The sequence below is a fragment of the Peromyscus leucopus genome, chromosome 8a (genome assembly GCF_004664715.2).
Source record: "Peromyscus leucopus breed LL Stock chromosome 8a, UCI_PerLeu_2.1, whole genome shotgun sequence".
Taxonomy (NCBI): domain Eukaryota; kingdom Metazoa; phylum Chordata; class Mammalia; order Rodentia; family Cricetidae; genus Peromyscus; species Peromyscus leucopus.
In genome coordinates, this window is record NC_051085.1 from 29,632,574 (window position 1) to 29,704,662 (window position 72,089).

A 72,089-nucleotide genomic window follows, 5' to 3' on the forward strand; every position below is an offset into this window, starting at 1 on the left:
GAGGAAAATATAAACAGCAGTCAGTTAGCATTGCATACCTATCAGAAAGACTAAAATAAAAGGCAAAGGCATCATGGAGTGGAGGCATGAAGAACCAGGCTCATTCTAGACAGTTATTATGACAACCAGTGATTTTCACATTTTCTTAAAAATTAACTATTCTGGGGCTAGCAAAATGCCCAGTGGTTAATAAACTGGCTGCTCTTCTAGAGGACTTGGATTCTATTCCCAGCACCCACATGGTGGCTCACAATCACATATAACTTCAGCTCCAAGGGTTCCAATGTCATATTCTGGCTTCCATGGGCATCAGGCATGCAGATGGTACACAGACATATACACAGGCAAAATATACATTCACATTAAAAATAGTAAGAGTAAAATAAGAGAAAAGTAACTGTTCAACTAGCATACAACCCAAAAATTGTACTGTGGGACATTTATCCCATAGAAAGGAAAATTTTACTAATGTAAAACTTGTACATGCCTGTTCATAACTATTTCATTCATAGTAACAGAGAAGGTCAGATGTTTCTTAGCAAGTAAATAAACCAGGGTAAATGCACACTATGAAATCATACTCACATTACAAAGAAAATGCTGGCTGAGTTGACATCCTACCTGGGGTAAATCACCTAAGAACTGAAATTAAAAATGTCAACCATAAGGGCTACATGCTATTATATTATTATATAATATACTATTATATTATACATATATCAACAACAATGAAAACCTCAATGCACCTCAGACAGAATTAGATGAATGATGTGTGACAAAAGTTGTATTATTAAATTATGGTGTGAAACCCACTGCATATTACATCACATATGATAACCTTTTTGGAAGTTACAACATTAAATCTGGCACTAGAAAGAGGTCAGATGTGGTCAGTCATATCAAAAACAAACTGTGGCACCTTCAAACAAATTCAAAATGACCATAGCACCTAGTTTTGGGAAAACCCCTAAATCATAATACATTCCTCACTAAAACATGACTTACGTTTCCTGGACCTCTACTGATGGAAAGATTGGCATGGACATCAGGCACTCACTGCTTAGTCTTTAGTGATGCACAATTTAAAAAAAAGTCTCCCACATTACTTGGGTTTCAGATGCCTGATTTTTAGACTATTTTTCTTTGTCAAAGTTCAGGATATCAGTTCTACTGTTAAGTCATTGAAAAGCAGGCATTCTGAAGAGAAAACAGGAGTCAGTACATCTTAGCTGAGGCTTGGTGAGTTCTTCTCTAAACATTCTGCCAATGCCCATAGCTTTTGGAGTGAGCAAGTACTGTCTAGCGGTACTTACAGTAAACACTTAAAAATTTGTACTTTGGGTTGGTCCAAGTGGGAATTCATGCTCTTTCAAGTTTATTTAAAGACTCGGTTCAGCTCTAGAAGACTCCCTGGAAAACAAGTAGGGGTGTTATGCATGCAGAGCCTGCACAGGAAATCTGGTTTTACCTTCTACCGCTCACACGAAAAAAAATGCTGTCACAACACAACCTACAGGAACCCAGTCTGAGTAACTAAATGACTGATTTCTTAAACCCTGCCAGAAGCAACAGTGTCTGCCCTTTAGCTCCATTTTAGTGTGTAAAATTAGGGTTATTTGGATAGTAATGCTCACTGGCTAATTTTGTGTGTCGATCATATTTTTATGTGTGTGTCAATCACAGAGAAATGATTATGAAGACAATGGTTTAGAATGAGCCTGTTGATACAATATCTGACTTACAGGAAATTACTTACACTGGCATCAGCTATTAGGGGAGTCTTTATCCTCCCTTGTTCTTCCTGTTCCTGTCACCCTCCCTTACCTCTCCCCTTCCCTTCCACTTTTGTTTTTAAGACAGGGTCACAGGTTAGCCCAACCTGGCTTGGACTTGCTATGTGACCAGTGGAGGCTAGTGTTAAATTCACATCCCAAGAGCCAGTATTCCAAGGATGGATTACTGCCTGTCTAAGGAGTTTCTTCTATACCCCCCTTTTCACTACAGACAAAACAAAACAACAACTGTTGAGGGTGGGCTAAGATTAAATTGAAAACATTTTGTGGTATCTTGCAAGAAGCATAGTCAATCCATTTGTTTGAGGGCATTGTGTTGCAAGATTACACGGTCCCCTTGCTCCCTCCCTCCCTTCTTTATGTAGCTCTGCCCTCTGCTGGAGGCAGTAATTCCATGACTGCTTTAGGAATGTGGGATCTGAAATTCAAGGTACCCCTCCAAGGTACTCCCAGATGGAGTTGTTCTGATGTCCAGCCTCAGACATCAGAACAACTCCATCTGGTAACTTTTTGTTGGACTGCCAAAATAGATTCTTTCTAGAAAGCTTGATTTTCTAGAGGTCTTCTGAATGAGAAAGAAAATGAAATCCAGTCACTTTGTGAGTGGGAAATAGGAGCAACAAGAGAGACCAGACCTTAGAGTGGTAAGGCCAGTTGTTTAAGTGTCTGGTGCTCCCAAAGTGAATTCACCCTTGCCCACTCCCTTTCTTCCTATCCCTCCTCCCATTTTCTTATGATACATAAAGTGTAACCCAGGCTGACCTTAAACTCATTGTCTTGGAAGATGGCCGTGAACTTCTGATCATCTTGATTCCACTTCCCAGAGTTCTGACTGGTTTATGTGGTACAAAAGATCGAGTCCATGGCCTTGTGAATGCTACATAAGCATTCTACCAACTAAGCTCCATTCCTGGGCCCTGTGCTGAGTGCTTTTTTATATGTCAAATGTCAAAACATATGCTCTCTGTGAAAAGGAACATATTCATTTGGTTCATTCATTATCTTTATGCCCAGACATGTAGCGCTCTGGCAAAGCTGACTCCAATTAATGCCAAATTAAGTCAAGTGTTTATTGAGAAACAATTGTGGGGATGGAAATGGGGAGGAGCAAGGAAGTGAAGGAGAAAGAAACTGCTGGCTGCGGATGTCCTAGCCACCACACATCTTGTTGGGGCTGGAGAAAACCTCACTGCTCTCTTCAACACTGAGGACAGTTCCCAGGAATGGCTTACTCACTGTCGGTTGAAAGCCAAAGTCAAATGTATTTCTTACATGTGGCAGTGACTTTTTATTTTTCACTTTTTATTTTTTTATTTTTTATTTTATTTTTATTTAACTTCACTTCTCTGCATGAAGAAAGAAAAATAGAGGAAGTCAAAAATATTCTGAGTGATTTTTTTTTCTTTTTCTTAAAACCATACACCTGTTTCATGAACAGCGTCACCTTTTTTTTTTTTCATTATAGATTTATCGAAACATATTGGTATTTAAAACATTCTGGGTACAAAAATGGGGCATTTTTACCAAAAGCAGTAAGGACCATGACTGACTGGCCCAAGGGTGATATCGTCAAGGTATGGTGTTAGTAGTCACCAGTACAATCATGGTCCCGGGCATGCTCCAGGGGCCTCCTCCAGCCAGCCCACATGGCTTCTTGTTCTATTCTGGGCCGTCTGTGCCCACATCTATAGTAGAAGAAGCTGGAAAACATTGCACTGTATTCAAAGGGAACAGTTATTCTTTCACTATCAACTGTTCTGCAAAATGGTATCTTATATTTTAATAACCTAAACACCCAGTGCTAGGCTGTCGTTCAATTTAAGAAGCCAGTTAATCTCACTCAGTCCTGCCTGAGAACACTGAACAACATGGCTCTCAGTGGGGAAATTTCTTCAGTTTTAAGAAGATTCAGACGTAGTCAGTCATAAAAGCCTCTCACTTTATTTTCCTAAGGATGTGATGAGAGTGTAATGTTAGGGCGGTGCCTGCAGATTTCTGCAGCTGGTCTGATTCGGAACATTAGCGCCCCGAGCCTTAATCTGCCTTTTGTGACTGCTACCTTTGGTCGTTGCTGCAGGTACCTTCTGTTTGATGTGTGTAAATCTTATCTGAGAGTTTCCTAAGGGTTCAAAGCCTATGAAAAACTTGGTTCGGGGAGGAATCTGCAAACAGAGATGTCTTTTCACTGGGAACTTGTATTGGCATTGTCTCTTTTGGGGAGCTTAGATAAGAGGTTTCGGCATACGGAAATTGATTTGCTAAAGGTGTGGACTGTATAACAACAAAAAGGCCCTTTGTAAAGCAGCAGCGAGTCAGTCTGCCAGAGGCTGATCTTCTTGCATCTGGAAAGGCTAAACATTCATCCTTAGGGTGCTTCTGTGTCTTCTTTCCATGGACCCAGGTGAACCCACACCCTACAGTGTAGGAGCCGGAGGATGGGGAAGGATGCTGTGAGATGCTGTCTTCTGGACGTGGTATTACCATCACACCCATGAACTCACAGCATGTGGGAGGACCTGCCGAAGGCTGGCATATGATCACGCCAGTCAAACTTCCAGCACAGATAAGATGGTCGATCTCCGCAGCCCACCACTTACGGAGGGAGCAGTTAATGGCAGCTTATAGTTGCTAGCGGTGGGGGTGGGATAATCTTTTTTAAGGACGTGGTCATGGGTAGAATTCCGTGCTCCCAGAGACGGCTCCACACTCATGTATATGTCAATAACACTAATAGGACTCAAAGAGCTATAAAAAATTAAAAATGAATAATAAAAAACCCACATAAAGTTGGGATGGGAACATGCTGAAGAAGATATGGGCAAACTGCTTATATAATATTCTCAATAATAAAAAAAAATGTAAGACTTAACATTCCATAAAAATTCTAAAACTGACCTGAGGGAACCCTCAAGCTTTTTTTTCTCACCTAGCTATTCTGTTAGGTTTTGCATTTAAATGTTTTCAGTCAAAAGTAATTTTTCTGTTCTAAATATCTTGTAAAAGTTTCCTCAAGTTAGTGCTTTTTTAAAAGAAGACAACCAGCTAAAGTTGCCATCTTCGATCACTGATCAATGACCCACCTAAAAGAATTACTTAAGATTTTTTAAGTAAAGTAGCTAAGGTGATGCCCGATTTTTGAACATGTTCTGCTGTTATGGGGCACTCAGTATGAAGGGAATGGGTAAATGGACATGGCCTACGTGAGCACAGATGTGTGATTACAGATGCTCGTGCCGAAGCTGTTTCGTAGATGCCACTGAAACTTTCCTTTAGCTACAAGATGCAGTGCAGTGTTTGACAGCGCACATGCTGGGGTCATCTGGAAGAGAAGACCTTGCGGGACCAGGCCTGGGGGGCTGGCACTGACCTGGCGGCATTTGCGTGAATTCTCCAGGGATTGCCCATTCTAACCTTGAGAGTGGTCTGACTCAGGCACCAGAAAACCTCATCGTTCCCATCTCTCACAAAACATTTTCTATTATCACTTTTACAGAAAAAAAGAAAAAGTTCTGCTGAGATGTCAAGCAACTTCTACGTATTAGTAAATAACCCATTTGATAGTCTAAAATTTAAAACGTTAACCAGTGACCCGGAAATATGAAGGATGTCCTGCCACAGGGCCTTTGCTTCCTCCTGTAGCAGCAAATGTAAGGGAAGCCCAGGTTCCACAGAAAGAGTCCCAGGAATCAGCATTAGCAGACATCTCTGAAATCATCTTTATTCTGCTTGCAAGGATACAATTATTTAGTTACTATTTCACTTGTTCCCGTTTCAATGTTTCAGAGCCTGCCACAATAAACAATGCCTCCACTAGCAAACTACTATATAAGAACAATATAAAACACCAACGTTAAACTAAGACAGCCCCCTTTACAGCATTCGGATTAGTGCATTAAAACACTGATTTAAAAAGGCAAGTGAGTTTACTGGCAGACATCTGATTCTTATTCTAATGAAGGATGATTTAAAAATGGCACTCTAAATAAACTCTAAATATAAGTGTCAAAATTAAGCCCCAAATCTGTAACTGTGGGAAAGTTACTTTGTGATGATGACCCAAAGATACACGTCTAATCAGTTTTCTGTGGAACACAAAGCCAGACAGTATGAAGCTTGTTCAGTGCAGTGAAGAAATTGGAATCTTTAGCATCTAAACAGAATAGATATTGGTATGGATTTTTCAGATACTTCCTCCAAGTTACAGCAAACGTTACAGTAACTATGCTTTCCTTAGTACACCTCGGATTAAACAGACCATATGTAAAAACAATCTATATTACTATCTTTACAATGCAATCTACAGCAAAGGCATATATACACACACATTGGGAAATGGTTCACTGACTTTATTCAGAGAAGACAAAAGTAATCCAATAATGAAAGATCAATAACGATCTGCATGGCTGGGGACCACAGGGGATAAAATGTCCCACAAACATGTATGTTAAGGTTTTGTTATGGAGAATATTTCCTGGACAAGTCAGATTTAAACTTGAATTTTTAAAAAATACGATAGCACAATCTGGGCTCATGTTACACAGTGACAGAGGTATAAGAGTACACATACCAATCACGTAGTTCCTCAAACTCAGTCAAACAATATAAATAAATTATAAACGAAAGTCATATACAATGTGAGCAAAACCTGACAGTCACTGAACTAAAAAGATGGAAGTCATACCAGCAACGGTATTTAGGAAAACCTTCATATTAGAAAACACCAGATCGCATCCAAAAGAAGCTCCTTCCCAATAAGAATGACAAAGTATGAGACCATCCATTACACCACAGCCTTAAAGTAACAATAATAATAGAAAGTGATCACGAGAATCTGCCTACATAACCCAGACAACGTCATGCAGTGGTCCACTCCTTCACGACTCAGCCTTTCAGTCCCCATACGATGAGACAGATGATCACAATTCCGACAACGAGGATAAAAATGATGATGCAGAGGGTTTTCCTGGACTTGCGCTGCAGAAGCAAGAACAAGAGTCAGTGACAGACTCAGTGAGGTGATTCACAACGGCTGAGAGAAACTCAGTTCACTCTAGTGACAGTTGGAACCCTTGTATTCGGGGCTGCAAATTTTCTTCTTAAAAACCTCGACAACACCTATTTTTTTTTAAAGAAATATTTTTCTTGAGTGAATATTATAATTCAAGGAGCAATTTTTTTTTTTTAATTGCTGGTAGTTTTCCTGGCTAAGCTTAAGAAAGAAGAAACTGAGCCTGGGGAGATGGCTTGATGGTTGAGAGTACTGACCGCTCTGCCAGAGGACACAGGGTCAATTCCTAGAGCCCACACGACAGTGCACAACTATCTATAACTCACGCATGTGGTGCCCAGATATATGCAGGCAAAATACCAACACTCATTGTCGGGACACTGTCCAGGAATGGAATCATGCGAAGGGGATTCTGAATGCTTGTGAGAAAATGCCAAGAAAACAAGACAAGAGTTGTATGACCTTAGTTTCTTCAAAACACATGGAATTTTTCTTGGAGTGTGGTTTCATGTTCCTCCCAGGTGTCGCATATAGGAATGAGTTTACTTTAGATTATTCATTACAACAGGCTATTGTTATTTGTTCATAGGCCTCTATGGAAAAACATGTTTTTTTTGCCACATGCAGCCTGTCCTTGTGATTGGACACTTTGCTCGGGCGACTCTTCTTAACCCTCAAGTTTGAACTATTTGATGCTCTGAATCAAGTTGGCTATTGCATGAGACTTTAGTCCACCTTACTTTTAGGCTCCATTCTCCCAGTTCTAACCATCTTTAGAGCAGTAAAATACACATAAAATAAATAAATAAAATTTACCCCAAAATAAATAAAAAGTAAATAAACAGATAGACAGACACATAAACAAATAAATAAATACATATATAAATGAAAGAAAGGAAGAAAGAAAGAGAGAAAGGAAGAAAGAAAGAAAAAAGAAAGAAAGAGGAAACCATGTTAGGCATGCACTTCGAAAGCATTTGCTTGGTATGCGAGGTCCTGGGTTAGGTCCCTGTTCTCTTTCAAACCCTAAGAACACAAAAGAAGTGAGGAAGAAATCAGAGGTACTGGTTGAAGTGACAGACTGATAATATCCAGGCATGGGGGTAAAGGACAGCCTCCCAAAGCAGCAGTGTTACATGGTGCCAACCACACAGTGGTCTGCCTGGTGGAAAACATGGCACTCACTCAGGTTTTCAGGTTAGAGAGGAAAGTAAAAAGCAGTTGAAAATATCTAAGAAGTCACAATATTGTAGTTACAAGGTCCAAGAAAGGGGTAATTATGAAGAACAACAAAAAATTGATGTGTTAAGAGGGGACTCAAATGATGTCCTGTGATGGTGTTCAGAGGTTCAGAAGAGTCTGGCCTCATTCTTACTGAACAAAGGTCTACATACTGTACAACTGTTAATAGTTCACAAGCCTTAATATCTGTGTAGTATCTGAAGCATGATTTGTACTTCACAGACACATACAGACTCCCAATATTAATGAGATTCCCTTGAGAAATAAATTTATATCTATTGAAAGTCTCTGCAGCATGTTGACGTGGTGTGTGATGATTTAACGACACTCCCAGCTAACATAGTTCCCAGGGACTTTGAAGAGACCTTTCCAGGACAAGGACCTTTGTCACCTTGGTCTAGAGATCACTGACAGGAAAGAAAATGTGGTGGGTCGGGCGGTGGTGGCACTCGCCTTTCACCCCAGCATTTGGGATGCAGAGGTAAGTCGATCTCTGAGTTTGAGGTCAGCCTGGTCTACACGGTGAGTTCCAGGACAGCCAGGGCTACATAGAGAGACTGTCTTGAAAAAAATCAAAAATAAAAAGTAACAAGGAAGAGTGGGAAATGAGGGGGAAGGTGACCTAAGAGGTCTCTCCATGTATGGCTGTCACTGTCACATCAGAGCGGAGACCATCATGGGAGGTAGAGAGCACAGCTTACAGAGGATACTAGAAAAACCAGAACTGTTAAATTCATGGATTTTGTTTTTTTCTTTAATGGAAAAAACTGACACTGTTTTCCATCAAGAAGGATGTGAATGTATATGTTAATACCTGGTAATCTTGGCTATTCTGTAAAGCCAGCCCTCATGGTAACCACCAGAATTCTGGGGGTTGTTAGTCAGTCAATAGAACCCATCTTTATGCATATTACAAACCCTTCCTTCCTAGGCCCAGACTCCAGAGCACTGCTTCTTAGTCAATAGAACTCAATCTTTTTTTTGTTGTTGTTGTTGTTTGTTTTTTTGAGACAGGATTTCTTTGTGCAGTTTTGGTGCCTGTCCTGGAGCTCGCTCTGTAGACCAGGCTGGCCTCGAACTCACAGAGATCCGCCTGGCTCTGCCTCCCGAGTGCTGGGATTAAAGGTGTGTGCCACTGCCTCCCGGCCTTAGAACTCATTCTTATGTGAAGGTCACAGATGCTTTGCTGAAGAGATGCACTCTGACATAGCCATGCCTAAAGCTTTGCTGCGGTAATTCTCACCTGGATACTTCTCCCCAAAGTTTCACTGTGTTTAAGTATGTGAAAAATAAATTGCTTAGCATCAGACTAAGTTTTCATGCAGCACTGGCTAAGGTGTGCTGACCCAAGTTTCATTTGTACCTTACCCAGACTATTCTGATGCCATCCGTGATGCTTGCAGGGACCCCCACAAGGGAAAAGCATGGAGGAGTAGTCTCTTGCAAGCCTCATGGTTTCCTGTCTCTGCGGGTCAATGTGAGAATATGCGTGCCCAAACCGAACAAAATTCTACAGTCAGCATAGGCAGCCCCTTCAAGTCAAAACTCCAAGTTGTAAGAAAATGTATTGCAGTGAACGTTACCTGGTAATCTGCTGCTCTGGAGAGCTGCTGGTTTGCCTGCTGGACGTGCACCTCTGCGCTTTCCACGTTGGCTTCTATGCTGTCTTTAAAATAAAAAAGCGTGCACACACACAGAACAGAATCGTTAAACACGAACTGGCGTGATAAACAACAAATCACCAAGTTTAATTCAGCAGACATTTAAGGAAAAGATGTAATCCAACCAATACACAAACGCATAAACAAAGGACCTTAACCATCTTCTCTAGTTCTACTGGACACAACAAAAGTACTGGCATTTTGCAAATACCAGATCAGAGACAGCACAAGCTGTGGTCAATTTCTAGCCCCAGGGCTTACACTGTCTCAACACCAATGTGCAAAACCGATCAGTCCTCTTCTCCCCAGGCCCAAAGACTTTTGTCATCACAAAGTAAAAAAGCTACCTCAGCTTCTCAAAGGACACTCTCCTCAGGACCAAGGAAGGGCCCAAATACTGGAGTTCAGGCCTTTGTATGCTTATTTATCGAACTGTCCTGCTAGTTCCTAGTGTTCCCCAGCTTTGTGTTTATTTCTGCAAATGCACCCCACTTCAAGTCATTCACATAAACCCAAGGCTCTGCCTGCTTTGCCTGGTACAGTGGCCAATTTCACAGTACGAATCTGATAACTTTAATTCATTCTGTTTTCATGGACCTAACTGCAGTTGAGTGTAGACCCACCCAGGACCCACAGGCCTTCAGGGTGGCATCCTCCTTTCCACTCTGTTCTAACCATCTGCAGGACTGGAGACTCTCAGTTTTAAAGGCCATTGTGCCACATACTTCTAGCCCTCCTTGGTAGCAGACATTCAAAGATCTCACAGCTTCTTCAGTTCTTGAATACCGTGACCCCTGACTTGGTGATGTTTTTAATACTTCTCTTAGTGTCACAGCTGGTGACTGCATTAGTCAGCTGTGGACCCTTCTAACTAATACCCTGATCTCTCTGCAAATCGACCACTCTGTGTATATGTGCACATGTCCCATGTGCACATACTTGTGCACATGGGTGTGGAGGCCAGAGGTTGACTTCAGGTGTCTTCCTCAGATGTCTTTCTCACTACTTTTTGAGACTGAGCCTCTCACTGAATCTGGAGCTCATTAATTCAGCAAGACTTAACTGGCCAGTGAGCTCCAGGGATGTTCTTGTTTCTGCCTATTTAGTTCTAGGGTTAGGACAAGGGTAGCATGTGCCCACATTATGCTCAATCTTTTTATGTAGGTGCTAGGGGTCTGAAATAAGGTCCTCGCGGCTTGTGTACCAAGCTATTTTACTAACTGAGCCATCTCTACTATACTCTGTGTGTCTCTGTGTGTGTGTGTGTGTGTGTGTGTATGTGTGTGTGTGTGTATATACACAAGCTGTATGTGTGCATGCGTATTTGGGTACAAGCATCTATGTGTACAGAGGCCAAGAAGGACATCAGGTGTTCTGCTCTATCAGTCTCCAGCTTACTCCTTTGAGAGAGGGCCTCTCACTGAACCTGAAGTTTGCAGGGAGCAAACCTCAGAGATCCTGCCTTTGCACCTCAGAGTTCTAGGGTTAGGAACATGTGTTGCCATACCCAGTTTTCTTTCCTGTGGACTCTGATCTCAGATCCCCATGCTTGCACACGAGCTCTTATCCACTGAACTCTCCCTCCAGCTCCCATACTTATTTTTAAATTTTCCATCGTTACATCCCAAACCAAAAGCTTTAATGCCAGGGGTCTCAGTCTCCTAGCATCTAAATGAGCTACATGAATCTATCAAAAACTATTTGGCAGTTGATAGGACAAATGACCAGGCAAATAGCTATTTCCCATAAAACAAGACAGCATACACAATTACCAATATCATGAGTTCCCCCAGTTCTCAGTATGACAGCGCTAGATTTGGATAAGAATGAAACTACAGCCCTGGAGTAGGCTGGGATGCCATGTGGGGCCTTATGGTAACAGCAGCAGGAAGCCCTGGTTAAACTCTATCCTCAGGATTGCAGCAAACAGTAGAGACTACACCTTTGATTTTAGAGAGCCCAGAGACAATAAGAAAGTAGATTTTTCTGCAGGGGAACTGCAGGTAACTTGCTCCCACCTCACAGTCCACAGCGGCAGGACTTACCAATCACATCTCCTTGTTCATGAATCATCATCCCCAAGTCTTTAAATATTTCATTAATGTCCATAATATCAGCCTAAGATAAAAAGTGCACATTATTATGCATTATTAGAAATTCGGTCCCCACCCCCACAAATGAGGAAATCCAAAAGAAAAGGAAAGGAACAAATTTACCCCCACTCATACATATATAAGCATGTATTCAGAAGTAATATATTAATTTTGGGAACATTAGAAAAATATACCACTATAAGCAATCCTAACAAAAGAGCCTCAGGATGCCACTAGTTATCCAAAGTAAATCTGTGACACTCACTGTATCAAGTGAGGAGGATGAAATTGAGGACCTATAACACAGAAGGCCATGGGGTACTAAGGCCAACCTGATAAGTTTTCTTGTCACAGACAACATTTGCTTAGAAGAATATGAGTATTCTTATATTTCAATAAGAAATTCACCCATTAATTTGACAATTTCAATGAATAAAACACTACATATATATTATATAAAGCCCTACATTAATAAACTTGAATATCTAACAGACTATAGTGAAATTATAAATGTCATTGGTGGGTAAACAAATTTATTGGATAGAGAAATTATAGCTTTACTTTTCTTCAATATATACCTATTTATTTTTCCCAATTAAAGACACTTTTTACTTGTATAAAGAAGTTTGCACACCTATCGTGGCTTAGTTTCTCTTTTATGAGGACGGAATGTGAAAATTAACAGTTATCACAGTGCCTTGGCACATGGAAGACCTTCAATAAACTGTAGCCACTGGTAGCCATTATTAGCCCACTTCTTAGGGGCCAGATGGCTTCTACAAGAACAACAACTTAAGACATCCTTCATCTCTGTGTTACAGTAGACACCCTAAAAGGAAACATAGTTTTTTTAATGGTACTGTAAAAGTCTTACTCATGGAGGCATGGCGGTATGCTGAAGGGTGTTAGTTCCCCAGATTCCCAAGACAGATGTTTATTTCTAGAATGGTATTTTCTCAACAGTAAGGAGAACTGTGAATGATTTAACAACGAGGAAGGAATATGGCTTCTCCCCCTGGCACCAATAGCATCATTTCTTATACAAGAGTTATTCCAAATTCTATACTAGAAAGTTCACCAAACTGACAGATATTCTTAGAGTTTTCTTCCCCGGCATTATTCAGGTCTGTGAACATGCTCAAAGTACAGAGCAGCAGTGAGGTGTGGCTGTGAGGCTTACTTCCAGCTGCCGGATTGAAGACTCTCTCTCGTGAATAAGGCGGAGGTCATCCTCTGTAATTTCTTCATCTTGGACCTGGACTTGAGGCTGTGTTTGGCTATAAAATCAAATACAGAAACAGGACTTATTATCCACTAAATGAGAGATTTTAATCCTCAAGACCAGAATATTGTTCACTTAAAAAAGTTTAAAAAGTCAGGCATGGTGGTACATGCCTGTAATCATGTAAGCTAGACAAGCTGAGACAGAAAGATCTAGAATTTAAGGCCGATCCTGGCTACACAGTGAATCCCAGGCTAACCTGGACAACACAGTGAGATCTTGTCTCCAAAGAAACCTCAATAAATAAATAAAAACTTCTAAGTATAAAAAGATATTTTACCCAAATTTTACCTTATTTTCATTACACTCATGGTTTCATCATATATAGTTTAGACTCACTTAAGTATTACGAAGTATACTTGGTAACTTCACATAAAAATATTTTATTCTTAAAATTATGCAAATAAGTTTATTTGGGTGATCTAGTTACAAATTACATAATAAATATTTTATAAATATTTAATATTTCCCAAATTTACTATTTATTTATAAATATTAAGCTGTTTATTTTTATAATACAATAAAAGCTCTATTTCTGCTTCATGAACTATAATATATAATACTTGAAAAACTATCTTTTGATTTATAATTTTTTTTAATTTCTTACCTTTCCCAGGATACAAGATTCTTTTCTTTTGAGCTGTCTTCAGGAAAACCACCCTGAATAATTTAGTTAGAAGATAGAAAGAAAGCAAGAATGAGGAAAAGTAAACAACACTTATAGTTCCCTTTAAGATGGCTTAACTGTATTTTGGGTGGGTATGTGTTCATGTGTGTGCATACATATGGATGTGTGCATGTGCTATGGGAGCAGGGAAGGTATTTTGGGTGGGTATGTGTTCATGTATGTGCACATGTGAGTGTGTGCATACATATGGGTGTGTGCATGTGCAATTGGAGCAGGGAAGGATAAGTTCTGCTTAAGTAATAACAAAATAATATCTTAAACTGACGAGGAGGGAATTCGCTATTTACAAGGACCAAATAATAAATATAATTTAGCTAATACTTAATGTCATTGTGAAACTCTACATTAAAGAGTGCAACACCAACTAATGGGACCCTGTGAGAAATTAAAACTAGATTAACTCAAACGTTTCCAGGCTCCTATTCATTTTCAGAATCCCTTGGCACATGCACTGAGTTCATCATCATAGCCTGGCACACACCCGAACACCAAGCCTCAAACCAACTTGCCATGAAAAGACCACCCGGACTTGACCTCTAACCTTTAACAAACCAGTTTTTCTATTTTTATGTAGTGTGTACTCTGCTATTGCTCCACAAGGAGTAACTACAACAATATACGACATTATTCTTCTTAAAACCTGAGGAGACATCCTTAAAATAGTCACAGATTTAAGAGTGACCCAGACCTCTACAACTTTGCACATCAGGATGACGCAAATGCCATGCCTTGACCACATCACTCATAATACTCACCGATACCCTGGAGCTGGCTCTCACTCGGGCAACAAACTCTTTCTCTCTCTCAGCAGCTTGCCGCTGGGTCTTCTGAAAGTTTGTCAGCGATGTTGTGAATTCCGCCACCAATCGGTCCTTCTGTATCTTTCTTTGGCGCTAGAGGGGAGGGAGAGACACAGCCTGCTGGGTCAAACGGAGAAGCTCACTGGGATCTGCAACAGTTGCTTCACGACTCTTTGGCTCTTTATTTGATCCTAAAATTGTCACTCAGTCTCCAGTTACAGAGACTATCTGATGGACTCTCAGGCACCTTTCTAGTGGGTTCAAACACTTGCACTTTTGTCTTGAAGCGAAAGGCCTGCCCTACAGGATTTCTCACCTTAGACTTTTGTAGTAGCTGATAAGTGGGTCAAGGTCTTAATTTTAGGTAATCCCCCTTTTAGGTAAATAAAACCTATACACTTATATATATAATAACTTGCAGTAAGTAAGCAAGGAGTTAACTGTGCCCCCAGGCACATCTTGAGTGTGTGTGTGCTGGGTGTGGGGGGGTGAGGGGGGGCAACATCCCTGCAAAGCCAGGAAGCAATTACACAGAAGGCATTATCTCAGTATGCTCTTAATTATGGGTCAGGGCAACTACATGGAAATAATTTCTGCTTTATGGAACCACATGATACTACCTGAACAACTAAATACAGTTTTGTGTTCTTGTAACTAATCTCAAATACAATTTTTTTTATTTTGGTCGCCTAACTTCCTTTGTAGCATCACAGTTCAAAGATCCGACCATGCATTTAATTTCTTTCACATTCAGGACATCAAAACATGCATCTGAAAGTCCTGGTACCTGCTCACTGGGGGTGGTAGGCAGCGATCCAAACTCCTTAATGTACTTATCTGTTTCTTTCGCAAGTTGGTTAGTATACTGCTGCTTCTGCTGCCTAAAGTGAAAAGAAAAAACGAAAGGAGAAACAGAAGGCAAAACCACATCATAGCCAAAGAAGAACTCTGCCACTCTGTGTCAACCCTAGTAAAAGGCTGTAGAGGAACTGGTGTTTTGTCTGGGTATTCATAGTTTCAAACTATAAACTATAAAAGTACTCATAGTTTTCTGAACAGGCTGTCAATTTCTTCTGCCAAACCAAATCTTTAGGTTTTTTTTTTAATAATATTAAGAACTATGACATAGAAAGGTCTTCATTCACCCAGAATAACCATGCTTAGAAAAATAAATATGAATTGTTATTACCGATAAGTAAAAATCATTAGCTATCAATGAATATGACTCCAGTGAGAAGGGCATGTAGTCAGGACAGTGCTGGTTATCTGGTCCTTTATATCTGAGAATGTGACAATGTGCACAGCTCGGCTCTGTGTCTCCCCTGGGAGGGCATCTGAGGAAGAAGGACTATTTGTTTTTGGCCAGTTCCCAGGTGTGAGGTACATCTTGTATGTCTTATTTCTTTATGTGAACACTTATGTTCCACAAACACAAAGATGGAGGAGATTTGGCGACAGTACAAATTTACTAGTAGTTAAACTTGATGGAGAAGATCTAACAGGGCTTCCTTATTAACAGACTTGAATACAACAAACGGGTAAATTACACCTAGACCTGCATTTTCCTAGATAACTTATAAAGAAAAAAAGTACGAATTATAATGAAAAAACTTGATATCCAGCAATAACATCTTGCATTAAAGGGATGCTTAGGAATGGCACCAGGGCCTCCCTTGTACATCCCTTCCGTTACACGTGGACTGCCAGTGAGGCTCACAATAAAAAGATGCTCAGATGCAGATGCCTGTATAGAGCTAGTGAGGAAGAATAATAGCCAGCTCACAGCTCTAGAACACCAAATGCCCATGCTTAGACCTGCTTCTCTAAGTCTCTGGAACAGGAGAGTCAAAGCTCTCAAAAGGCAACCTGCGCGATCATGTCTATGGATTCAGAATTTCCGCTGTTAACTTCACAACAATAATGTATGTAAATGGAAATATGTATTTCCATTGCATTGCATGTCAATGAGTGATGGTGTATTAGCTATGAGTCACCCCCAACATCCATTCTATTGTAGAAAATAAAACATAACTATCAGACAACTACAAATACTTCAAATGGTACTTTTTAAAAAACATGAGTTTCTACTATATATCTTTTTATATCATCTTTGTACTTTTGTTCCAGCTAATTGTTGTATGGAGATACATGCAATGCTGTGTGTATGTGTACGTGTGTACGTGTGTGTATGTGTATGTATGTGTGTGTCTGTGTTTGTATACGTGTATGTGTCTGTGACCCTGTGTGTGTATATGAGTGTGTGTGTGTGTGTGTGTGTGTGTGTGTGTGTGTGTGTGTGTGAATTGTAATCTGTAGCTATTAAAGTTCTGAGGACTTAAGAGGTTCTGGCAGATATTGGGCATATCGCCAAGGCTCTGAAAGAGAGATTTTCCTTACTAGAAATGGTTCTATATGTGAACATCATATTTTACAAAGTTCAGATGAGAAAAGAGAAGAATACTATAAAATCTATAAAACACATAAAGTACTATTATTATTCCTGCTGGCATATTTACTGAAACATATGTAACTTCTGTGTGTGCCTGTGTGTGTGTGTGTATAAGTTTTGAGACAGAGTCTCACTGTGTAGCCCAGGCTGGTCTGGAACTTACTCTGTAGCCCAGGCTGGTTTTAAATTCTCAGCAATCCTCCTATCTTATTAATTTTCCATCATTTTCTCCAATAAAAAGCCACCACAAAAGCAGATTCTCTTTTTTTTTTGTCTTAAAAAACAAACAAACAACAACAAAACCAAACTGGGCAGTGGGCGCATACCTTTAATCCTAGCGCTCTGGAGGGAGAGGCAGGCGAATCTCTGTGAGTTCAAGGTTAGCCTAGTCTACAGAGTGAGTTCCAGGACAGCCAGGGTAGTTACACAGAGAAACCCTGTCTCATAAGAAAAAAAAAAAAAAAAAAAAAAAAACACCCCCCCCCCACAAGAAACAGAACTTACAGCTGTTGCCTCAATTCTGGTGAATCTTGAGGGGTTCCGAGTTGATTCAGAGTCCTTTGTATTTCCACGGCTGTCATAATAGGAAATCAATGAGTAATTGTAAGAAAAGGTGCAGCCACAGAAAATATTACATTAGAAGCAATAAGGTAATTAAATGATGAAAAGAAAAAAAAACAAAGGCATAATGGTAGATAATAATAACTGAAAAAGATAAAAAGTAAATGGTTTATTCTGTCTAATCAGTAACAGCAACAGACTGATTTTCCAAGAGAAAACTGAATGTGACATTGACGTGTGAAACTGTGCTCATGACCCAAAATGGTAATCTCATTCCTGTGCTACAAAGACTGACCCGAGAGTAGTGCATGTAAGTTTTACTTAAATCTACCAGCATAAAAGTTATGGGACAATAATTATGACAATGACATATTTTACTATAACATAAAGTGAGCATTACAGCTTGAAACGAGAAGTGTATAACACAATTAGAAACGTGATTTTCAGTCATCGGTGTAACAATTCACACAGATAAGAGTAGACTAAAGAATGCTAAAACCACAAGCAGTCTCAGCCATCCCTGAGAGATGATATTTAAGAGATAACCTTTCCACTGATAAATGTATTGTTTAAAACAAAAGCTCAAAGTCAGTACCAACACGGGACGAAATGGCATTAGGAACCATATGCAGGATGTGTTGAGAGAGTCACAAGCATCCATATATATATCGCCAAAATGTTTAACCCAAGACTAACTATGAGGATGAAATTGGACCAGTTTAGACTATGGGATAATCTACAAGACAGCTGGTTGGCCTCTAATTGTAAAACCATCAATACTTCAGGGATTCTGTGTGTGACAGAAGCTATCATAACCCAAGGACCTAGGTTTCCAGACACTCGTGGTCACCAAACATTGTTCCTCGTCTTATTCCAGTGAAGATTAAAGACATGGACACTCCTGGGAGTATGCCAAGTGAAAACACGTTTTATAAAGGAGAATTCAGGAATTAAGGAAAAGTGAGAGAAAGTTGCAAGACAGGGAAGAGTTTCCAAGAGAGGAAAAGGCCTTTGAACTTCCTTGTCTAGTCTTTACACGGCTATGGCAGCAACTGGACAACTGGTAAGCTTGGTTACTTCTCTAGGCTATCTATCAACAGCCAAGACAATGGAGGGCACGGACACTCTATGCATGTTCCCTGGCCCAACCAGATTGATGGCCATGCCCTCCCTGTCCATGGCCTACCCACCAAGTTAAGGGATGTTGAAGCCTCCTCCTCTGCCTGTATCTGACTTGTGCTTTGTTAGCTGATGACATTGACTGGCTGTAAGCTGTTAGTCCTGGTCAGTGTTGCCAACACTGATCTTGCAGGTGTCTTTGATCACACATTTACATGATCAACTTGTAGCTGTACCATGGCAGAGACCCAACTCTATCCCAGCCACCAAGATATAGCTTCAGTCCTTCTTGGCCACCTCCTATTTCGTTCTTTGTCTATGGATCATCTGGAATGGTCTCATAGGTAGAAGTCTATTGTTCAAAGCCATCTTTACTTACAATTTTGTCTGCCATAAATAGCTGCATTAGGATCAAGGCCGTGTAAAAGGACAACAGTGCTTTCCGTGTGTTCCCCCAAAGTGTTCACGCGGCCAGCTGGCTGCCTTAACTGGCCTAGAGCCCTGTTTTAACTATCTGCCTCCTCCCCTATGCATTCTCTCCACCGTTGTATACAGGTTACACTTAGACTCTGGTCCACACTCTCAGCAATGCTGTCACTCAGTCCTCTAGGGACTGCACTGGGCACAGGAACAGAGCGGGGGTGGATACTGACTCAATCTCATTTTACAAAGACATTGATAGCCATAGAGAATAACTGATGTACAAGAAACTGCTTTTGGTAAAGGAGCTGGGATTAAAATAGTCATTTCCTGGCTTTCGAATTAGTATTTTTTTCAGTGTGATAGAAATACTGAAAGGGGTCGTTTCCTGGCCTGAGTGTTTGGTCAACACAAAGGAGTCAAAAGTCAAGTGTCCCTAACTTGTACAATCAATGGAAAGAAGCCGCATGGAGACTGCATGGACCCAGCACCCCAAGTGAGTTCCATGCACCACCAGGGGATGGCAAGGTCCACTCTGGCCTGCTTTTGTCTTCTAGCATCATCATTTTTCACACCGCTATCACTACCTTCCGGTACCAAGGTCATCAAATGCCCTGATGGGCTCAGGATCTGGTTTTGTAGTTTTCCAAGCTAAGATAGCTATTGAATATAAAGAGTAAACACAAACAACAAAATGAAGAATTTGTAGGAAATTGCGCATTGCCTACAAAAGTCTAAAATATTTACTGTTTGATGTTTTAATAGAAAAGCTGACATCCCTGCTCTGATTTATTAAACATTAACTAAATTCTGTATTTACAAGCTCCACTCAGCCCTGAATGCACTAAGAAATAATTATGTTACTAAGTCTATTGGACATAAATACTTAACAATGTTGCAAACTTTCCACCGAGGATGCTTGGACATCAAACTGAACCCCTATAATTTTCAGAAAGTATGTGTTGCTAGTGCTTGTAAGGCACAGGCTTGAACAGACTAGTCTTATCTGTTACGTTGTTAATTTAGAAGCTGGATTACAGTTATTCTGCATTGCTGATGAACTTCTTTGTCGAAGACTATTACCACGGTGTTATTTTGTGACCCCATGGCTTCCACAGACCTTTTTCTCTTGGAGAGTGATGGGGATAACTGGCTAGTGGGATTCCTTTGGCACAACTCTGATCATGCAACACAAAGATACCTGAGGGAAAATATGCCTTCAGGGAAAAGGCAAGACGCTGCTAGGCTGATAGCAAGCAGGCTAGTGATCTGGAAAAAACCGATGCTCCTCCCCATCTCTTGATGGTTCCATTTCAGTTTATGGTCTTGAGGTGTTTTGGAGTTTACAGGACAGTGATATTCCATTTCAATTGGAATAGACTCAATTAAAGATGAACATGCTGCATAAATATTAAGAAATACATTTCAAATTACAAAAGGAATTCTAGAAATTCCTAATTTACTACATAAGAGGAAAATGTAAATCAAGACTTCTATGAGAATGAAATAAATAAATCATTTTTGCTATTGTCTGCCATTCTGTACTGTCTGTACTATTGCTTACTTCCAGGGAGGGGCTTTATGGAATATACTACATTTTTCAATAACCTGACAGTATCTCCAACACCTCCACCCAAAAGGTCTTTATTGTTTCATCAAAAACAAGTGGCTCCTGTTGTTGCTTCTTGTTAAATACGTGCGGATGTGCTGCCCTCCAGTGGACGAGGATACAAGAAAAATACTTCATAACAAAATGTGTCTATTTTCCAATTGCAGGTACACTGGGTGAGGGCTCTGTAGAGGTGCAGCCGGGGGATGTGGAGCTCTTACAAATGTCTGACAAGGGAGTATGACAGGCTGTTGGGGACCACATAGAGCACCTGCAAATAACCTCCAAACAGCCAAGGGCAGAATGTACCACCACCGTCTTCTAGCACTGAATCCAGAATGACAGAATTGTGACATGTCAGAAACAAAATGGTTGGTGAAACCTGTGTGACCCTGACGCTCCGATTCAGTCTTTTACTCCACAGAGGACGAACAAGTCTGCACCTACCAGGAAAGGCCACCGGCAAGGGCACCTGAGTCAGCTTGACTTGGAAATGTGATTCCACTTCCTGCTGCTGACTCTGGGCATTTACCTCATCACTCCAGCCACAGCTGCTCGGCACTCTCCTGCACAGAAACCACCCGATTCCCAGTTGTCATTAACTAAAAACAACATGGAGAAGCAGCTTGTCCTGGAGACAATGAGAGCCAGCACATGGACACTAACAGAAGCAAGCGGATGGTCATTTTCTCTTATGAGTCAGAAGTGAACACTAAGAATATCCTTATTAACTGTCGTGACTCATGCTTTGAGGAGAATTCAGTAGCATTCATGTCTTGGTTAGTTTTAATGTCAACTTGACAAAAGCTAGAATCATTTAGGAAGAGAGACTCTCAATTGGGAAAATGCCTCCTTGAGATCAGGCTAAAGGCAAGCACAGAGCACATTTTTTAAGGCAGTGTTTAATGTGAGAGGCCCCAGCCAATTGTGGGTGGTGCCATCCCTGGGCTGGCGGTCCTGGGTTCTATAAAAAAGCAGTCTGAGCAAGCCATGAGGAGCAAGCCAGTGAGCAGCACCACTCCATGGCCTCTGCATCAGCTTCTGCCTCCAGGTTCCCACCTGGTTTGAGTTCCTACCTTGGCTTTTTTCAGTGGACTGTGATTCAGGATATGTAAGTCAAATAAACCCTTTCTTCCCCAGTTGCTTCTGGTTATGGTGTTTCATCATAGTAACAGTCACCTTAACGACAATAATCTACAATCTACTGCTGGAATTAGAGGTAATGATAAAGACATCAGCAGGAACGCATCTTAATTAGGAGGGACAAGTCAGCTGGTACCTGACAATGGCATGTACCCAGCAGCTGGTACAAGTGACATACAAAATCAAAACAGAACTAGAAAAAGCCTTAAATGTTAAAACAGTCAAATCTTCCTTCATCAGTTTCTACCTGTATTACAGGGTGGTTTGGAGTATTAGAAGGAAATGTATGGGAACAATTGGAAATGACCTAGATCGCTATAAGAATGCAAGGCATTTACTAGCAAGTTTGAAAGCTGAAATTCAGGTTCATTGTGGAGCATGAAGTGTGCAGGGAATGCTCACTTGGTTGAAAATGTGTAAAACACAAAACAGATTTATGGGAAAAGTCAAATGAACTTGGCTTATTTAATATCGAGAAAACTGTGCTCTAATCCCCAAAAAAGCAGATCACATGTGGAAAAGTTTTCAAAGAATACACACACACACACACACACACACACACACACACACACACACATACACACACACACACAAAATGGCTGCTAAAAACCTAGTGGCCTCTTTTCAAAGTGTTTTATCTCTTGTCCTGTCCTGTCTTGTGACTCAGCACAGTGGAGTTAATTGTCTGGGAGGGTTGAAGCACTGAGCAAACCACGGAGGCCATTTCCTGGTGGAGAGGAAAGAGAAACCTTTGCCTCCAGTGGCCCAGTCCCTAGTGTCCGGCCTCTGCTGCCCAGCTCAGCATCCCTGCAGACATTCCACCCTTCCTCTGTAAAGCAATCTCAGGTCTAGAACATGTCTAGGTTTCTCATCAGCTCCCCACATGTAAGTCAACAAAGTACAGTTTACTGCTACACTGGATTAGTAGAGGGTAATTCTGTGGATCTGGTTCTTAATAACAAAGCTCAAAAGCAAGTCTTTTTTTTAAACTGGATTTCCAGATGAGCAGACATGACAGGCTGGACCTCTTGGCAAGGACATTCTGCATTCCTGTGTTAACACATGCACTGCTGAGTTGCTTGGTGAGGTCCTGGCTCTGCACAGTAGAACTGGGTAAGAAGCCAACAGAGAAGGTCTGGGCTGTGGGGATGTCCTACACCTTGCAGTGATCCAGCATTCTTGATATCGGATTGCTTCCTCCTCTCACCCACAGGAGACAGCCCAGCTATTCTGTCAGAAAGCAGCAGCAGAGGACAAGTTGAGTCACCAGGTCACCTCAAGCACACACGGCAATGGTTTCCGAACCCTTACCTCTGTCCCAGTGTCTGAGCTGAGCTCACTGGCAAGATACCACACAGCTGTTTCTAAGTTACTAAGGACAGATGTCAACTTCCTTTAAGAACTCAGCAGAAGCTTGATTCTGAATCCTTCCTTCCTTCCCTCCACTATCCAGATGCACAGAACAGATGTGGGGGATAGGGGTAGGAAATCCCTACAAATTATATTTTCAGAGGAATGAAAATAAACTTAAGTTGGATAAGCATAGGCCAAAGGAACAGAAATAAGCAGGTGCCAGGCAGTTAACCACATGGATAGACAGGGAACCACATGGATGGACAGGGAACCCCATAGATGGACAGGGAACCCCATGGATGGACAGGGAACCACATGGATAGACAGGGAACCCCATGGATGGACAGGGAACCCCATGGGTGGAAAGGGAACCCCATGGATGGACAGGGAACCCCATGGATGGACAGGGAACCCCATGGATGGACAGGGAACCCCATGGATGGACAGGGAACCACAACAAATGCTGAGTGAAGTTAAGGAGGAAGAGCTGCTGTCACTCACAGACCCTCACTACGAATGGATCCCCAGTCCAAAATCCAAATCTCATTTTGAGCACGTACACAATGACACAAGAAGAAAATTGCAAACTATAAAAATTTTCCCACAAAATCACTATGAAAATATTGTACACAATTATCTTTAGGCCACGTGTCCAAGGTATATATGCAACATAATTAAGTTCCAACTTGAAAGAGGAAGAGAGAAGAGAGATCCCCACCCACTGGCTGGTGCTGGGCAGTAAAGAACTGGGCAGCCTGCCAAGGCAGGTGGGTAGAGGCGGTTTGAACTTAAATGAAAGGCTAACTGTTCTCCAAAAGGAGAGGAACAGCTTGGGAAGAGGTGGCTGTGTATCTTGGGACACTAATGATAAGGAGTGATCAAGACTTAGGAACAACCCTCCAAAGCCAAGACAATACTAGGAGGCAAAGAAGAAAGTAATTGAGACTCCCCTTCCCTGAGGGGAGCACAGACTGGGGAAGAGAGGTCCTTGAGCAAGGAAAACGGTCATTTTCTTTTCCACACATCAACCTCCTGGCCGGAAAATCAAAGTCATCCCATAGGATGACGAAGAGGCACTGAAACTGCACTAAAGATGATCCTAAAATGTGGGAAGGAAGACCCCAAACGAGCCAGAAGACCTAGTCAAATAATTAGACTAACGAGGTTAAAACTAGAGGCACTCGGGAAAGAAAGAGAAGGCAAATTCGGAACTCAAGTCTGACTGAGCATCAGAGGAACTGATGTGCAGAAAGTGCCCAAACCCATCTCCTCTGTCCCGGATAGTCTCAGGCATTCTGCTTCCTCGGCCACACGTGCCTCGTCTGATAGCTGTAGCTCTCGGCTAACTCTTATCTCGCTCACCCAGACTCCTGTCTTAATTCCTGATGATTTCAAAACACAAGTGGCTGATCCCTTCCACTGCTCACCAAATGATTCTACCCTTGGGCCGTGACTGCATGCTCCTGGGGTATGTCACATGCTGTGTGCCTCCTCCACTAGTCCAGTGTCATGCCAGGCGCATCACTTATAATCATCGCCTCCTATGCATCCAGCTCCTTCCCTCTGGCATGCTGATTCCATAAGCCTGCTATCTATCAGCCCCGCCTCTTCTCACCTTCCTCTTTACTGGCCTTTTGATAAAACACACACACGCTACAGTCTATCTACTGTATCTGCTCCCTTGCCCACATCCTCTAGCCTAACCACTTTGACACATCTAAAAGCATGCCCCCTCTGCTTCGGCACTATGACTGCGAAGCCTCTGCCCAAACCCTTGTTCTAGCCTTTACAATGGCCCGTGAAGCTGACCTAACCTGGCACTGGCTCCTCTTCACCTCAATACCTCAAGTGAGCTGCCATCTGAACAGCCCTCTCTGTGTCTTTCCCCATTCAGAACATCCTCAGATATTGCAAGATGCATTCTGCAAATTACTTCAATGACGAATTCAAATATCAGCTCAACTTTTAACTTCTCGGCAAGCCTACCTGGTTCCCAGGTACTCGCCTCATAGATACAGCCCCCCTCCAGCATACAGTATGTTTTTGTTAATTGCTATTGTTCAAACCACTTAATCTTTCCTTTTAACTCATGTCTTTACCTTATTTCTTTTCCCACTAAACATTCACTCTACAGATGCCAACATCTGTTTTACTCGCTGACCGACCTCTAGCATGCAGACTGTCTAGCACACAACAGATGTTTCATATATAGGGACAAATTACACAGACACACACATTACACTCTGATACAATATGACATGATCTAAACACATAGTGTTATATGAATCAGAAGTGTCCTGAGATCCAACACAAATCTCCCATCACTGTATGAACTCGAGCAAGTGACTTAAGCATTCCAAAACTAAGTTTTCTCATCTGATAAACTTGATGGTAGTGTCTGATAACAACATTTTAAAAACACAATCATACTTAACACGAGGCACAGAACATACAATTTAAAGTGCCTTAAGTCTCTAGGTTAAGGTTGGGGAGATGGCTCCGTGGGTAAAGTATTTGCCATGCAAGCATGACATCCTGAATTCAAATCCCTAGAATACATGTAGAGCATGCACAGTCATACTTGTCTATATGCCCACTGCTCCCATGGCAGGATGGAAGGCTGGGACAGGAGAGTCCCCAGAAGCTCACTGGCCAGCTTGCCTGGCAGCTGCAACACAGCAAAAACACCCTGTCCCTGGTGAGCCCCTGCGGTTGTCCTCTGACCTCCACACTATGGGACATATGCCTGTACTTCTATACTTAAACATGAACACACACACACACACACACACACACACACACACACACAATAAAAAACTAAAAAATAAATAATATACTAGATTAAGACAGCAGATGTGGCTGCACATGCTATAATCTCAGTACTCTGGAGACAGATGGCCAATAGGAGCCACATAGCAAGAATCACTTACTCACTGACAAACAAACAAACAAACAAACAAACACAAAAAGAGCTTAGATACCTTCCAGAAAGACAATATAACTAAAATCACCAGATGTTTCCTGACCAGCCTGCTTTTAATCCCTGCCCAGCAGCAAGGCAATGCTCTGAGTTTTCCCAGTGAGCAGGCCTCAGTGGGCCTTTATTAAAGGCAAAGCCTTCCACATTCCCAAGGAGAACAACGATCCATGGCTACCACCAGATCTTGGTTATGTCTTTGGGCATTCTTTTTGACTTCATAGGGGATGAAGACAAATCCATCTATAGAAGTAAATGGTCATAAGTCACATCACTAATTCATTACTGCAGCCATGGTGTCTTCAATGATCATGATAACTATACCATAGGAGGAAGTCTAAGAAGGATAAATACATCAAAGCAGAACACTATTCATGTCCTATGTGGGTTCTTCCAAAGTAACTAGCAGTATCAACTACTTTAAGCAAAACCCTGTTTGGTAAACACATAAAAGGCAATTATTCTCTTATAATGAAAAATCCTGCTCAGACACTGGTAAGAGCAAACAAGCAAACAGTTTTATAAAGAAACCAAAGAAACAAGGATAAAAATTGTCAAACTAATTCCAGGAAACAAATACTAGTCAAACCTAAAGAACAACAAGTCAGCTTACAGCCAACCAAATGGACAGGAGGCCATTGCACAACTAACCACAAACTGTAATTTCATAGGAGGGAAGTAACACTGTAATGCCATCAATCACTGGACACAGATTATAGTCATGGTGAATAAAGCTAATAATAACTGTAACTGTTTAAGTAAATGTAGCAACATTGCGCTTTATCTATGTAGATCTCCAAGGATGCATTCCTGTAGACAGCATATATACAGATCCCCAACTCATACAAATACATGTAATCTTAAGATAAAAATTCCATGAATAAAGGATTATTAAAAGAGAGATGCAATACCCAATAATGAAACGCATGAAGCTAGCAGATGCTGGAGAAAAAGTAAATAGTGAAAAAGATACCCTTTATATATTATAACCTCATTTTCTTAAAAAATTTCATGTAAGTACTTTGGTGGCTGAGACATTAAAACCTTTGTCTGAAAGACTAACATTTTAATGGGGAGCACAGAGAAAATAAATAGTAATTAGACTTAGATTTTTCTGATAAGAGATATTATAAAACCAAAGCAAGCTGATGAGGAAATGATTGGAGAACAGATCAAACAAGGCATCACCAAGGATGCAGAGGCCACCTGAATGTCCCTAAAGAAGCCATCTGAAAGACAGCAAGCACAAGGGGTCACTCCAAGAAGGTGCAGAACGAACCTGAGGTAGATGATGAGTGGGCACAGGGGGCAGATTAGGATGTGAGCAGTATAGGGGTTCACACTTGATTACAAAGCCAAGAAAATCATAGATGAGTTTTAAACAGGGGTCACACCGGGGAGGGAGGGACATGGGCTGATCTATAGTTTTAAAAGTCTGCCTTGATATGAGTGAGAAGACCAGGTAGGCAAGAAAGGAAGCAGAGAGAACAATTTGGAGGGTGCTGTCATTTGAAGTAGTAAGAACAATGTGGACCTGGGTGGTGACAGTAGAAACGAAGAGAAATGGACAAGATGACGTACGGAACCAGTGGGCTGTGCACTTAGACTGGATCCACCCATGGAAGTCTCACAAATCAGAGTGCAGGATGGATACCAAAGGGAAGAGAGTTCATGCTCAGGGCATCAGCCCAGAGATGATTCACAACAGGGAAGTGAGAAACTTCCAGGAAGCACCTTAAAGCCACCGATTAAGAGTTGAGTGCATGAAACAAATATATTCATGCCTCACAAACAGCAGTCCCACTCTACCTGTAGGTCAAGTCACTAGAGAGGAAAAAAGGTGTCTTTCTCTTTAAGATTCCAGTGGATAAGACATATTCTCCTACCTATCTCTGTCCTGTATCAACAATTCAGGCAGGAAAACAATCATGACAACACCAAAGCTATTGATGTGCAAGGGGGTAAGTAATCTCAATCACATATTTCCAGGTGCTGTGGCAGGAAAAACAGGTAGACTGGACTGCAGAGGAGGAGGGAAGAGGTGAGTTTTCACCTCCATTTCCTCCACTAACACCACCTTCTCGTTCCACCAAAAGACCCCCTGGAGAAAAATCACTTCCTATTTCCAAGTGCACATGATTCCAGAAAATCTGCTCACTTCTTAAGACTGGAATCCTTTTGACAGGAAAGTCTGATCCGGCTCCAAAAAGAACAGTCAAGATACTGGCTTCCCTTTTGTGCAGTCATGTGTTAAGGGTAAAAAAAAGAAAGAGCGTCTCTTCACTAGACCAGAACATATTTCCACCCAGACCAACAAAATGACCTAGACTTTGAAAAATACTTTTATTAATTCTTAAAGAATTTCAGACAATGGATGTGGACTAGACTCATTCCTAACTCCTCCCCAAATCCTCCCATATCCACTCCCACTTAATCCATCCTCATATAAAAGAGACATCCTACTTCATTTCAAAGTCCTAAGAACCTTATGGCGTCAAGTGCTAAGCAGTGGTTCTTCATCATAAACAAGAACAGTATGTGTGCAGTAAGAATAGTTACTGTGGAGACACTGTGGTTCTTTTAAAATTCTAATCAAGATTATGTCTGATGAAATAGTTGAGTCTATAGGAGACATATGACTAAAAAATGAAACAAATGACTTAACACAAAACATGTTTCTGTTATCTTTTAACATTTATAGCAAAGGCTCAAGTTTTTACCTGAGCCTCCCAGATAGCTTCAGAAAACCAACCTCTAGGAGAAAGCACATGTGATATTATCATGCAAGCTTTAGCAGAAACTTCTGTACTCAAATTCTGCTGGAAAGGCTTTTGTCATTTTCTTTAGAGTTGTTCACTTTCTATTTTATGCACATGAGTGCTATGCCTCCATGTACGTACATACATCATGTGCCCGCAGTGCCCGGGGGGGGGGGGGGGCAGAAGAAGGTGTGACATCCCCTGAAATGGGAGTTACAGATGTTTGTGAGTCACCATGTGTCTGCTGGGGACTGAACCCCAGTCCTCTGCAAGAGAAGCAAGTATTCTTAACTGCTGAGCAATCTCTCCAGACCCCACGACGGGAAGATTTTGCTACCAATGGATTTGATTAGTTTGTTTTCTGAAAGTTTTTAGCCACCTATGATTCTCCTTGAAAAAAAAAATCCTTACTCAAATGTCAGAATTCTATTTTGTATTGATAAATTTTACTGACAATTTCACACATGTCTATAATACATTCTGCTTACTCTCTCTCTTTAACCTCTCATCTCCCTTCTGTTCTTGCCACACTTCTTTACAGATCTCCTTCCCATACCCATTACACTTTTGTTTTGTCCCTCAGAATATTGTAGGGCTGTCTGAGTGACCCTGGGTTTGGAACTATCCCTTAATGGCACAGACTTAACTATAACAACTATGTATGAAAATTTTTTCCTCAAATAATGTTTCATAGTTAGCTATTCTTGATTCTATTTATCAACTTCCTTCAATTCTTAATTTAATTAATTCTGGCAGGACTCACTCTAGAAACATTTATGCCCATAACTCCTACCTTCAAATATCATAAAATACAATATAATCCTGGTGATATTCCAGCCCAGCAGTTCTCAACCTGTGGGTTGTGACCCCTTTGGGGTCTCATATCAGATATCCTACATATCAGATATTTACATTACGATTCATAGCAGTAGTAAAATTATAGTTTTGAAGTATCAATGACATAATGTTATGGTTGGGGTCACACCATGAGAAACTGTATTAAAGGGTCGCAGCATTAGGAAGGTTGAGAATGACTGCTCCAGTCACTCTTATGAATGGCTGCTCTCATCATGGATCTTGTAAATATGCTCTGTACATCTCATGACAAATGGCCTCTCAGCAGAAAAGCACCACCTTGCACATGTAAGAAGAGTTTCCAGAAGTCCCCGAGACTCTGGTTGTGATGCTTCACAAAGTTGAAAGAGACCATAATCCACTCATAAAACCCAAGAAAACCACATGCTACAAGGCGAAAGAGCTAGCCCCACTCTTTGTCTCTGATCTCAGGAAAGGTACCTACACACACACACACACACACACACACACACACACACACACACACACACACACACACACGGCTTGCTGGATTACAGAATGCTCTATGTCCTCTGAGTTTCCTAACAGCTACATTCTCAAACATCCCGATTTGAATTTTGAGAAAAGCAAATTAAGCTACAACGAGATAAGAATGTTGCTGAAATGGATGAACTTTTAGGCTGTTCATGTTAGCAATAATTGGAACTATGAACTGTGATGTACCAGCTGGAGGAAGCAAGCACTTTAGGAAGCTTTTGTTGTCTCTACTAACACCGATCATGCACAAATCCTAAGAGCAACCAACCCAGCCAGTAACAGAAGCAGCATCACTTATGACAGCCAAGGGCAAAACCAAAGCAACAACAACAACACATAAAGACTTCAAATGTTTGTGGTAGTAGAGAAGGGAAACTGTGGTATAAAAACTTGAAGAAGGAATACAACAAATGAAAACAAATGACCCATGGCCACATACATGAATCCCAGAGACTCAAAAGAGAGTGAAGCCCAACCCAAAATAAAACACACTAATTAAATCTATCTGATGAATCTTTAATTAATCAGTGATGCTTAAATCTCAGGGTCCTGCTTATCTTTGATGGACATGGAGGAAGTGTAAGCATGGAAAGGACTCTGGTGGCTCAGAATGGACTCCCCAGTCTGCAGGACATGGTAGTGGAGAGTGACTGGACTGCATACTCGTCAGTCATATATACTATTTAATAATAAATGTATGCCAACTTCTTAAAGAAAAAAATGCTATGCTGAAGATTTCAATATATTTCTTCTGCTCTTCAAAAATACAAGTTCTCTTTTTGTGTTCTAAAGACTTTTTTTTTTTTTTGGTTTTTCGAGACATTTTCTGTGTACTTTGCGCTTTCTGAATACTTGTAGCCAGGTGGCTCGAATATAGAATCGCTGCCTCTGCTGAGTGCTGGATTGCTGCGCACACGCCGCTAAAGACATTTTTTTTAATGAGGTCTTTGAGGAACCATGAATGGCCCATGTACAAATATCATTCTCTGGTCAGCCCACAAAGGCTTGTTGACCTCCTACATCATAGGTAGGAGTTGTCTCAAGGAAAATACCGAGGACGAGAGAAAGGTAATGAGTGGATATACCAATTCCAGATATTCTAACAAAAATGCTACTCTTGAACGTGAAACTCAAGCTTTGAGAAACTAACTCTATCATTTCTGTGATGCATGCTGAGCTTCTAGATCTAGGAGACTCACTTGCATAGCAACTCTAGCCTGCTGGGAACAGCTCTCAGAAACCCTGAACTAAGAAGGGCTAGATGCCATATCAAGCCTGGGACAAAAAGCTCTGTCTATGGCATACAGGCACTGGAGGGAGGGCTGCCAGTACAAATGTCTTACCAACTCTGTTAAAGATCAACAGCCTACACCAAGGGATAAAAATATCTGCTACATCATCCTAATCTTCCATGTTGGAGTTCACATAGAAGTCCATAAAGTTCTAGCTTGTTCCATCTATTCAACTTGTCATTGAAAGGTCAGATTGTTTCAAAGTAAGTAACCATCTACACTATGTAGCATATGCCTGTTAATGTATATGTGCAGACACTTATAATGTCTAAATATTTTGTTTACTGTTAATTATATCACTGCCATAGTGTTTGCTGTGGAAGCAGATTTATCGCAGTACAGATTCCCTTCAAAAAGAAGTTATTGAACAGCAAAAAAATGACAAGTTTAAAATACTGTCTGGGGGCTAAGGATTCTGGAGACACAGCTCAGCGGTAGAACACTTGCTTCACGTGTATGAGGCCTTCAATTCAATACCTACTACCTCAAAACAAACAAACAAAAAACAAAACAAAAAAAACACCAAAAACCTCATATCCTATGCTTTGCAAAACAGAACTGCCAGGATACTGTTAAAAGAAAATAAAATTATATTCTTGCTGTTATTTGTGGGTTCCTCTAATAATAAAAATGACTGTTTTCTTTTTGGCATAAAATAAGCTATATGATTCACTGTTTGTATAAATCTTATTTATCTGATCAAAACTAGCAGAAACATAAACTTTTCCCACTGCAGGCCCAGGAAGCCTGTTTGAGCAGATGCCCACTTTCTAGCTACCTTACTCACAATACCTTCTCTAGACTCATTTACAAAAGCAGGTAATCCGGAAGGACACACTTTCAATGATGCAAATGTTAGTGTCAAAGAAGAACCTACCATGGTGAAGAGAACCCTTATTCCATCGCACCTATCTGTATTAATAGCGTTGTGAGACTGGGGAAGAGAGAACTGAAATTTCACGCTTCTGCCTTTCACTTCCACATGTTTCTGCACAGCTCTTACCAGAACGGTAGGCTAGATCTGGACCAGTCACGTAGTTTCACTCTGAACTTGCTTTCATTCAGACACTGGAAACATGCACAGCAGTGCTGGCCATTAAAGACATGCCAAAGTCTCAAATTTGCATTCAACCAACCAATCCCTCCTTCTCTACCTCCTGCTGGACCTTACGTTCACTATCTCAGTTGTTTAAGCCATCTAAACCCGTCTCTTCCTTCCCTTTCCTTACCTGATGCCTTTATTTCATATTTCACTTAAAGACAAATGTACTCAGAAACAGACTACACTTCCATCGGTACCACATCTGGCTTCACCTTGCAGAGTAGATGAAGGCAAACTACTTTCTAGAGCTGTGATTCTCAACCTTCCTAATGCTGTGGCCCTTTGATACAGCTCTTCACGTTGTGGTGATGACCCCCTGCCACAACCATACAATTATTTTCATTGCTACTTCATAACTGTGATTTTCCTGCTGTTATGAATCGTAAGGTAAATATCTGTGTCTTCTGACGGTCTTAGGCCCCCCAAAGGGTCGTGACCCCCAGGTTTGAGAATTCCTGTTCTATTGCTATATTCCCAGTCCCCTCTGGCCTTGAAAGACTACTTTTCTTTTACAATTAAACTGTAAAGTTCTAGAGTTTTCCTTTTCTAGTGGAGAAATGCAACCCTTGCTCTGACCATCATCGATTTCCAAGGCAGGGTCAGGTAGTTGTCTACACAATGGTGATTCATCCTTTCCTTCTTAAACAGGAAAACCCCAGATCAAATACATTGCTGGCAGATAGGTAACCACATCCAAGGCATAAGCATGGGTGAGCAGAATTCTGGGATATCTTTTTAAATGGCCAAAACAGTTCTTTTTTACCCTACACTTGGAATACAGACATGAGAATACTCTTCAGCGCCATTTGCCAGACATAATTCTGTGCTCCTCCCCACTCGGTATCTCAGCAGCATTAGACATAGATGAGGCCTCAACATCCTTAAAAAAAAATCTTTATTTTGTTCTTAGTTCTCTGGTCACTCAAATTCTTTATGCTACTTTCTTCCTGACTTCCATAGTTCTTAACACCCTTTTCTGAATCCTTTTTGATTTAATTCAGATCTAAGGTTTTAAATACTACTTGTACTGTGATCCCATATTACACATTACAAACTGTGATATGGTTCTCAGTTTCCAAATTCATGTATCTCAACCGTCTGACATCTCCACTTGGATGTCCAAAAGACATTTCAAAATTTACTGGACCAAGGGTGAAGCGATCCAGGGGTAGCATACTTCCCTAGGACTGTAGTAAAAATAAAAAAAGAAATTACTAGAAGGAAACAAAATCCTCCCCAACTAGTCCCGGGTGGTAGCCTTTCTCATCTCGTTCACACGTGTCACCATCACTTGTGTGTTCTGTGCAAAAAGTATGACTCCTCTCCTTGCCTCTCAGGCCCGCCCACACACACCTGCAAGTCCTCGTGGCTCTGTGTGGACACACACTCTTCATGTCTCTCCATCCTCATTGATAAAACCCTGACACACGACATGAGTCTCTCTCAATAGACTCTCAATAGCAACCCCAGCGACCCTTTCAAAGTGCAGATCTGACTGTGTCTCTTCTCCTCTTAAGCTCTCAGTGATTTCTAGTGCCTTGTACAGTGAAAAATCTAAACTCTACGGAGCAGACAAAGCACTCGGGAACTCACCCAGCCACCTCTGATTTCCCCTCCGGCAACTCTAGCCTCAAGTCCTGTGCTGTGGACATGGAGGTTTGTTCTTTCTCCCTGTGTTCTGAGCAGTTCAGCTCTTGACTGTTGTGGGGTGTTGATTCATGGGACCTGCTCCTATAGCTCTCTCCACCAGGCCTTCCTCCTACACCCAGGGTGCATCTAAGCAACGAAGCACCCAGCTGCCTGCTTCCCCATCACGCTCACTCTAATTAGCTCATAGGAGATGGTGTTGCTTAACTTTGATGCCATATGTTACCTCCAATTCCACTGTACACTACGAAGGCAGGACCTTATAGATTTGTCTACAGCGACAGTCACATTCTCTGAAACAGCGTCTAATGTGTAATAAACACTCAAAGATCTACTGTTGAATGTGCCGAACGGCATATCACAACAAAAAGTCACTTAGTCTGAAACATCATTTCAATATTTAAATTTCTGAATAAATGACTCGGGAATTATCTGACCACCATTTCTAGTCTCTTGGTAACAACACTCACTCTTGAGGGGCAAAGCCATCCTTTAGTAATTTAGACTATGCAAAAGCTCTTCCTCCTCCTCCACTTGGACTCTAATTCCCAATAGCTGGGAACTTGTGTAGCAACCTGAATACAGTACATATGGCTTCAGTTTCATGCTTGATAGACAGTACTTTGCATATCTGAAGATAGTCATTGGACCTTTTCTTGACATAATGATCTCAGTCTTAATTTAAAAATTATTTTAATTATTGAATTGAATCTAGGGCCATGCACATGCTAGCTAAGGGTCCTATCCCTGAACTAAATCCCTAGCCCTCTTTTTACTTTTTGAGATGGGGTCTCACTCAGTTGCACAGGCTTTGAACTTCCTCTGTAGCCCAGGCAAACCTTGAAATTGTCATCTTCTTGCTTCAGACTCCTGAGTATCTGGAATTATAGGCCTGGACCATGAGGCTCAGCTTGGTCCTGTCTTAAGGGTTGCGAACAGTTGCGGGAAGCCTTCTGCATGATCTGAGAGAGCTATGGATTATAACTAGGTTGTACATTTAGCTGTCATCCACACTGTGGTAGCAGTAGTCAACCCTGGCTCGGATCATCACGTCTCATCTGGCTGGAGCAACTGATCTCTTTCTTAGCAAGCATGGTCTGATTTAAACCAGCCCTTTCCTCTTCCAGCCCAAGCTTCCACAGACTCCAGCAGTCCAGGTCCTTCCTGTACTATCCAGTGCTTAACACTTCTCTAATCTCCCAGTGGTACAGTCACTCCTCAACCTCTTGGCACCATGCAATGAGCCCAGAGGACCTATTCTATTTTGGCATCCTTTCTTGAAAAGGGCCTGGATTTTCCATATGTGTAAACTGAACTATCAGCTTGCTTAAACGTCACATGGATGATTACATTCACCTGAGGCCCATCAGTGTTCTGTACAATAAGAAGCATGGAAGCCATGGAGCAATCTGAAACCAGAGGAGCAGGAAGCTGGAATAGCCTTGATGAAGCACTCTTCACTGCCTGTCATGAACAGCACGATGTGCAACGCTACTCCTTCCTGGCTCCCCTGATAGTCGCCAAAGGAAACACAAATTACTCTAAGTCAGAGTAGACATCAGTACCTTCTGGGCTGTCTATATTGTAACTTTATTCCCTTGACCTCCAAAGTGCATTGGCACCTCATCTAAATCACTTGTGTAGAACAATATCGAGAGGTTAATGATTAACTTTAAAAAAAAAAAAATGGTGAGATCGTTTGAAAGCATTCCGTATTTTAGTAGTATGTTGGCATGTTGGTAAGGCTGAAGAATAAAAGTGTCTTAATGCAGTCGAAGAGCCCTGGTGTCATAAAGGCGCACATCTTTAATCCCACCACTCCAGAGGCAAAGACAGGTGAAGTTCTGTGAGTTCGAGGTCAGCCTGGTCTGTAGTATACCAAGTTCTGAGCCAGATATATATATATATATATATATATATATATATATATATATATATATATATATGTGTGTGTGTGTGTGTGTGTGTGTGTATATATATATATATATATGAGACTCTGTCTCAAAAAAAAAAAAACAGCTCTGGCAATGTCCCAAAGCACTGAGAGAAAGATGCCTAGAATAGCCTACAGTGTGTGATTAGCTGTGATTCAGGAATTAAGTTGAAAGCATGCCTATGAACATGCGTATGCACACACATATATGTGTGCTGGTGGGTAAAGTGGGTCTGTTGATTTGCTGTCTCTGTAGCACAGGAAATTTGCAGGGGAATCCACACCATCTTTCATAATATCTCCCTGCACAGATCAAAATATCCCCTCTTGCCACAGTTTGAATGTCATGTTGAGACCTGATCCCCGAAGTCATAGTGTTGGGAGGTGCCACTGAGAGGTGATTAATATATTAATATATTTTCTCGGTCTCTCTACGCTAGATTGGTCCTCATGATGGTGATGGTCACACAGGGAGTGTGCCTCCCTCACCTCACTCCCCTGCTTCCCTTCCTGCCAGGTGACATCATGGGTGGACAGGTCCTCACCAGAAGTCAGAAGATGCTGGTGCTGTGTTCTCCGTCCTCCAAAACTGTGACTAAATAATGTATTCCTTTATAACCTGTCCATCTTGTGCATTTTGTTAGAGCAACACACAAAGGAACTACAATAGCTGTGCTTCCTTCCTTCCTGCCTCTTTTCATTTATACCACATAGCTGCAGGCACAAAATTAGCCTAAGCCTACCTGTTCGGATTTTATTTTTAATGAATATAAATCTTTTGACCTCTTGCTGGTACTCATTAGATTTTAACCTATGAGGCTAAGCCAGCAGATCTCAACTTCAAGAACCAGGTGGTCTCAGAGTAAACACAAACATCAATTTGCAAATCTTTATTAATGACAGAGTGCAACCTGGGCCTGTGCAGGCACTCTGTTCTTCTATTAAATTATCTCCATACTTACTCTAAAGAGTTCTAGCCTCTTCAAACGTGTTCTTAGAAGAAGGTTCCTTCCTCCCTCCTCCCTTAATCGCTAAAGTTTTATCACGCTTACCACCAAGTTCAATTAAGAATTGAAAACAAGAGTGGAGTGGATTCGAAACTGAACTCACAGCATTGTGTGATCTTTTGGATGTTAGAAGAGATGCGCTGTGCCAGCTGGGCGGGGTCCCCACCAATCCCTGGAGTGTAAGACATGGCTGGTTGGCTGGCTGACTGATTTCATCAGATGCAAGTAGGCTATGTGGATTTCTAGGAGTCACCTAAAAAATACAAAAGTTGTACAATTATATTTTGAAATTATTGGTGTACATTTCCCAAATTACCCACCTGGGAGATCAGAGGGTCGAGAAAGGAAAATGACTACTGCTATTTTCTAGAAAGCATTTATAAGGCTCAACATATAAGGTGTATACTTAGGTATGATTAATAAGGAGAACAAAGGCTTAGACATGAAGACCAAGTGGAGAAAGATCAATGATATTTATCAAAGGAAAGGGGAGCTCGTGGCCAGCCCTGGACCAAATGATTCATGGCTGATATCAGTGGGAAGCAACCCAGAGAGGGAGAGAGAGGAATGACCTAACAGTAACTACTTATCTGTGAAATAAAAACAGTTCACACCGGCTGTCCAGCGTCACTCCACAACCTCCCCTTTAGAGTCCTCCTTAACTGTTCTTTTTAGCACACTGTGGCTTATAACAAGTAACTGGTCCAAAGTAGCGAAACCCCCCCATTGATGAAGGTGACATTTAAGCCCAGGGTCAGGTTCCAAAGTTACTCATGTTTGCTAACATTGGGATTAATTATCTCAGAAGAACAAGTCTTGGTTTCTAGGTTTTGTTTGACCATAATCCAGTATCAAACCACTGGAATTTCCAACTAAAATCTGGTTATGCTCAAGTTTCTTCGGCTTCGTACATAGTTGTTACGATGTACTGTTTAGAGAATACATTTCAAAAAAGAAACCTGTATATATTATGTTCTATACTGATATAACTAAATGATATTTTTGATGCACAGTGGGTTGAATCTGCATACAAGGAGCATGATGGTAGGGAAGGCCCAAAGGGACAGTGCTGGGAGGAAATATAACAGCTGAGCTGATATGACTGGTTAAACTAACTGGGTCTGTGCACTGTGGAATGTGCCTGGTCATCAGATAGTCTTGAGAGCTTTGGTATATTCTCTACTCTCCTTCCTTGTTCCACGTGAACCAGGTCCTAAATATAGACTCAAAAACAATGCCATTAAAAGCAAATTCCAACCTTAACAAACAGCTGACCCACAGCAACAAGGTAGCAGGAGTAAATTCCCTCCCGGGAAGTACTGAATTGGGGGGGACTATAGCCATGTAAAGAGCTGGAAACCAGGCTGAGTGAGACTAGATCTGAAAAGGTAGGGCTGGGAACCAGGCTGAGTGAGACTAGATCTGAAAAGGTAGGGCTGGGAACCAGGCTGAGTGAGACTAGATCTGAAAAGGTAGGCGTGATCTTGGACACCTGTCCCCCCAGCACTGGAGTCCCCAAATTGTAAGGATCTTGAGTTCAAGGTCAGCTTAGGCTTGGAAGTCAATGACTCCAACACCATTTTAAGCATTCTGTGAATCAATTAGATCCTCCATTTCATATATTTAAAGTTTTGAACGTGTGTGCATGTGTGTGTGTGCGCGCGCGCACGCGCGCACGCGCGCGCGCATGCATGCATGCATGCATGCATGCAAATGCATGCGAGTTTGCTACTATGAGTGTGTGGAAATCAAAGGACAACTTTCAAGAGCTGGTTCTCCCCTCTCACCATGTGAGTCCTGGGGATCAAAGTCAGGTCATCAGGCTTGGCAACAAGTATCCCCACCTGCTGAACCAGCTTGTTAACCCCATCCTTTAAAAAATAAGATCTTTATTAAGATATAATTCATATTCCATACAATCCAGTCACTGAAATCATATAATCCAGTGGTTTTAAATATGTTAATAGAGCTGTGCGGTAATCACCATGTAACTTTTAAAACGCACGTTACTCTGAGAAGCAAGTCCCTACCCATCATGTTACATCTCCTGTCTGTCCCCAACCTTCTCAGCCATAAAAATCATTAATCCACTTTGTATGCTTTTCTATTCCAGGTGTTTCACGTGAGTGGAATCATACAATATACGTTCTTTGTGAGTGATTTGTTTCTCTTCCTTGTGTTTTCCAGGACCAGTTCCCTGTAGCATCTACCAATACCTCAATCCTTTTAATTGACAAATAATACCGTAAGGAATGGATAAAGACCATTTCTCTTGGCTCAGTGGCATCTTTCTCTATCAGTCAGACTTCCAAAAGCACCTATGGTTTACAGCCAACACCAACACCCTGTGAATGATTCCTCCTTTAGCCATGGGCACAAATAAGTCTCACATTCATATCTACAAGCCACACCCTTAACACACTCACTCTCTTGTGTCTATATGTCTTTAAAATTACTAGAATTCACCAACTGCCTGTTCAGCTGCCAGTATAACCAGCAACCAGAAATCTCTACCTTGGGCGAAGACACTTAGCAGCTGGGTCTCCTGCCAGGATCGAAGTAAGATAAGGCACGTCCAGGGGCCAAGTGCTTTTCCACTGTACACAAAGGGCAGATCTGATGTTGTCCTGCACCTGCAGGGCCCTCATCAGAGGTACACAGCCACACACTCCCCTGAAGCCTAATCTCCCTCCCCCAAAGGGACTAAGGTCAGAGTCCTGCTAATGTGTGCAAAGGATTTTGGCTTTCTCTTAGCTCTCAAAATCCATGTACATATAACAGTCCAAACCTCAGTGTTTTCTTTTTTCTTTTTTCCCAAAAAGTAAGTCACTGAGTCAGTCACAATCACAGCCTGTTGCCTGTTGCTCTCATCCTTGGACTCAAGCAAGCTAACTGGAGAATGTCCCTGTTGGTGACACATGGGCTTCATTCATTCAAAGAGCTATCCTCTTCACCTGTTCAGAATTTGTCAGAGGAAGGGTAGAGAGGTGACCACCTCAGTGCAGTCTTGAGTGATGAAGGAGCAGCGATCTGAGAAATAGTTGAATATTTCCTGCACATGGTAGCTTTAATGATTATTTTTAAATTAATTATTTTATTATAATTATTATAATAAATTAATGATTCTCAAAAGCCCATGTGGTGGGTATAATTACCACTGTAGTGTTTCACAAAGAAACTGGGGCATCACAGAACGAATAACTTGTATATGATAAGCAAAGGACCTAAAATCTGGATGTAAATCTGGGAGCTCACATTTTTCTCAAACACTAGACTAAATCCTATTGCTTTCTGTAGAACAACTTAGGACAGGTGGAGCAAAGCAACTACACAGCCAAAACTTGCCACCTTCCTGCTGGCCCACAGGTCTTGCTATCCTGACTCCTTCAACGCAGAACTGTCAATGGATGGAGGTAATAACACTGAGCGGCACCCTCCCTGTCTGTACTGTTCAGCTAATGAATGATGACATTTTCAAAGACTCAGAAATGTCAATGGTGGAAGTAATAACACCGAGCAGCACGCTCCCTGTCTGTACTGTTCGGCTAACGAATGATGGCATTTCAAAGACAACAAGAGTGGGCTCATCTGATATGATACAATGTAAGTGGGACAGTGGTTATCTTTGCTGCAAAAAAGAAATACACATACAAGTACATAGTTATCGATAAAAAAAAGTTTACGACTTTTACAAGTGAGCTAATTATTGCTATGTTTATAAAATGTTTGTGCTCTGTAACCATCCCCAGTACCTAGCTTGAGCTGCAAGGCACTAAACCCACTTCAAATTCCTGGTGCCTTTGCTCAAAATAATTATATATAAATCATGGCATGCACCTGCACTGCCTGCAGAGTAGCTACTATTGACGTGGACTATTAAAATGAATTAAGTTAAATGGAAGCCACCCAAGCCACCTTTCAAGTGCTCAGAAATTGTATGTGGCCGGTAGCCAGAAGCTTGGACAGCTCACATATCCATTTCTATCACCGCAGAAAGTTCTATTGGACAGTGTTCAACTCAACATCTTAGTAATTCTCTTTTTATGAAGACATATAAACACTGTAAGGTGAAAGAGGAGGAGGGAGTCCAAAGGGCAACACCCAAAACGAGAGCTGTCTCAAGACTGTGTGGCTAAAGAACCAAAGAGAAGTTCAGAGAAATGTTTGAGGCCGATGGTTGAATGTAAAACACCGCCCTGCAGTTATGACTGGACATGCTGTTGAATCTTTAAGGCTTCCACTAAGCACACACCAGTTTAAAATTTAGCCTGCTCAAAACAGATGGTCAGTTTCACTTTCTTAATCACGAACACCAGTGAAACACACTGGACTTTCTTCTCATCTGTCCCCCGGGGTTTTTATTTGTGTGTGTTTGTGGTGTGAGAGGTGGAGTGGAAACTGGTTCTATTCTCTAGTACTTGGCTACAAAATAGGTCAGGAATCAATAAGTTTGTAGTGTGAACGAACAAGCGTACCAATTTCCTAAGAACACATACCCAGCCTGAGAGTAAATATTAACATTTCTAAAACACTAAATTCCAGGCGTATTGCTGTCTTGGCTTTTCCGGGTGCCATTTTCCTGTCTCTAGAAGGCTTTCCTCCATGGTGCGCACGTGACTACTAGCTCCTTTTCTCAGCAAGCTGTTATCACATGCTAAAGATGCCAGATCTGAAATGAGAAGTCACTACTACTCTGCCAATGTAACTTCTGCTTCAAACCATGTATAGTACTTAAAAGATCCAAAGACGAACACTGTATTTTCAATCCCCAAGACAAACAAGAGAGGAATCAATCATAGGAGATAATCAACGGACATGAGGGTGCTCAATCTTCCATCAGGGTGTTCATTCCACAAACTACCGAAGTGCATTTCAGCCCAGCTCCTTCATCAGTTAAAATATTATGCTGCACTATTTGGTTTTAGCTTAGTTCACCAAGGATTCCTCCACCCCTTGTGGTTTTACACATTAATATTTCAAGTTACACTGAACCACAGTGAAATCCACTGTAGGTGGATTATTAAAAATTAACTGTAGGTGTTTTAATCTAATAGTAATAGTATATGTAGCAATAATATTTTGTAGTGCTGAGGACTGAACCAGGGCCTTGTGCATACTAAGTAAGAACTTCACCCTTGAGCTACATGTAGCTGGACCTCATTATTAATAAATTTCAACCAGCAGCACTTGGATGAACTTGGGATCATAATCAAAATTAGAAAGGACTGTTAATCGGGAGCAATATAAGAAGTAAACTAGCTGAAGGAAAATGACGCTGCTGAGTTAATACAGTGTCACATTAACTTCCCCAGACACTGGGAAGCGACTCTTTAATTCTTAACTAGTAGTCACAAGCCGGGGGCCAACTTCGGAAGCGGCAAAGCCAAAGGCTTTCACATCACGAGACACAATTTAACAGTTTTATCAGTCTCTGCCCAGTGCAGCTCAGAGTACACGTAAAAGGAATGCCCACCTCCAACAGGACCAAACCCAACCGTATTTCATGGTTACTTCCTTTCTCCTTCCCCCCCTTGCCCCCCTCCGTCTCCCCGCCCCCATTATAGACCACTTGTAAATGATAATTATTACCAGAATACAAGATCTGAAGCGATCAAAAAAATGAGATATGTATATAAAATGCAAGCATAATAAAAAATTAGAAGGAAAAAATAGCATTTGACTAGAAGGCTATCTTCCTCTCCCCCGACCCCTACCTACGCCTTTTTTTTTTTTTTTTAACCTGAATTTAACCTAGAAAACACAGGTGCGAATTCCTGGCATACTTTTGTTAAGGGTCTTGGGGGTAAATCAATTAAAGGCATGCACACAAGGCAGGTCAAAGAAAGTTAGCTTGTGTTTAAGTCAAGGCCAACAGCCCAGCAAACTCAAGGGGCGGCGGAAAAGAACCTGTGGCCAGACGATCAGGGCCCAGCGCTTTTGCTTTTCTGTTCTAGAAGGGAAGTGGACCGAGAATGCGGAATAAGGCAGTCGCCCCGTCGGGAGCTGGCGATGGGGTCCGGCCCCCAAAGCTGACAGGCTGCCCGTGTGTCCCCTGCCGCGCGCCCGGGAGTGCACGCGGGTCGCGCGTCCCCGAGTGTCCGGCGGGGCGTGGGAGCCCGAGAGGCGCCCGGCCCTGCGTCCCTGGGGAGCCCGACTCCGTGCACCCAAAACCAGCCACCGCGGACTGCGCTTCTGGGGTGCCCCCACCTCCCGGACCCTCCGGCTCTGCAGCAAGCCTCTTACCCTAACCTCATCGGCTTCCTTCTCCTCCCGGGCCAGCCGCTGTCACCCCGGGGGCCCACAGCCCTACGCTGCCAGTCTCAGCTGATGGGCGGTGGCGCAAGCAAGCCCACTGCGCATGCTCTGGGCGCAGCCCGGGAAGGAGGGGGCGGGGCTCGCTCCTCTCCCATTGGCCAATAACAGCTAAAGCTTGAAGGGTCGAGCAAAATTGCTGGGGAGCCGTGCTCTGAAGCCTGACACACTGATGGTGGACGTCTACGTGCAAGGGAAGAGGAAGGGATTAAGGAGAGCCATCTTCTTATTTATTTACAGTGGCGCCATCCTCCCTGGACTCAGGCCCCATCAGCTCCTGCGGGTCCTGTTTCCTACCCCTCAACTCTGCAGTAGACATTATTTACAACCCCACTTTAAAATGTCACGGGAAAAAAAAAAAATGTCAAGGCAATCCTAGCTCAACTCAGGAAAGAACAAATGAAGAATCACCTCTGCGTGCCCACTTGGTAAAGGTGTTTTCTTAGTTCATGATCGTCCTCGCATCCTTGAAATACAGGATGCAGTTTTCCCGGGCTTTAAGAGCACAGAATGTTCCAACAATGAGAAGCATCAGCTGCTCAAATGAAAGAAATTCCTTGCCAAATTAATTAGAATATAGATTGCCTTGACCTTTGCCTATAATCAAGAGGGAGTTATTTTCGGAAAAGGGCATGAAAACATGTGATACCAAAAGCTCAGAAGAACTTCACTGTGCCTGTGTGTGGTGAGGGGAATCCAGAATATTGTGAGCTGGAACCACAGAGCAAACTGTACTTTGGTTGGTATCACACAAGCAAGCAAACGTAGATGATTTAGGTCAGACCAAAGCACTACCTCTTCCATGTAGGTTCCACACAGTGGAGTGAGCAGATTGGTCAAAGAACATGCACCCATTTAAATCAATGTGATTCGGCTACAGCTTTCGTGAACTTTTGAATTCTGCTTAATTTTTTAGGTGCTGGAGATTGAACCAAGGGCCTTGCACGTGGAAAACAAGTGCCTTAGCTGTGTCCTGTACCCCCGTTTTTTAAATCAGGGTCTTTCTAGGTCGCCCAAACTAACCTGAATTTCACTCTACAGCACAGTGAGGCTGTGAAATTGAAATCCTCCTGCCTTATCCTTCTGAGTAGCTAGAACTACAGACCTGCGTCACCCTCCCAGGTGCTTTGACGTTTTATTTTGAGGTGCTGGCGATCAAACCCAAGGCCTCACACTTTGGGAAGATGATCCACCACTGAACTATACCCATAGTTCCCACTGCGAACTTTTAGAAATATTAGCCCAATATATGTTTTAGCATTATATGTTTTTCAAAATACTGTGGAAATTCCAGTTTCCATTTGAAGCCTTTATTCAAAATTGTCACAATTTAAAAAATCATTCTTTGACAAGGCAGCAACCTCTGTAGTAAAAATTCTTGTAACTGTTAAAACCACAGAGTCCCTTTCAGACAATCTGGTTCTGCTTCCTCATTCCACAGACTAAGGAACCTGAAACGTCACACACTTCCAGTCACACAGATCATTAGGAACAGCACAGGCTTGAGTCCTAAGCCCGACTCTAGAGTTCTTCCTGCCGCCTCACTCAATCAACAAATGGCTGCTGGGAATCTGCCCTGCTCCAACTATCAAGCCTTGCACTACAGATATCAGAATGAGTCGAGTATTGCATTTTCCTGTGGGGTAGTGGTGTCTATCCTTCACTTGACACCACAAGCTGTTCTGTGTTGACAATTTGTACAGAGCACGGTGTCAAGCCCAAGATGGGTGGCCTAACTGTAGAGTCAGTGATGGCTTTTGAAATGGAAACAGGAGCAGAATTTTTGAAAGTTATATAAAAGTTTCACTGGAAGATGCGATGGAAAAGGACATTGTGGCAAAAGAAGGCATATGCAATGTGTGTGAATGCTTAGTTTATTTGGACAAAGCATGGTGAATGGATTCAAAGGATTACACAGTAGAAGTGCAAGTGTGGTTCTTAAAAAAGCCTCTGCCTCATGTTGTAACTGATGAGAGTTGAGCAACTACAAGATTTTAAGGAAAGGTACAAAGTGCTCTTAATTCCATACCACAGAGGAAACGCTGGGAGATGTTAGGAAAATTAAAAGGGAAATACAACAGAGAAGAAAGGCACTTAGGGGGTGTTTGTAATAATCACATGCCTTGGTAAAGAATTTCATCAGTGTTGGAGATATCTTTTTTTTTTTTTTTTTTAGTTCCAGCCATCTTTATTTATACATCAAAAACAAGCATGCTTTTCCATAATAACAAATATGTTTTTTCCATCCTCCATTAACCCCCAGCAAAAACAAATATGTCAAATGTGTTTTTCCCAACTTTAACATCAAAACATCTTTAAATCCAAAACAACAGTTATCATTTTGCTGGCTTGGCCAAATATCGAGTTGGGTACATCCTGTCTTTACAAAACTAGAAGGTAATTGACATAGGCACACATTTTCAAGAACAACAATATCATTCAAAACATATTTACAGAAATAGGGGTGATCTGCCTCCGATCCTGTCAGCTCTGGATCAGAACAGCTCCCAGGCTCTTTCAGACAGCTGGCTTCCCCAGAGAAGAAACCTGAGAAGCATCAGCTCCCAAAGAATTTTAGGGGAAAATATTGGAGAAAAATTGGGTTCCCAGGAATGATCACATCTGTTCCATGCAAGATTGACAAAATGACACTAAATCCACCAAGAGAATCATCAATATCACGAGAGAGAAGAGAGAATGCAGGCCGCGTGGCCCCAGAAGTATCCTGCAGTATCCTGAAGTCCACTGGTTCTTGCTGAGTAAGACTGTCCCTGCGGGCTTTTACCTCATCTGGACCTGTTGGACAAGCACTCATATACTGGTCCAAAACTAGACCGCAGGGCTCCCAACAGAGAATCATTGGTCTGAGGGCATATAATCAAGCCCAATATGACAGGAATTTAACAAAGTTGGTCATATTGCTCCCACAGTCAAGAAGCAAGGGTAGATGAATGCTAACACCCAGCTGCTTTCTCCTTTTTTCCTTTTTATTTATCCTTGGACTTTAGGCCATAGGATGGTGCCACCCAATTTCAGAGCTGGTCTCAGTTCAACTTCTCTGGAAATGTCCTTACAGATATGCCCCAAACTGTATCTCATAGGTGATTCCAAACTTGGTTAACTTGACAATGAAAATGAACCCTCACAGCCCCTATTATCCAACATGACAGATTTCTACTCAACTGCCACTTGTATGTTCAAGAGATACTTTTGAGTCACATTACATTTGCCCTCATCGTTACTCCTTCCACATTAAAAGCCTTTCTTCTGAGTTCAGTGACACCCTTTTTTTTCTCCTACTGTCTTCTGGCCACAGCTGGGTTTCTTTCTTTCTTTCTTTTTTTTTTTTTTGAGACAGGTTTTCCCTGTGTAGCTTTTTGCCTTTCCTGGATCTCACTCTGTAGACCAGGCTGGCCTCAAACTCACAGAGATCCACCTGCCTCTGCCTCCTGAGTGCTGGGATTAAAGGCGTGTGCCACCACCGCCCGACTTGTGTTAGAGATCTTGAAGGACTGTCCTGAGGTGAATATAATGGAGAAGAAGGAAGATTGATGGGACAAATATATTTAGTGAGGCTTGCACATCGACTGGCTATGGAGAATAAAAGAGAAGATTTGTAAAATGGAGCTAATATCTAGTGTGCTTTCTATATGCCCTTCTGAGTTCTTTTTTTCTAGAACTCTGGACTGGGTGGAGGGGAGAACCTGGAGCCCTAGGACTAGGTTGCCCTACTAGTCACCGACTGGCGGTTCCAAGTTGTCATTTAAAAATAATTATGTTAGTATTAGATTCCTTTCTAGTCATTTGAGTTCAAAGATATAAATTAAGTGTAATAATAATCTGTTAAACTTTGAGGCCTAGAGAGTAAATGGGTTCCGAAGGAGTTCCTGACAACTGTGGTACTACATTTTATTATTTAGTAGCTATTTAGTGAGGTTTAGACAGATGTGCTAAACATGAGGCCTAGTACTACTCAGCTAGTGAGTAAATCAACAAGGCCTTAACCAGAAATCATTTCGCCTCCCACAAAGTAAACGCTTCTATGCTTCTAGGAGTCTATCTTAGTTACACTTCTGTTTCTTTAAAGAGACACCACAACCAAGGCAACTTATAAAAGAAAGTGTTTAATTGGGGGCACACTTACAGTTTCAGAGGGAGTTCATAACCATCATGGCAAGGAATATGGCAGCCAATAGGCAGGCATGGCACTGCAGAAGTAGCTGAGATCCTACATCTGATCCATAAGAACAAGGCAGAGAGAGAACTAACAGGAAGGTTGTGGGCTTTTGAAACCTCAAAGTCCACGCCCAGTGACACATCTCCTCCCACAAGGCCACACCTCCTAATCCTTCCCAAACAGTTCCACTAACTGGGGACTGAGCATTCAAACGTAAGAGCCTATGAGGGCCGTTTTCATTCAGAATCACCACAGAATCTATTATCTATGGCAAAAAAAAAAAAATGCAATTTGGATTTTAGAAAGGGTGTGATTAGGGAATTGCTTTTTTGGAAAGAGTTTGAGAGGCAGTCAGAGCAAGCCATTGCATGGTTGTCAGCACCCTTCTTTCCCTATGCAAATATCACCTGTACACGCTCCCTTTGCAGGATAGGGAGCCACTCACCACTCTTTGCAGCTGCCTCTGAGTAGCATTCTAGTGTATGGAAATAAATAAATAATAATTCCCTTTTATTTACAACCACTGAACTAAAAAAAAAAACAAAAAACAAAAAAAAAACAGTTTTAAAATGATTATTGTCCAAAAGGGGAAATGGGGAAATGTGGTGATATGTTGTGTATGATATAACAAATAAAACTTGCCTGAAGATCAGAGGGCAAAGCTAGCCACTAGTTAGCCATAGAGGCCAGGCAGTGATGGCACACACCTTTATTACCAGCACTTAGGATCTCATGCCTTTGCTTCCAGTATTTAGGAGGCACACATACCTTTAATCCCAGCACTAGAGAGGTTCAGACAAGAAGTGATATGGCTGGGCAGGAGGAGAAAGGAGCTCAGTTCCCTTTCAGGCTGAGAATTCCTTGAGATAAGAAGTCTTTCTAGTGACTGGCTTCTCTGCTTCTCTGATCTTTTAGCTTTCACCCTGATATCTGACTCAGGTTTTTATTAATAAGACCAATTAGGATTCATGCTACAGTATAATTTTGTAGAAAATCTAGAGAAATAGAAGATACAAAAAGACAACTATAGATAGCAAGTCAAAGAATATGTTGGTAAGTGAGACATACAGTTTGACTTAAGAAAACTTGTGATTTATAATATAATGTGAACATCATGACTATTTCCTGAAGTCTGTGCTAGAGCAAAAGGTTCTTAATATTTTGTAAGTAAGAGTTAGTTTGGGATAGCATAATTGAAAGTACCTGGCAGCTTCCTGGGGCTGACTCGTTTTCTACATCACATAAGTGCTGTAGAAAAAAGCACAGGTTTTTCTCTGATGTTGAAACACTTGGGATTATAACTGATTATCCAAAGAGACACTTAGGTTGGGATAATCTTTATATTTACATCAGTCCATTTTTTGTTATGATAACAAAACATGAGACTAGGTGACTTATAAGGAGTTGAAGTTCATTCGAGCTTATGATTCTGGAGGCTACTGAGCCACATCATGCTGCTTTTCTTTCCTTCTGATGACGGCCATGAGCTGCATCATTAGCCTGCACATTCATACCTCAGAGACCCCGAGAATTGGCTCCGTAAGAAAATGGGCATCGCTTTATTTGATCTCAGATTTCTGAATGTATCTCACTATGAATATTTTCATAGTTAATATGCAACATATGATGACATTTGAAGATTAAGGAAGTACAAGTCATGGCAGAAATCTTCATACAAAGCTATTAGTTCTCTCATGATTTTTTCTGATCGCAGTTATCTCCCAAAGACTTCTTTAAGCAGCATTAACATATGGTCTGAATTACTTTTCCTGTGGCTGTGTAAATTCTGTAGCAAAAGCAACTTTTAAAAAAAGGAAAGGTTGTCAGGCAGTGGTGGCACACACCTTTAATCCCAGCACTAGGGAGGCAGAGACAGGCGGATCTCTGTGAGTTCAAGGCCAGCCTGGTCTACAGAGTGAGTTCCAGGACAGGCACCAAGACTACACAGAGAAACCCTGTCTCAAAAAACAAACAAACAAACAAACAAAAAAACAAAGGAAGGGTGTATTTTGGCCCACACTTTAAAGTTACAGTCTACCATGACAAAGAAGTCACAGCAGCAACAGGAACATGAGGCAGCTGGTCACATTACGTCAACAGTCAAGTAGCAGAGAGTGACGAATGCCTGTGCTCAGCTCACTTTCTCCTTTCCAGTCCAGGATTTAAGCTTAGGGAATGGTGCCACCCACAGTGGACGCGTCTTCCCACCTCTGTTATCAAATCACGATAATCTCCCACAGGCGTGTTCTAAGGCCTGTTACAAAGGTGATTCTAAATTTTCACTAGCAGAGGTTTTTCACGACTTGTATGAACTGGGGGACTCCATTTTTTTGACACATAAACCTTAGAGGACACATCAAACCATAGCCACTTGTTTTTTTTTTTTTTTTTTAATCATTACTTTTCAAACATTGTTCCCATGAACCTTCTTCTTCTTGTCCATCATTGTCCATCCACTGTCCACCACAGTAGCAGTGAAAATGTCAAATCCGGTTCCGCTTCAATGTATTATTACCATAACAACCACTCACCTCCTGGAAGCCTGATCCGGAAACCAGCACTCCACCATTGCACGGAGCTCCTAAGTGGACTGCTTCAAGATGGAAGGGCTTGGCAGGGTGAGGGTGGAGTTGCAGGTTGGGTGAAGGAAGCTGAAGTTGGTCTACAGAGAAATGCTTGAGCAACATATGACATTTAGAAAATAAAAGAGGACATTACACATAATTCATAAATCAGAGGCCATGAGAAGTGGCTCAGTAAAAAAAAAAACAAAAAACAAAAAAAAACTGGCATAACTTTATTTGACCCGACATTTCTGAATATATTTCACTATGAATATTTTCATACTTATTATTTGAGAAGAATTTTGTGATGGCTACTTTTATGCCAACTTTAGACAAGCTGGAGTCATTTGGCAAGAGGAAGCATCAGTTGAGTAAATGCTGGGCAATCCTATGGACAAGCAGTTTCGTGACTAATGATTGATGGAGGAAGGCTGAGTTCACTGTGGGTGGTACCATTCCTTGGCCAGTGGTATTGGGTTCTACTAGGACTCATTATGAGTAAGTTGTGAGGAACAAGTCAGTACACAACATTGCTCCATAGCCTCTGCATCAGTTTCTGCCTCTGAGTTCCTGCCTTGAGTCCTTGCCCTGACTTCCCTGGGTGAAGGAGTACAAGCTATGAGATGAAACGAACCCTGACCTCTCCAATCCACTTTCAGTCATAGTGTTTTATCACAGAAATAGAAATTCTTAAGACAACTTTCAAGTATGCATTGTAGAAAATACTACTCTCAAAATTAAGTACAAAGCTCTTTAGCATGGCAAACTTTCAAAATTATGCCCAAGCTTCTTATGGTAACAAAGCATGATGATCACATCTACTTTGCATTGGACAGTCCCACTTCACCATTTTGGTCTCAGTATCCTGCCTGCTGAGCAACCCATTCATTCTTAAAGGCGTCCCCGTTCAGACCATACACTGTTGAGTCACCTTACGTCTAAGGACCACATACTTTGGATCCTGACCTTCCATGCACTATAAGACATGGCTTTAAGGAACTTCTCTGTCTACTCCTACCTTCCGCCTGGCAACAGCATAACCACACACTGGGGGTTTACTTATTCCTGCACTTGGCTCACAGTTATCTTTAACTATCATCTGCTGTTCCCACTTCCTCATTTTAAAGTGCTTTTTTTTTTAATTTTAGAATAATTTTAGACACAGGAGAGCTGCAAGCTGAGCATGGTAGCTCATGCCTAAAATCCCAGAACTCTGGAGGTTATGGCAAGAAGACTGTTGTGAATTTGGGACCAACTTGACCTACAGAGAAACCTAGAGGTCAGACTGAGCTATGGAGTGAGACCTTGCAAATAAATAAATAAATAAATAAATAAATAAATAAATAAGAACAGGGGCAGGGAGAAGGCTTTATAGGTAAAGGCATTTGCCATCAAGCCTGGCAACAGGAGTTCAATCCCCAATACTCACGTGGGAGAAGAAGAGAAGGGATTCCCACACGTGGTCTTCTGAGTGTCACATGTGTGTATGATGCACACACACATTCAATCAATCAATTAATCAATCAATAATTGTAGAAAGGATTTGAGAAGAGTCCCAAAGATCCTCCAGAATTAGTATAGGAAGCTCATTCAGATGTTTTAAGGCAAACAACTTATACAACATTTATAAAAAAAAAAAAAAAAACAATGAAATTGTGCACAGTAGTATTAATTAAGCTACTGACTTCAGCTAAACAGTTCCACTAATATCTGTTTGTTCTGGAAGCCAATCCAGGAACTTACACTGTATTCATACAGCGTTTTCTTTGTCTCCTTGCATCAATGACTATTTCCGGTTTTCTTGGTCATGACCTTGACACTTTTTAAGCCAAGCTTCTGTAAAGCATGACTCAGTTTAGCTTTCTCTGATGAGTTCTATGATTGGGCAAGATCAGAGGTGTTTGGAAAACAAACAGGAGAGAAAGTGGCCCTTCCCTCACATTATGTCACCTTGTACGGAACAGGACACGAGCATGACCTGTTGTTGGTGATGACAGTTTCAGTCTCTTGTTTAAGGTGGTGTCTGAGTTTCCTCCAAGGGCAAAGGATGGTTTCCACTTCCATAATACATCAGAAAAGCATTCCATGCCTGCTTTATAATCAAGGGATGTAGGCTGGAACCCTATATTTAGAGGGGAAGAACATTAAGTTCATGGGCTGGGCATATACCTAGAGTCTCAGTACTTGAGAAGCTAACACAGAAGGATTGCTGTCAGTTTGAGGCCAGCCTGGGGTACATAGTGAAGCAATGTCCCAACTACTACTGGAAACAAGAGTAACAACAAAAGTGTATGGGAATATCCTGAAACCTCAACACTGGTTAATCAATCTTTGAAAGAAATGTTTTTCGGCAGTGCACATATTTCACATTTCCTTAAAGTCTTATAAATCCATTGAAAATTCATCAATGTGTTTTGAACAGCATTCATCAGATCTCTTGTGATTGTTTCTCCAGGGTTGACTTTGTATTTATGTCTATGCTTATCTAAGGAGGATCTGTCGATTCTCCCGGATTTATTGCGTAATCATCCATTTATACCAGCATGGGTTTGTGGATCTTTATTTTAGACTTTGTCCTTTAATTCAGTTGTCTCTCAGTTATTCCATCATTTGGGATTTGTGTGAGTGTGTACATGTTCATGGGGGAGGGGCACATGTGCATGCACATGTATGTATTTGTGTGGAGGGATAGGTCATGGTTGGGTATCTTTCTTATATTTTTGGTTGTGAGCCTAGCCTTTAACGGCTGAGCTATCCCTCCAGCCCAGTTGGGTATCTTTCTTGATTGCTCTATACCTAGTTTTTTGAGACAAGATCTCTTGTTGATCCTAGAGCACCTTGACTCAGCTAGGCTGGTTACTAGCAAGCTCCAGGGATCCTCCCCAAGTGCTGAGATTACACATAAAAGCCGCTGTGGCACCTGGCTTTTTGTGTAGGTGCTAAAGATTTGAACTCAGGTCCTCCCGTTTGCATGGCAAGTACTTTATTGCCTGAGTCAGGTATCTCCCCTGCCCATTGAGAATTTTCTTCAGCTGGCTAATGTGTCCATTTGACAGGTCTTTTAATTTTACTTTGTATTTGTTGGTATAAGATGTTCCAGGCTTACTTTCAGCTATTATTTCCATTCCAACTCTATATTCATTAATTTTAATACAAATATCTGTTCTTTTTTATTGTAAATAGTATTTAGAAAGCAAGATCAGAGAGCTTACTGTTATTGGAATGTATTCTCTTGGAGATAGATAAAGCTAGAAAACAAATGTATTCTATAAACTTATCCATACACACATATCTATCATTCCATCTACTTTCTCTGTATCTGTGAACAGGAGTTTATGTCAATCTGCGTTATTGTAAGCCAGTATTTCAGGTTTCACCCTAGCTGTTCATCTGCATTTTGTAGACCTCTTTCTCCAACAAGGAAGAACCTATCCACCATAAGCTACAATTAATGTTTATTTGTGTAATATAAAGGTTGCTTCCGAAATGCTGGCTCATACACATGTGAGAAAAATGAAATCTGGAACATAGTGCTTGTAGACAATTCTATTTGGTCTTAGAGAATTAAGTCAAAGCAATGTTTTCAAAATGTATCAAGGTCAGCTCTTTGTCCCTACCTGCTTCAGTGTAGTGTGGCACATTTGTTTTGCAGAAAGATTTGTTGGTTGTGGGTCTGTATTCCTTCCCAAGGCACTCAAGCACATTGGTTGATTCTTTTTTCTTTTTGTTGTGTGTGTGTGTGTGTGTGTGTGTGTGTGTGTGTGTGTGTGTGTGATTAAATGGATTTTTGACAAACACATAATGTATCTATCTCCTCAGTGTGGTTCAGAACATTTCCATTGTCCTGAACATTTCCTTCTACACCCTTCAATACAATATGCCTTCTCTTCTAACCTGGACACTGCGGTGTCTTCTGTTCCTAACAAAGTGGGAAAGAAGGACAAGGAACTTTATGGGGACTCGAGAGGGGAAGGAACCAGGTTGAATTTACCAGCAATGAAGCAAGAATCCAATGCAATTAACAACAGCTGGTCAAGCCCTTCTCCCTTCCCAGTAGTCAGTGTGCTGTTTTCTGAGAGTCTCACCAGAAACACTGTTTGCAGGAAGATGACGTTACGAACCCTCTTGTGCAACCCTCGTGGCTTCTGGTTTTAGTTTATCATATTATAATTCCATTCAGGGTGTCTCTGGAGTCACCTCACACATCTCACTTCTTGAAAGAGAGAAAAGTTGGGAGGGGGCAGGTTCTTAGCAACCTTTTCAGAAGTAACTTGAAAACTAGCAAAAAAAAAAATTATTAATATACTAAGACAGTGAGTGAATGGGGTCCCTCAGGAGCCCATATCCTCACTGGGGTGGTCTTCCTGTCTGGGACTGTTCTTACAGAAGTCTACTCCTGTGCTCTCGGGTGTGGTTTACTTCTCCCCTGAGCTCCTTTCTTTATATCCTCACTAAAAATCTCCAGCTCTGCTTCAGACTAGCTAGCCAGAAATGCTCTTCTCTATCGAAGCCACAAATCCTAGGTTGGCCTGATTCAAGACCCCTAAGAGATTCAAGCAACTCCTTAGATTGCTCCATCTGAGACAGCAGAGCTATGGCTCTGTCTCCTCACCACTGACGCCAGTACAAAAATTAATTGTACAATATATTACCCTTTGAGACTCTTGTTTCACTTAGCATAGTGAGTTTGAGACGCTTCCACATTGTTGTACGAATCAATACTTAGTACTCTTTTGGCTGAAGGTTCTGATATGATACAGAGTATTATTATTACCAGGTGGCTACTTCTAGTTTGCAGTTATTATGGGTGCAGCTGTTTGTTTGTTTGTTTGTTTGTTTTTTAGTTTTCAAGACAGGGTTTCCTCTGTGTAGTTTTGGTGTCTGTGCTGGATCTTACTCTGTAGACCAGGCTGGCCTTGAACTCATAGAAATCCACCTGCCTCTGCCTCCCAAGTGCTGGGATTAAAGGTGTGAGCCACCACCGCCCTGGCTAGTTTGGGGTTAATATGCAGAAAATGTCTATAAATATCAGAATACAGTGTTTAAGTAACAAAAACTATTTTTTTCATTTGGCTAATTATCTAGAAATGGCACACACACAAAAAATAAAATAAAATAAAAATTTTAAAATAAAAAAGAATAAAGCTACCATCAGAAGGAATGTTTAACAACCATCAGTGAGTTCAAGGTGGTTCAAGTATGGAAGGGATTTGCTGATTTTCCTGCTTTCTCCTCTCACCGACTACTAAAAACAAGGGTCAAAGTCTCCAATCAATTATGACTTGTCTCCTTTTCTTCCTATGCCAGTCAGGATTTACTTCACATGTTTCAAAGAAAAAATGCTATGTGTATGTCCTCACAGGGTGGCTGTGTCTCCTGGCAATTGATCTTTTATCATTATGCAATGCCCCCCCCCCTTTCTGTTATGGCCATCCAGGGTCCCCTTTACATTTATTTTGGATGCTTTAGCTTTCATTTACTTGAGATTTGCAAGGCCTGTCTTTATCTGTCTATTTAATTTTACCATCTTCACATCTAAAGTGAGTGGTCTGTAGAGAGTCCACAGTTTTTTCTTGACCTCTGTCTTTAAGTCCTCACCTTTGCGTTAGAACACACAGACCATCCACAGGTAAAGCCGTTGGTGTGTTTGAATCACAATATTTTCCCAGTTATTGCCTGTCTGCTCCACTCATTCTTTATTTTTTCTTGATTTTTTTTTCTTCCTGAGTTTCATTAAGAACTTGTTAAAAAAAAAAACAAAAAACTATGTTATCTCTTCTAGAAATTACTATATGTGCCTATTAAAAACATAACTTAGGACTTCAAAAAAATTTACTCTCCATTTCCCTCCAGTCAAGTGCTTTAAGACCCTTATGGTGGTTCTTTCTGAAGTCTTGGTCCTCATTCTTTGAGTTATTGTCATATATTGACTTTAAAAACCCAATGTGTTTGTTAACGCTTTAAAACCATTAACCTTTCTGAGTTATTTAAAACCATTAACCTTTTTGAGTTCTTTAAGGAAAAATGGGTTTGTTGTACCCTTACACAATCCGTTTCATACTTTCTTCCGTTCTACATGCAGAACCAAGTTTATAACCCCGTTCAGATTTTTTTGTGCTCACAGTGTTGTCTCCTTGAGGGGAAAAGTGAGGAAATGTCACAGATGTGCAGACATGATACAAAGTGAGCAATTTCTCATTAAAGAGAGCACCTGCATGTCTAAGACAAATGCTTAATGCTCCCTTACAAATATTAAAGAGACACACTTCATGCAATAGCTACTAATGATGCAACAACCTGATTCCCTTTAATTACCATGCTACCTGATCTTTAATGACTGTAGGTAATGTTAAGTTGAAGTCAATTTGGCCTAAAGTTACTTCTCTGTTTAATGTTTGCCTTAAAGGTTGCTTGAAACCACAATTTGTTGTGATCTTTTCTTCTAATTAAGGAGTTGATCAAAAACAAACCAAAAAAGGTGTGTTGGGGGTCTGGAGAGATGGCTCAGTAGTTAAGAGTGCTTGCTGCCCTTACAGAGGACCTGGGTTCAGATCTCAGTCCCCATGTAGCAGCTTATAATCAGATGTAACTCCAGTTCCAAGGGATCTGATGCCTTCTCACTTCTGAGGACACAAGACAGTCATGTGGTACAAAGACAGGAAAGCAAGCAAAACTCTTCCACACATACATTAAAAATCAACAAATGTGAAAGGATAAAAGTGGCAAGCAACTAAGAACCAATCATACCCTACTCGCTGGAGAAGTGTTGTTGGTCCAAGAATCACTGCCACATCCAGAGTCAGTATCTCTTGATCCCACTACGTCCTCTGCTTTGGCCTTGGCTGATATCGTTTGGGAGATTTAACCAATTTTCTGACTGCTTGTTTTTTTCAGTTACCAAGTGAAGAGTGATGAAGTTTTTAGCCACCAGTGAACCTGTTTACCTCCTTTCTTGGTCTATCATGATCTACTTTGAGTGTTTTGAAACTGCTTTATAAAGTGAATGCACACTTGGACTTGTTACATCTTCTAGTGAGTTATTTCCTTTATCTGAACTGGTTGACGTCAGACCCTGGGCTTATGGTGAAACTAGTTTTGTGGTTTCACTTACTCTCCAGAGCTTCTCTGTGGGTTTTCACTAAAGCTAGTCTCCAGCTGTACCTTGTGTGTGTGTGGGGGGGGGGGCAGCAGGTACATATGTTGTGGTGCATCTACCTATGAAGGCATGTGTATCGGATAGAGGTTGACATCTAAATGTCCTCTTCACCTTAGTTTTTGAGACACTATCTCTCACTGAACTCAGAACTCACCAGTTGAGCTACACTGGCTGCAGGTTAACTCCAAGGAAGGGATGTCCACATGTCTCTACGACCCCAAATTTGGGATTAAGGAGCACGCTGCCACTGTGATCAGCTTGTTATGTAGGTACAGTAGTTCTGGAAAGATCTTCATACATGTGCAACAAATACTTTACCTGCTTAGACCTCTGCTCAGTCCCTAAGAGTATATTCTTAAGCTTCTTCTTCTTTTTTTTTTTTTTTAAATCCAACTTTGCCTGGCCCCTGTATCCTGTGAGCATCCTTCCCAAATTCTTTTTTCACTTTGATCCCCATAAAACCAATTTAAGTGCTACACTGGAAAAATTGTCAAAGTCTGAGACTAGCAACCCATAGAAGTCTTAGTGCAGTTTTGTTAAACATAAGGGCCTAAGTCAAACTGACATGCTAAGAGTTTTCAGTGCCCCCAGGGGAGCAGGAACGATGTGAGGGGACATTAGACCAGAAAAGAGGAAAAGGACACAAAGTGGCAAAGCCCCAAGAATCCATGCTCAGCCACGTGGGGCGTCCAGGTTGAGGTTATTAAATAACCAAGCTTGAGGCAAAATCCATGTGATGGATTTTGGGATGTGAGGGGGATGTGGGGGGCAGGGTACTGAGGTGTTTGCTGCTACCTTCCTTCCTTGTCTTTTGTTTTGTTTTGTTTTTGTTTTTTTTGTTTTTCGAGACAGCGTTTCTCTGTGTAGCTTTGCGCCTTTCCTGGAACTCACTTGGTAGCCCAGGCTGGCCTCGAACTCACAGAGATCCGCCTGGCTCTGCCTCCCGAGTGCTGGGATTAAAGGCGTGCGCCACCACCGCCCGGCTCCTTCCTTGTCTTGATTCTTTCAAAATTGGAGTACCTCTGAGGTCTAGGTTCTAGAAGCTGATGGATAATAAGGCATTTCTGCAAATAAATAAGTAAATAAATAAATAAATCCTTATAGGTTTTTCTTCTTCTCTGAATCTCTATTTCCAGTGCTGGAGCTGCCTGCTCATTTCTCAAACTCCAGGTTTTGATGGGTTGTATTAACCACGCTTTTTTTTTTATAAAGTCAGATCCCAAATGAGAGCTCTAACTTGTCAATGCAGTAGAAATCAGGAGAGAAATCATAGTCTCTTGCGGATGAGACAGGCTTGAAACTGTACCTGAGCTGCTAAGACCCACGACAGTGACTTTGTGGAACCACTCAGTAACAGAGGACGCCAGGAGGTCCAGAACAGTTAGGGTAATTAATGTCCCCGATGACTATAATCTCACGGAAAGAAAGGGGTGAAATCCTGGAGGCTTCTGAGAGTAGGCACATCTGCTGGAATTTTATAGACTATACGAGAAAAAAAAAAAGCAAAAGTAGCCATGAATTGCATTTGAATAACAAAAAGAACACCAGAAAAAAGTGAAAAACAAAACAAAAGGGTTCTTTTGATGTAATAAGTAATAGTAAACCTGAGCTTAGTAAAGTACTCAACCCCAAAGTCATTGCAGGGAGGGAAATCAACCCCGAAGTTATCCCAGTGGGGGAAGGAACTATTGCATGTGGAAAGATCCTTGGATTGCGAAATCGACAAGTGGCTCCCGGGTTCACACAAAGGAGTTTCCTTGTAGAGAAACAGGACCAGAATAGACTGGGTGTGGAGAAGAGGACCAAACGGGAGTGACAGGATCAGATAATGCTTTCCCCGGGGCCTTCCTGTTCTCCAGAAGGGCTAAGAGGGCTGACCGCTCGCTGGCTCGGGCCACTAGGCAGACGGTTAGGATTTGGAGAAAGGAGTCTCAACTGAAGGTTCGTCACGATGAATTTTGTTCTTGGTCGTCAGTGGAGAGCAGACGCTGAAGTTGAGCTAGTTGGGAATGGAGTGCATGCATATCTTTGTGTGAGGAGGTTCCTCTGTATCTGGCCTCATCGCGGGGACAGATAGGGGACATTGTCTCAGTCTTATGGGGACTGTCATTTCCATAACACAAAACACGGGAGTCAGGAGTTCATAATCATTACTGCTTTCGAGGATCATGGGCCCCAGGTGAGATTTAGTACTGTTGGACCCCGGAAATTGCCATATGACAAAGAATGAAATTTGTATTGATAAGGGGTGGGTGCAGGGGTACTGGTACTCTTACAGCGCTGCAGCTCTGTGATGAGAAGAACCTTTCTGCAAATGTATAAAGGTTACAGATGTAGTTGATTAAGTCTTTAGCCCATCCACTCTACGTTTGGATTGTATTCTGAGTGTCTGCTGGGAAAAGCATGCTGAAATGATACATCACTGCAGTGTTTTTAAATGCTCAGCTGGGTGGGGAGATGGCTCAGTGGGTAAAGAGGGATTTCTACCAAGCATGGTAGACCAAGTGTGACTATTTAAATTTGATTCCCAGGACTCACACCATAGGAGAGAACCGATCCCATAAAGTTGTCCTCTGACTTCCACAGAAATACCATGGTGCACACACCCCCAAAATAAATAAAAGTAATACAATAAAACCCACAATGTTTGTGAATAAGCATACAAAACCTGAAGGTGGGGCATTTAAAGGGCATTTCCACATGTTTAAGAGCAGAATAACAAGTGGCCACTGGCGCAGATAACAGCTCTGTGTTGAGATGAACTCCACGTTCTCTGACCCAGTGTGCCTGGTTCAAACAGCAGCTCTGGGATGCACAAATATGTGACCTGGCTAATTCATTTAATCTCCCAATGCTTTTGTTTCCTCACATGGGAAACAGGAACAAATATATTTTACAGGTTCACTGTGAAGGTTACTTGGTGAGTATGTGGCACACTCCAATATGGATGCAGTAGTGGAATAACTATTATTATCAGAGAGAAAGAGTTGAGAGAGAGAGAGAGAGAGAGAGAGACAGGAGAGGGAGAGGGAGACGGAGAGGGAGATGGAGAGAGACAGAGAGGGAGGAAGGAAAGGAGGGAGAGGGAGGGAGGGAGAGAGAGATAATGTGGAAGAACATACTTGTAAACATTCACTTTGTATATTTTGTTTTATATGCTTCTGAACTTCCATTTTTTTTTCTTTAAATGAGATACACTGGGAAAATTAAATTCTTCTATTTGAAAGTAATGAGTCATGTAGTGGGACTGATAATGAGTCTTGCAGTGTGGACTGGTATTCTTTAGCTGGAGACTGGGTAGGAAATGCTTTGACTAGGGATGACGTTGATCCTGAGAAGATAACTCTCTGGTCACAGCAATTCAAGGGAGAACCATTTGATGTGCACTGAAATTATTCTATTAATACTTTAAAACATGTCTTTTCTGCATGCATGTCTGTGCATCACATGTGTGTTGTGTTTGCTGAGGCCAGAAGAAGGCATCAGAGCTTCTGAAACTGGACTTACAGATTGTTGTGACCCACTGTAGAGGTCATGGGAACCCAGTCTGGGTCCGCTGAGAACAACAAGTACTCTTAATGGCTGGAACATCTTTCCAGCCCCCCTTGAGGTTATTATTTTAATTTTAAACATTTTTAATTGAAAGACTGCCTGTAACAATAAAGTAATCCACAAAGTAAAGGTGTGGAGATAACCAATTGAAGCTTGGGCTGAGATATTCCTACTCGCGACCAGTTGGCTCCAATTTTTCTCAAAATTTCCTGACCATGAGAGTCATGGGCAAGATATCAGCACCATGTGTGAGTGATAGTGTTGCTTCATGAAGGACATGGAAAGTATTTTGCTAGTATTTCCTTTTTTCTTTTCCTTTTCTTTTTAAATAATCTATTTCTGACTGTGGATCTCATGTCTCCTCACATTATTCACATAATTTTCCACTTGGACTCATATTTCATGTTTACTGGCAAAAACTTTGTGACTAGAATTATGGAGTCAGCTCTGTCCCCTGTCACACACGCAGTGAAAACTGTGAGCAGCCATCAAGCATCAGTGAAAATCCCCACCAACAAACAAGCAAGGACAAATTCACGTTTAGCCCTGTAAGAGGGACAAAGACATGCTCAGAGACTTTTACGGTGTGTGCAGGGTCACGGATTAGAAAATGAATGCCATTTGTCATAGCTCAAGGTCGAGTACATTTGATGGGACACACTTCGACAAAGAATGTCTTCAGCCAGGCTCTGCCCAAGCCAGCCTCTCCTCCTCCCAGGGTGCCCTGCTGCTGTCTTTGCTGGACAGTTGATTGTTTACTTGGCCCCTCCCTAAGTAGACTATGAACTTACTCAGGCTTTTCCCTGTTTTGTTAGCACCTGCACAGATGCCTGGACTTGAAGGTGCTTGGCAAGCCTGCCTGAGAAGAAGAAATGTTACCTTGACTTTTTTAACTCCTAGTTTAGACTTCTCCCTTATATCCAGGCTGAGATCCTGTGGAAAAGTTGTTTGGAAAAGCCTATTCAGGTTCCAGTTTAGACTCAAGAGGAAGATGTAGGCAGAACACCAGAAGATCTGAAACAGGCACTTTAATAGAGAGTAGTAATATGATTCTGATGAAGATAATAGTTTATAAACCCTCAGGTGATTTTTTTATGGAGGGGTAGGTTGGAAAGGAGAGAATCTTGGAAACACGGACTGGTATTCTTTAGCTGGAGACTGGGTAGGAAATGCTTGGACTAGGCATGATGTTGAGCCTGAGAAGATAATTCTTTCATCACAGCAATTGAAGGGAGAACCATCTGATGTGCAGTGAAATTATTCTATAGTTCATTAATATTTTTAAATGCTATTTGTTTTTATTTTATGCATGTGGGTATTATGTCTGCATGTATGTCTGGTACATTATGGAAGTGTTTGGTTGCAGGTTAGGGGTAGAGAGAAGTCTTATTTTTTTTTAAAAAAAAGATGGTTTTTAATGGGACCCAGAGCTATGGTTATAATTACTGTAGTCTGACAAACAAATTCACGAGCAATGAGGAATTGTTACTTAACAAGAGTAACACAGAAAGGGGGAAGAAAAGCTGTTCTGGGAATCCAGGACCCAATACGGCCTCTCCCTGAGATCCCGTCTCATCTCAGTCCTGGAGTCCATCTTGCCAGAGCCAGGGTCATCTCTGTCCCCCGACAGGTACAATCTCTGGGCAGAGAGGTCTCATTCCAAAGAAATAGCCCAGGTTTCTCATGGTTAGTTTTCTCTTTTGGTGTATCTGGAGTTATTCAAGTTGACCACTAGGGGGTAGCAAATCACAGCAAAATTAGAGAACCTTAAACTGCATTGGAGGTGATACGCTTGAAACATGCTGGTAACAAAGCCCGGGCCCCAACTTGGTTCCTACTTTTAGCTATTGTTCTTGAATACAGTTTATATTGTTGTTACGTACGTTATTTCAAAGTTATGAGAGAGTTTCCCTCAGAAGCAAGAAAATAGTGCCCAGAAACATAATTCTGTTTTATTGTCTTTAAAAAAACATTGTATTTCCTTTTTTTTTTTTTTTTAAAGGAAAATCATTTTATTGCAACGAACTCACAAATAAAAAAATCACACTGCAGGGCTAGAATGGTCATTTTGAAGCCACAAGGCTTTGCTCAGGGTTTGACACATTCACTGTCAATTATTAAAAACAACAATAAAAAACCAGTTAGATTTATTAATTATTAATATTAACCTTATCGCTGTTAATTATAATGAATATAATAACATTATTAGAGTATTAAATTACATATAATATGATATTATACATAATGTTATGCAAATATTAATTATTAATATAATAATATTAATAATATTAATTATTAAAAACAATTAGCTTTGTGTTCTTTTTCACAGCTTGTGTCATTTTGCTTGCTTTCTGTCTTTCCCCCCTCACGTAATATTACCCCTTTATGGGTCTCCTTTCCAAATGCTATAATGTGCTCACACTTAAATCTGTTTACATATATATGTGGAGAAGTTATATATTAAGACCTGTATGTGAGGGAGAACATGCATGTTTCTTTTTTTCAGAGATTGTGTGGCCTCCTTTAGTACTAAGCATTATAAGTTCATCCATTTTCCTGGACAATTCTGATCTCATTTTTCTTTCTTGCTGGATAATATCCTATATATGTACCAGGTTTTCTTTATCCAGGCATTTGTTGATGGGCATCTAGGTTGGTGGCATTTCCTTACTAGAGTAGGATTCCACATGGATGTGCAAATGTCTCAGTAGTAGGATATGGAAAGGAATATCTGGGTCACATGGTACTTAGTCATTGTCCTATTGCTATGAAGAGACATCATGGTCACAGCAACTCTGATAAGGGAAAGCATTTTGTTAGGGCTGGCTTACAGTTTCATCATGGAGGAAGCAGGGTGGCATGCAGGCAGACATGGTGCTGGAGAGGTAGCTGAGAGTTAACATCTCACTCAAACCACCACGGTAGTTCTAGACTTAATCTTTTGAGGAACCTCCAAACCGACTTCCGTAATGGCTATATTAATTTGAACTCAGACCAGCAGTGATTAAGGGTTCTTCTTTCTCCAACATTTGTTGTCAGATTTCTTGATGGTGGTCATTCTGACTGGGGTGAGGTGGTATCTCAAAGTAGTTGTAATTTGCTTTCCTTTAAGACTAGGGATACTGAACATTTTTTTAAATGGTTATTGGCCATTTTGTGTTTCTTCTTTGGAAAACTGTCTGTTCAGTCTATTAGCCTATTTGTTGACTAGCAATTTTATTTATTTGGTATTTAATTTCTGCAGTTCTGGAAGTTCTGGATAATAGTGCTTTCTGTGGAACATACAGAGATTTTTCTCCCATCCCATGGGCTGTTTGTGTGCAGTGCTGATAGTCTCCTTTGCTGTGCAGAAAATTCTTACTTTCATCTGTTGATACTGAAGGCTAGTATTTCCTCCTTCAGTAAGAAAGTTGTTGCCTACTCAGGTACCTTGAAAGTATCCATTAGGTTTTTATCTGGTAGTTTCAGCACTTCAAGTTTTAAAGTAAGGCCTTTGGTCTATTCCATACTGATTTCTTCATACAAAGTGAAAGTTATTAATCTAATTTCACTCTTCTGCAGCTGGATATCTAATTTTGCAAGTACTGTTTATTGAATAGGCCTCCCTCGACCCCTGCCAGTGCCGGGTTTGGCCTCTTTTGTCAAAACCTAGGTGACCACAACTTTGTCTGTTTATTTCCAGGTCTTGTATTCTGTTCCATGAGTACACCTCTCTGTTCTTACCTTTGTCTCTATAGCTCTGTAGTAGTAGTTTGAGGTCAGGTATTGTGATACCACCAGCTATGGTTTTGTTCCTTATGGTTACTTTGGTTATTCACAGTCTCTGGTGATTACATATTGTTACCTCCCTAGTGGGGCAGCATGAACCTGGGAAAGTGAAGCTTAAAAGTCAGAGGGATTCAGCCATCCCCACTCTTGGGCATATACTCAAGGAATGCTGATTCATACCATAAAGATACATGTTCATAGCAGCACTATTTGTAATAGCCAGAACCTTGAAACAACCTAGATACCCGTCAACAGAAGAATGGATGAAAAAATTGTGGTACATATACACAATGGAGTACTACTCAGCAGAGAAAAACAATGAAAGCATGAAATTTGCAGGCAAATGGATGGAACTAGAAAAAATCATCCTGAGTGAGGTAACCCAAACCCAGAAAGACAGTCATGGTATGTACTCACTCATAAGTGGATTCTAGATATAAAATAAAGAACAATCAGACCACAACCCATAGAACCATGGAGGCTATATATATAGCATGAAGGTCCCTAGGACGACTGTGGCTTATAATAAATTTTGGTTTTACTCAATTATTGAAGAAAAAAAAAACAGACAAACGAATGGAAACACATGAACTATGAACCAAAGGCTGAGGAGCCCCCAGCTGGATCAGGCCCTCTGAATAGGTGAGACAGTTGATTGGCTTTGTCTGTTTGGGAGGCAACGAGGCAGTGGGACGGAGTCCTGTGCTCATTGCATAAGTTGGCTGTTTGAAACCTGGAGCTTATGCAGGGACACTTGGCTCAGTCTGGGAGGAGGGGACTGGACCTGCCTGGACTGAGTCTATCAGGTTGATTGCAGTCCTCGGCGGAGGCTTTGCCTGGAGGAGGTGGGAATGGGGGTGGGCTGGGGGGAAGGGGAGGGGGTGGGAGGGAGGAGAATAGGGGAACCCGTGGCTTATATGTAGAACTTAATGGTATTGTAAAATAAAATAAAAGGAAAAAAAAATCAGGGGGATCGAAGTCTCACGTATTAGCTAACTTTATTCAGAGCATCAGACAATTTATGTTCCAAGGGTTAAGTAAGGTCAAATGAGCAAAGGCCATATGAATTAATGCTGTATGCAAGGATAACTCGTGCTTAGAAACATCATCTGAATAATAATAGTAGATGATGGGTAATCTGTAGAAAACCCATTAATATTTACTAGATCTGGGAGGAAAACACAAGCACATTCCAAGAACAACCCATGTTATGGAGGAACAGGGGTCACAGGGCTTTCATCTTGTTTTCTTGGAGTTTTCTCACAAGCTCTCTGAATTCTCCTCACCTAACTTCATTCATGGACAATGTTTCAAAACATATGAGTTCTTAGGTTGTTCTTTTCTCTGAGTCTGTGGAATACAATATTGAAATGTTGACATGTATTGCATTAAATTGATGCATTAACTTTGTTACTGTATCCATTTTCACACTATTAATTCTGTCAGTCTAGGAGCATGAAAGATATCTGTATTGTCCACTACCTTCTTTGACATCCTTTTCCAAAGCCTGAAGTTTTTGTTGTACATGTATATATTTTTCTATAACACTGTGAATGGGACTTGTTTCTTAATATCTTTCTCAGAGCACATTGTTAGTATATATGTGAAGGGTCCTAGATTTTCTTATATTGATTTTGGATTATGCAACTTTAAGTGTTCATCAAGCCTGAAAGTTTTCTAGTAGATTCTATAGAGGTCTTTCAAGTGTAGAATCATGACATCTGCACATATTGATAATCCAATTTATTACTTTCCTATTTTTATTTATTTCATGTCTTGGTCTTGTCTGGTTGCTATAGCTAAGATTTTCAGTACTATATTGAACAATAAAAAGGAGAGTAGGCGTTGTTGTCTCCTTCCAGATCTTAGAGGACATCCTCTTATTGGCTTTGTTTCATATAAGGTTGCTATCTAAGTTATTATTCTATGTCTGTGAGGAGACACCATGGCCACAGCAACTTATAAAAGGATGTATTTGCAGCCTTGTTTACAGTTTCAGAGGGCAGTCCATGAACATCATGACAGGGAACATGGCGGCAGGCAGTCAGGCATAGTGCTGGAGCAGTAGGTGAGAGCTTACACCCGAAAAATAAGTTGCAGACAGAGAAAGACTGGGCTTTTGAAACCTCAAAGCACACACTCAGTGAGTGACACACCTCTTTCAACAAGAACACACCTCCTCCAACAAGACCACACCTCCTAATCCTCAAACAGTTCCACTAACTGAAGACCAAGATTTCAAATCCATGAACCTATGGAGGTCATTATCATTAAAAAACCATCACAGCTGCTGTGGTTTTATTATTGTGAGATATTCTCCATGCATTCTTAGTGTGTCCAGGACTTTTAACATTTAGCATGTTAAACTTAATCAAATCCTCTTTTGGCATCAATAGAAATGGTCATATAGTTTCTATCCTTAATTTCCTTTATGTGGTGTGTTACATGTATTGATTTAAGGATTTCGAAACAAATTTTTCTCTCCAGGATGAAGTATGCTTGGTCAAAATGTGTGATCTTTATGTGTTCCTGAATTTAATTTGCGAGTATTTTGAGAATTTTCGTGTCTGTGTTCATCAAGAAAATTGGCCAGCAGTTTTCTTTGTTGCTGTTGCTGCTGTGTCTTTACCTGGGTTTTGTAACAGAATAATATGCTTTTGTATAATGAATTTGATAGTGTTCCTTAATTTTCTATTTTGAGAAACAAGAAGAATTGATACGATTTCTCCCTTGAAAGTTTGATAGAATTCAGTAGTGAATCCATATGGTTCTTTTCTTTGAGGAGAGACTTTTGCCTATAGCTTCAACCTTATTGCTTGTAATGGGTCTGTTTAATTCACTGTGACTTCTAGCTTTTCATTTTGCTAAATGATATGCATCTAGAATTTTGTCATTTCTTCTTGACTTTTTCCAACCTTTGGGAGTATAGGTTTTCAAAGTATACTTTAACAATATTTGATATTTTACTGTAGTTGGTTGTAATAATCCATTTTTTCAGCTCTAATTTTGTTAATTTGTGGCTTTTTTTCTCTTATTTTTGTCAGATTGGCTAAGAGTTTGTCAATCTTGCTAACTTTGGTTGTTTGTGTACTATTATTTTAGTCTCTATTCCATTTATTTACTTTTTAATTTTTATTAGTCTTGGCTGTTTACTGGGTTTGTGAATGACTGCTGCTTGTTTTTTCAAGAGCCTTAGGTTCATCATTAGGTTATTTATTCAGGATTTCTCAGATTTATGAATGGGCACTTATAAAATTTCCCCTTAGGACTGCCTTGGTTATGTGTCAGAAGTTTATATAAATTGTCTTCTTACCGGGTGGTGGTGGTGGCGGCGGTGGCGGCGACGGCGGCGGCGGCGGCAGCGGCGGCGCATGCCTTTAATCCCAGCACTTGGGAGGCAGAGGCAGGCGGATCTCTGTGAGTTTGAAGCCAGCCTGGTCTACAGAGCAAGATCCAGGAAAGGTGCAACGCTACACATATGAGTTCTTAGAAACCCTGTCTCAAAAAACCAAAAAAAAAAAAAATCTTTCATTGTCTCTAAGAATTTTTAAATTTTTTTCTATTATTTCTTTTGTATGAACCACTGTTGGTTCAAAAATGTATTGTTTAGTCTCCAAAGCTTTTTGCAGTTTCTTTTATCATTTTCTACTTTTATTTTATTTTAATCTAATAGGACATAAAAATTTATCTCCATTTCTTTTGTATTTGTTGATACTTGATTTGTATCTATTATATGATCAATTATGGAGAAGGTTTCATGTGATGCTGAGAAAATGTGTATTCCATATCTGTTGGGAATATTTATCCATATTTGATAAGTCTGGTTGATCTATAGTGTATTTTAGCTCTGAAGTTTCTTTGCTTATTTTTAGTTTGGAAGACTTATCCAAATATGAGAGTGGGGTATTGAAATACCATTCCTAATATTGTGTCAAGACCTACATGGCCTTTTAGTATTTGTTTTATGAAATTAGAGACTCTGGTTTTCAGTGCATCAGTGTTTATAATTTTTATGCCATCTTGATGAATTGCTCCATTTGTAATATGAAGTATCCCCCTTTATCTCTTCTAATTAGCTTCAGCTTGGTGTCTACTTTATCGGATATAAGGAATCTCATGCTTGTTTATTTATGGCTTCCATTTGCTTGATAGTTTGCTTTCTATCCTTTGATATTGAACTTTGAAAATCATTACTTGCTAAATGTATTCTGCCTCCTGTTTCTGTTGGACGAGAGAATACTGAGTGACCAGACCTATGGCTTCAGAGGGATGAGGAAGCACTGAAGGCCAAGGCCTTCAGCTCCATCAAGATAAGACAACACTGTGTTTAGACCTCTGATTTCTATACAGCTGTGCCTGTAGCCCCAAAGACCCCTAAAGTCAGTGCAAGGTGTAAGGTTCAGCTCCATCAGGATAAGACAACACTGTGTTTAGACCTCTGACTTCTATACAGCCATGCCTATAGCCCCAGTGGCCCCTAAAGTCAGTGCAAGGTGTGAGCTTCAGCTCCAGTTGCCCAGGATCCCATAAGAGTCTAGGGATTTGGCTTCAGCAGTCTCAAAGTGTGGGTCTAGAGTTTTTATTTTGGGGGTCTGCATGGTCAGGGCAAGTCTGGGAGTCTATACACTTGTGGTCTGAGAGTGCTGGGGATTTCTTTCTGTATGCTGTGAATGTGTTGCTATGATTGATTCATTGATAAATAAAACACTGATTGGCCAGGCAGGAAGTATAGTATAGGCAGGATAACCAGAGAGGAGAACTCTGGGAAGTGAAAGGCTGAGTTAGGAGATGCTGCCAGCAGACTCCATGAGAAGTAAAGTACCTGTAAGCCACAAGCCACACGGCAACTTATAGATTAATAGAAATGGGTTAATTTAAGATATAAGAACTACATAGCAAGAAGCCTGCCACAGCCATGCAGTTTATAAGTAATATAAGTCTCTGTGTGTTTACTTGCGTCTGAGTGGCTGAGGGCCCCGGTGGGACTGGAGAAATCTCCAGCTACATGAGAGGTTAGTTTAGACCTGTGGTTTGAAGTACAGCCTCTGAACAGTAGAAAGACATTGGTGGGTTTTATAGTATCCTGCCCCCAGAGAGGTTCACAGAATGCTCAGGGTTTTTATTCCATCTGGTGCTTTGTGGGTAGGCTCAACCACTGGCCTCATTGACAGATATCCAAGACAGGAACACCTCAGCAACCCCACCCAACAATCAGCACCATGTTTTATCAGTACCCGAAGCTAACATCATACAGATAACCCTCTAGAAAGAGTCACCCAAAACAAAACAACTAAATAGACTTAGAAGATAAACTATAGACATAGTTAAAATGTCTGAGAAAAACGTAGTCTTCCTTTTAAAAATAGTTAACAATCATATAGAAGATTCAAATAAACAGACTTACAAATCAAGGAAATCTAAGTCTTTGACAAGATAATCTCCAAAGTGAAGAAAATAGTAAATTGGAGGTGAAAGTCCAAAGTATGGAGGGAAAATTCAGCGAGGAGATTGAAACATTGAAAAAGAAGCAAATAGAAATGCTTAAAATGAAGGAGATGGTCAATCAAATAAGAACCATACCATATAGTATTGCTAACAGACAAGATTACATAAAAAAAAACAAAACAAGAATGGATGGCAATGTGGAAACAAAATAAAGACAGGCAATCATGAGGACAAGTTTAAAGAATGTAAATGATGTTTCTAAAATGTCTAGGATGCATTCAAAAGGTCAAACCTGTAAACTCATGGTGTACAAGGATCAGCAATCACATTAAATGGAATAGACAGACTGTTTAACAAAATGAGAGCAGAAAACTTCTCAAACATACAGAATGAGTTAGACATGAAAACATAAAATTCTTATAGAACTCCTCATAGCATTACCAGAGAAAAGAATTTCTATAACACATCATAGTGAGAATATCAAGTATACAGAGTAAAGAAATAATATTAAGGGCAATACAAAAAAAGTAGCAACTCAAATACAAAAGCCAAAATGTAAGACCTACACCAGACTTTTCATCAGCAACTATAAAAGCCGAAAGAGCATGCAATGAAATATTTCAAGCTTTGAAGTTAAATAGCTGTAAACCCAATGCTATTTCTTGTAAAGTTGTCTTTTAAATTTGATAGATTAGCCGGGAGGTGGTGGTGCACACCTTTAACCCCAGCACTCAGGAGGCAGAGGCAGGCAGATCTCTGTGAGTTTGAGGCCATCCTGGGCTACCAAGTGAGTTCCAGGAAAGGCACAAAGCTACACAGAGAAACCCTGTCTCGAAAAACCAATAAATAAATAAATAAATAAATAAATAAATAAATAAATAAATAAATTTGATAGATTAAAAAAAGTTTCAAAACAAACACAAATTAAAGCAGTTCATGACAACCAAGATATTCTGCAGAAAATTCTTTATATATATATATATATATATATATATATATATATATATATATATATATATAATTTTACAATACCATTCAGTTCTACATATCAGCCATGGGTTCCCCTATTCTCCCCCTCCCACCCCCTCCCCTTACCCCAGCCTACCCTCCATTCCCACCTCCTCCAGGACAAGTCCTCCCCGAGGACTGCGATCAACCTGGTAGACTCAGTCCAGGGAGGTCCAGTCCCTTCCTCCCAGACTGAGCCAAATGTCCCTGCATAAGCTCCAGGTTTCAAACAGCCAACTCATGCAATGAGCACAGGACTTGGTCCCACTGCCTAGTTGCCTCCCAAACTGATCAAGCCAATCAACTGTCTCACCTATTCAGAGGGCCTGATCCAGCTGGGGGCCCTCAGTCTTTGGTTCATAGTTCATGTGTTTCCATTCATTTGGCTATTTTTTTTCAATAATTGAGTAAAACTGAAATTTATTATAAGCCACAGTCGTCCTAGGGACCTCCATGCTATATATATATATATATATATATATATATATATATATATATATATATATATATCCTCTATGGTTCTATGGGTTGTGGTCTGATCTTTATTTTATATCTAGAATCCACCTATGAGTGAGTACATCCCATGACTGTCTTTCTGGGTTTGGGTTACCTCACTCAGGATGATTTTTCTAGTTCCATCCATTTGCCCACAAATTTCATGCTTTCACTGTTTTTCTCTGCTGAGTAATCCTCCATTGTGTATATGTACCACATTTTTTTCATCCATTCTTCCATTGATGGGCATCTAGGTTGTTTCCAGGTTCTGGCTATTACAAATAGTGCTGCTATAAACATAGCTGAGCATGTATCTTTATG

General features: G+C 41.1%; 1 protein-coding gene across 2 annotated transcripts; it reads right to left on the bottom strand.

Annotated features, from left to right (window-relative positions):
* Positions 1–5,485: 5,485 nt before the first annotated feature.
* Stx7 (syntaxin 7) lies at positions 5,486–43,647 on the bottom strand. 2 transcript variants are annotated; one of them, XM_028877410.2, is made up of 10 exons: positions 43,541–43,647; positions 37,395–37,544; positions 17,521–17,590; positions 15,355–15,448; positions 14,523–14,660; positions 13,687–13,739; positions 12,978–13,074; positions 11,750–11,822; positions 9,627–9,709; positions 5,486–6,767 (listed from the first exon to the last, which is right to left on the bottom strand). In XM_028877410.2, exons 2-10 carry the CDS (start codon positions 37,477–37,479, stop codon positions 6,675–6,677), a joined length of 786 nt encoding a protein of 261 aa, XP_028733243.1. In that variant the 5' UTR covers positions 37,480–37,544; positions 43,541–43,647; the 3' UTR covers positions 5,486–6,674. The 2 variants fall into 2 exon arrangements, with proteins under 2 accessions (XP_028733243.1, XP_028733244.1); XM_028877411.2 differs by having other exon boundaries at positions 43,535–43,641.
* Positions 43,648–72,089: the final 28,442 nt, after the last annotated feature.

Coding starts and splice junctions, on each gene's coding strand:
- Stx7 (XM_028877410.2), bottom strand. CDS start 37,479: ATGTCTTACACTCCAGGGATTGGTGGGGACCCCGCCCAGCTGGCACAG. Junction 17,591..37,394: donor CCAAAAGATCACACAATGCT/GTGAGTTCAGTT, acceptor CTATTATGACAG/CCGTGGAAATACAAAGGACT. Junction 13,740..14,522: donor GAGCCAGCTCCAGGGTATCG/GTGAGTATTATG, acceptor TAAATTATTCAG/GGTGGTTTTCCTGAAGACAG.